The 70,666-nt window shown below is 50.1% G+C and overlaps 3 protein-coding genes and 1 pseudogene across 3 annotated transcripts; 1 reads left to right on the forward strand and 3 right to left on the reverse strand.

The window, feature by feature from the left end:
- Positions 1–13,440: 13,440 nt before the first annotated feature.
- LOC140221629 (uncharacterized) lies at positions 13,441–16,089 on the reverse strand (annotated as a pseudogene).
- Positions 16,090–24,341: 8,252 nt separating this feature from the next.
- On the reverse strand, positions 24,342–34,567 carry LOC117851573 (probable UDP-N-acetylglucosamine--peptide N-acetylglucosaminyltransferase SEC). Its single transcript, XM_034733409.2, has 28 exons — positions 34,102–34,567; positions 32,606–32,751; positions 32,415–32,513; positions 32,246–32,296; positions 31,497–31,613; positions 31,364–31,420; positions 30,603–30,722; positions 29,964–30,026; positions 29,791–29,869; positions 29,406–29,515; positions 29,268–29,321; positions 29,127–29,194; positions 28,919–29,021; positions 28,568–28,770; positions 28,374–28,470; positions 27,882–27,953; positions 27,705–27,781; positions 27,505–27,621; positions 27,338–27,422; positions 27,087–27,254; positions 26,217–26,327; positions 26,045–26,131; positions 25,838–25,965; positions 25,570–25,652; positions 25,344–25,449; positions 25,104–25,250; positions 24,903–25,023; positions 24,342–24,788 (listed from the first exon to the last, which is right to left on the reverse strand). Exons 1-28 carry the CDS (start codon positions 34,355–34,357, stop codon positions 24,675–24,677), a joined length of 3,039 nt encoding a protein of 1,012 aa, XP_034589300.1. The 5' UTR covers positions 34,358–34,567; the 3' UTR covers positions 24,342–24,674.
- Positions 34,568–48,893: 14,326 nt separating this feature from the next.
- On the forward strand, positions 48,894–53,892 carry LOC117845016 (U-box domain-containing protein 73). The gene is made up of 3 exons (XM_034725888.2): positions 48,894–50,859; positions 51,348–51,404; positions 52,509–53,892. Exons 1-3 carry the CDS (start codon positions 50,284–50,286, stop codon positions 53,583–53,585), a joined length of 1,710 nt encoding a protein of 569 aa, XP_034581779.1. The 5' UTR covers positions 48,894–50,283; the 3' UTR covers positions 53,586–53,892.
- A 263-nt stretch (positions 53,893–54,155) lies between these two features.
- Positions 54,156–54,733, reverse strand: LOC117854953 (pectinesterase inhibitor 8). The gene has a single exon (XM_034737219.2). It carries the CDS (start codon positions 54,731–54,733, stop codon positions 54,164–54,166), a length of 570 nt encoding a protein of 189 aa, XP_034593110.1. The 3' UTR covers positions 54,156–54,163.
- Positions 54,734–70,666: the final 15,933 nt, after the last annotated feature.

The following is a 70,666-nucleotide window of genomic DNA, read 5'->3' on the forward strand; positions in this document are numbered from 1 at the left end:
CGTGTTGTGCTAGAGCTTTCTTGTTGCCCACAAGAAGCACCGCCGCCGCCGGAGCACCGTCAAACCTCGCCGCCACCCAAACCTTAGCACTTTAGTCTTTCCGCCCAAGTCTGTTCCTTCCCGACCCCAAACCTTCACCAGTAGACCTGAAGGTAAGCTGCCGACCCCTTTCCGGTTCGCCCGACCCCTTTCTCCGTCTCGCCCGACCCTGTCTGTTTCACCGACCCTTATCCACCTCGCCCGAGGGCTCGGCTGTATCTTTTTCCTCGACCCGAGGGTATCTATGTACAATATCGGGGACTTCTCTGTGTTAAGTCTGAGGACCCCGGCACAGTTATTCCTTAACTTTAAGGGTCAGATCACAAGTTTACCCCCATCCGACCCTTTTATCCTGTTCTCCACCAACTAAAGTTGAACTCCCCCACCTTTTCTGTAGCTTTGCTACAAGTGTCTGAGCTTTAACTTGCAAGTGTTGTTGAAATAACCGTCTATACGCTAACTCCTGCATTTGCATTCGTGTAGAGTTACATCTCGCCGACGGCACCTACGAGCTACATCCGGCACCTGAAGACGGAGCTGTAGCAGAGCCGCCAATCCCAGAAGCCGAAGCAGCAACCGCTAAAGACCAGTTCACCTCCACTCTGCTTGAAGGCAAGCCCCGGAGCATGAACCTAACTCTCTAAACTTGCACATGCCTTCCTTCTCATGAATGTGCATTTACGTATAGGAGTTGTTTGCAACCCTAGATGCATGACATAGTTCCTTTGATCTGAACACTAGTCTGTTGGGTTCGAGTAGTGGCAATGCTTAATAGGACTCGGTAAAAGTCGAGTGATTTCCTACCACTCGCGTGTTATAGGAGTTGGATGTTCTCTTTTGTTTACAACTATAAGGACAATGGATGGGGCGGGGTTTTGGGAACTTCTTTGGTGGTCAGCTGATCGTCCCGTCTGTTTATTGAATCTGTTAAGGCCCGACAGTTGTGGTGTTCGTGATCAAGTGTTTGAAGGTACTAATCTCATACTCATTATGGGATGGGGAAGCCTAGTACCTGATTGAACCTAAACGTGAGTGGTTCGATCCACTGTCTCTGGAACGAAGTTCCCCTGCGGCCGCACGTGGTGGCAAGTGTGGTCACAGAACGGCAGAGGCCGGGTCTGTGGAACCTTGCACCAAGGGAAGTGGGCCTGACACGGGTTAGGGGATTGATGGGGACGGCCGACACAGGAAGCGACCCTCGGGGTGTGCGGATGTCGTGAGGTTAGGTTCACCATGCATGGTTAAAGAACTCGAATCGATTCGTCTGCCTCTCACAGTTTGAGACTGCTTGATCGCTATGCTACACTGAGTAATAAAGGAGTCTGATGATGACATGGTCTTGATGTTGGGCTTATATACATAATGTTGGGTCTATGCTTGCTTAGTGTAAGTTGCCAACATAGACTGGTTAATGAACTTAGAATCTGAGCTAAAACTTTGAAAGCAAGGACCTAACATAGTCGCTTTTGGCAAACAAAAGCCCTCAGCCAAAGAGCCTTACATGTCTAGAAGTGGTGAAGTAGCTTTTCACCAGTCGGTTAAGTCTTGTTGAGCTTAGAAGCTCAGCCTTGTTTGTGGCATCTCTTTTTCAGGTGAAGTTGAAACTTCCGAGCTTGCTGTTGGCACTTGGCCGCCCCAGCTCCCTCCTGGGTGGACGGTCGAGTGGGATCCTTCCTCGGACGGCGGGGAATGGGATCATTGATGTCCTGTTTGGCCTCACCAGGGACATCCGACCCCGACGATAGCTTCCGCTACATTTTGCCTTCTGTTGTTTCATTCATAACTTGTAAAACTCTGATTTTCAACCAGTGTGTCATGAAATGTTAATCAAATGGTGGATCTGTTGTATTCTCTGGAACCACTCACCTTCGTGTGAGCTATGCTAACTCGGTCCTGTTAAGTGGTTAAATCGGATGAAATCCGACGGCACATCGAGTTAACTTGATTAAGGCATGCGGATCGCGTGTTAAGCGACTTAACCGTGCTTTAGTTGAGTTAACCCGAGGTGTTCCGCCACACAAGCGTGAGACGAAAGTCACTGAGTACGGAGTGATCTACTTGCTGACCCAGGATGGAAAGAAGAGATATGCACCTACTCAATAAAAGATGAGAAACCATGTGCATAACAAAGAAGAGATATGCACCTACTCAATAAAGGATGTTATTGCTGTCTTTCTCACTATTGGCAAGATGGATGCTTATGATTCAGCACATAATTTTTACTTGTGATTAATCAAGCTTTCGGATTATGTGACTAATGGGAAAAGTACACTCTTGTAGATGGTGCGCAGCACTCGTTCGGGGTCGCTCCCAATGGGTGACGGGGATAACCAAGCACCACCTCAATCACCGCCCCTTCTGTCGTCGCTCGCAGACGTTCTGGCTGCACAAACCGAGCTCCTACGACACTTGGTCCAGGGGCAGCAGCAGCAACAGCAGCAGCCCCAGGGAGGACGAGGTCCCCGCAGCCCCAGGTCGCTCGTTATGAGGATTTCTTGGGCACACAAACCCCGACCTTCCACAAGTCGGAGGACCCGCTGGATGCCGACGCTTGGATTCACACGATTAAGTCCAAGTTTGCGCTCCTCACCGCCCCGTGCCCGGATCCAAACAAGGCCCAGTTCACAGCCTAGCAGCTGCATGGTTCCGCTCGCCTCTGGTGGTACCACTACCACGCCATGCTGCCGGTTGACCACGTCGTCAGCTGGGACAAGTTCAAAACCGCTTTCAGGGGCCACCATATCCCTGAGGGCCTACTAGAGCGTAAGCTCAATGAGTTCTTGGCTCTCACCCAGGGAAGCCGCGACGTCCTGCGTTACGCGCAGGCCTTCAATGACCTGTGCCGCTACGTCGGCTATCACGTGGATACGAATGAGAAGAAGCGAGATTGGTTCCGCAGAGGCTTGAGTCTTGAACTCAAGGAAAGGTTGAACCCCATCAAAGTGGACTCCTACAATGAGCTGGTGAACTTGGCAATTTCCCAGGAAGACTGTATGAAGGCCCTCAAGGCCGACATGAAGCGGAAAGCTCCAATGATATCACCTAGCCTGCCTACTCGGAAGTTCAGGATGGTTCCCCCTTCAGCACCTCGCAGGCCAGCACAGCCAGGGAGATGGGTTGCTTGCCCTCCACCACCGGCAACACCTCATTTCCCCGGTTTCTAGCCGCAGGCGCCTCGGCCCCACCTTCCACCACCGCCGCGCCCTACAAATGGTAACCGTTGTTTCACCTACGGCAACGTGGGACATTTTACCAAGGACTACCCCAAGAACAAGAATCAACGCCCTGGTCAAAGTAATGCCATGGCCAACAAGGGGAAGAAGCCCAAGGTGCAGATTTGACAGGGGAGGTTGAACTTCACCAATCTGACAGAACTCCCGAAAGGTGCGCCACTGATGACGGGTACATTCCTTGTTCATAATCAACCTGTTCTTATTTTGTTTGATTTGGGAGCGTCTCATAGTTTCATTGGGAATAAAACTGGTGAGAGATGTGGGTTGAGTGTTTGTCACACAAAGGGTTGTATATGATCTCGACCCCAGGTGGAAAAATAGCCTCCGACCGAATAAATCACCATGTACCTATCAAGTTAGGCAAAATTCTTTTTAAGGAAAACCTCATCATTCTTGACCTATAAGGGATAGATATCATCTTCGGTATGGACTGGATAACCTGACACCAAGTGATGCTAGATCCCTCTGCTCGAGCTGTCCGCATAAACTCACCCCTACACGGCAACTCTACCTTACACCTGTCCCGCCAAGAGTGTGTAAATTCTTGTGCCTATCCGGTGATGGAAACCCAGCTAGAAGATATTCCTGTTATCTGCGAGTATCCCGATGTATTTCCAGATAACCTGCCAGGCATGCCACCAGATAGGGATATTGAGTTTGCCATTGAGTTACAACCAGGCACAGCTCCGATATCAAAAAGGCCATATCGAATGCCACCCGCAGAGCTGGCGGAATTGAAGACCCAATTGCATGAACTATTGGAGAAGGGTTTCATTCACCCTAGTACATCACCATGGGGCTGTCCAGCATTGTTTGTGAAGAATAAGGATGAGAGTCTATGCATGTGTGTGGACTACCGACCTCTCAATACGGTCACTATCAAAAATAAGTACCCTCTTCCCCGCATTAATGTATTGTTTGATCAATTAGCTGGAGCTAGGGTATTCTCAAAGATAGACCTTCGCTCTGGTTATCATCAGATCAAGATCCGACAGTGTGATATTCCCAAAGCGGCTTTCTCTACACGGTATGGACTTTATGAGTACCTAGTTATGTCTTTTGGGATCACTAATGCACCTACTTATTTCATGTATCTCATGAATTCGGTGTTTATGCCCGAATTGGACAAATTCGTCGTGGTATTCATTGACGATATCCTGGTATACTCAAAGAGTGAAGAGGAACATGCCAAGCATCTTCGTGTAGTTCTTCAGTGCCTAAGGGATCATCAGCGATATGCCAAATTCTCCAAGTGTGAGTTCTGATTGGAGAGTGTTAAATTTTTGGGACACACTATCTCTCGAGATGGCATTGCAGTTGACCCCAGCAAAGTACAAGAGGTCATGGACTGAAAGCCACCCACCTCGGTTCATCAGATTCGAAGCTTCCTCGGTCTAGCAGGCTACTATCGGCGATTCATTCCGGATTTCTCAAAGAAAGCTAAGCCTATGACTGAGTTATTGAAGAAAGGAGTCAAATTCACATGGAGTGACAAATGTGAAGAAGCTTTCCACACCTTAAGAAGACTTTTGACTTCCGTCCCGATCCTAGCTCAACCTGACACTACTAAACCATTCGACATTTATTGTGATGCCTCCGGTACTGGACTTGGATGTGTTCTTATGCAAGACAACTGAGTCATTGCCTACGCCTCACAAGCGTTACGGCCACATGAGCTGAACTACCCTACACATGATCTTGAGTTGGCAGCAGTGATCCACGCTCTAAACATATGGAGACACTATCTTATGGGCACTCACTGTAATATCTACACCGATCACAAGAGCCTCAAATACATATTTACTCAAGAAGATCTTAATATGCATCAAAGAAGATGGTTAGAACTAATCAAATATTATGATTTGGAAGTGCATTATCACCCTAGCAAAGCCAACGTAGTGGTGGATGCTCTCAGCCACAAGGCCCATTGTAATTGTTTGTCGGCAACCAACTTCGCAGAAACCTTATGTCATGAGATGGGAAAGCTCAGTTTGGAAATTATTCCTCAGGGCACATTAGGTCATATTTCCATTGAATCTACCTTAGAGGACCAAATTGGACTGGCATAATTAGAAGATAAGGAAATAAAACTCATTAAGAAGAAGATTGCACAGAGAGATGAGGGGTATAAGCATTTTCGACAAGATCAAAAGGGAATAGTATATTATGAAGATCGATTCATTGTTCCATCTAACCCCGATCTTAGAAAGCAAATTTTGGATGAAGCACATCTCTCCAAGTTCTCAACTCATCCCGGTAGTAATAAGATGTATCATGACCTCCGGCAAAATTTTTGGTGCAGTGGCATGAAACCGGAAATTGCGCGCTATGTCTCGGAGTGCGACACGTGTCAACGTGTCAAGGCAAGCCACATGAAGGTAGCAGGCACCTTACAACCGCTACCTATCCCATCCTAGAAATGTGAGGATATCAGCATGGATTTCATTGTGGGATTACCCGTTACCTCTCAGCGCCATGACTCTATCTAAGTTATAGTGGACCGCCTCACTAAGACAGCGCATTTCCTTCCCATTCACACTACCTACACAGCTCGAAAATATGCGGAGTTGTATTTGGACCCTATTGTTTCCCTGCATGGTATTCCGAAGGCGATCATCTCTGATCGAGGTGCTCAATTTGTGGCACGCTTTTGGGAACAACTACAGTCATCGCTCGGCACCAAATTAATTTGTAGCTCCACTTACCACCCTCAGACTAATGGCCAAACATAAAGGGTGAACCAAATTCTAGAAGATATGCTACGTTCTTGTGCCATGCATTTTGACAAAAATTGGGACAAATGCTTGCAATTAGTAGAATTCTCGTATAACAATAGCTACCAGTCTAGCTTGCAAATGGTGCCATTTGAAGCCCTGTATGGCCAAAGGTGTCGAACACCCTTGAGTTGGTCACAAGCAGGAGAAAGATGAACCTACGGACCTGATCTAGTGATTGAAGCCGAAGAACAAGTGAAGATAATTCAGACACATCTCAAGGCCGCACAGTCACGATAGAAAAGTTACTCCGACAGAAGGAGAAGACCCTTACAGTTTGATATTGGTGATCATGTATACCTCCGAGTCTCCCCAACTAAAGGTGTACAACGGTTTGGGGTCAAAGGGAAATTGGCTCCCCGTTACATTGGCCCCTATGAAATTGTGGAGATATGTGGACCCATCGCATACCAGATCAAACTTCCCAAGAAGCTTCAAGCCAATCACGGCATCTTCCATGTCTCTCAACTTAAGAAATGTGTTCGAGTCTCGACAAAAATTTTGGAGCAGGAGCAACTCGAAATCGAGCCTGATTTATCCTATGCAGAGTATCCTGTCAAGGTCCTCGATTGTAAGGAAAGATACACCCGAAGACAAGTTCTGAGGATGTATAAAATTCAGTGGAGTAACCATAGGGAAGATGAAGCGACATGGGAAATGGAGGAATACCTTAATAATCACTTCCATGGTTTTCTTTTCGATCAGGAAGGTAAGGCACGCAAGCCACACTAGTTCGTTCTTGCACTCAAATCTCAAGACGAGATTCCTTTTAAGGGGGTAGGCTGTAACAACCTAGCCTAATTAAACCATGTTTAATCTTAAATAAATCCATTAGAGCATAAAGAAGAACAATCGGCACTTGTGAAGATAGGTAAAAAGACACTTTTGCCCTCACAAGCTAAATCGCTGTTTAAAATGTAACTCAAATTTTTGCTTAAGAGTTTAAAAATCTGTCCAACTAAGAGTTGTAGAACTCAACTTTCCCAACAACATTTATTTTTGGTGTTTTGTCTGAACCTGAGCTTAAGACCTTCAAAAACTTGAAATTTGAATGTGTCAATTTAAGAAAAATAGTTGAAGTCCCAACTTTGGGGCTCTTTATTTCAAAATTTCTAATATGAACTCAAGCTGAGATCTGTACAAACGTTTTAGAGCTTCAAGCCATTAACAACTTTGACTAAAGGAGTAAGGTCTAAATCTGCACAGAACGCTTCCACAAACCTAGTCAAAGTCAGCTAGTTTGGTCAACTAAGCCCAAGGCTTGCAAACCTGGGCTAAGTCTGGAAGCAGCTCAACCAGGCATCTTGGTGTGAGCTTATCCTTCAAAAGTTCAACAGAACATCAGAAAAACCCTTTATAAGAGTTTGCGAACTAAGTCTATACAAACTTCGTCAATTGGACTCTAGTCAAATTCGCATTAGAAGCTTTTCAAAATTTGGGCTCAAGTCAGCCAAAAACCCAAAAATCGGCCAAACCACCATTTTGCTAAGTCTGAAATCCGGCGTTTCTCCAAACTTTGTAGCTTTGTCTGCTGCGATTTTGAACTCGGTTCAATTATGAAAGTTGAATTTGGATCTGAGGACTACAACTTTTGCAAAGGGAGTAAATGCCGCATAGTTCAAGAATCTGGAGTTATTGGCACTTGAAGATCGGCCCGGCAAAGCAATCCCGCAAATCCCTCGCGCCTAGAGCGCGCCAGAGCGCGTGCGTCGCGCTCCGCCCACCGCTCGCCGTGTGGCCCTCGCTCACCGGCACAGCGCATCCGCCCGGTCTCCGACCGCGGCAGGTCGACGCCTCGCGTGCCCTGTCGCCAGTGAAGCGCCGCGGTCCCCCACCCCACTCCCGGCAGCTACGCCTCGCCCGAGGGCACGCCCCGCCGGTGCCCTGCCGAGCACGCGCCCCCACGGATGCCCTGCTCAACACCGCCGCCTCCGCCAACCGCCACCTCGGCCTCGACAACTCCTCCCCGCCTCGCTAGTGACGCATCCTGGCAAAGCCATTTTTGTCACGCACGCTCGCTTCGCTTCACCCGCGCCTGCACGTCTCACCTACCGCACCACTCTCCCTCCTCTGTCTGCCAATGGCGCCGCCACCATTTGTCGTTGTCAAGATTAGCGGGTCAAGACTTAGACTAGTAAATTTCTTTTATGTGTGTGAGGCTTCGGATGGTGGCGTGAGAGACACGGGGTTTAGACTGGTTCGGGCAAAGGAACGCCCTACGTCCAGTATCGGGAGCTACTCGTGTTGCCCACGCGGGGTTCTGTAGTAGGGGTTACAGGAGTGCGAGAGAGGGAGCTGATCCCAGGTCTCTTGGGTGTGCACTGATGCTCTAAGTGGGTGTGAGTGTGTTCTGTTCGCTTGAGAGTCCCCTTGTCTCAGGCCCCCGGTTCTCTTTTTATAGCGCAAGGGAGCCATCAGGGTTACAGGTGAGACCGGGTGTCAGGGGGAGTAAGAGAGACAAACAAAGCTAAGTAAAATACAACATAAGGAGAGGGACCAAGTTCCAGGGCCGCCGCCCCTCGCTCCGGCCTCTGGCTCCTGTCAGCGCGTCCGTCGGGAGAGGGCAGCTGCCTCCAGATCCTATCGATGATCTCTCCGGTGGCCGTTGCTGCCGGGCATGATGATGATGTTCAGTCTTGGCGTCTGTGCCCGCCGGGGAGGATGGCCGATTCTGTTATCTTGCTAATCACCCGTGAGACGCGGACGTCGCGTCCCTGTCATCGGGAGCGCGGGGCGCGAGAACGAGCGGAACGCCCTCCTGTGCCGGACGGCGCGGGCCATGAGTACCCTGTGGCGAATCAGAGGGAGCCGCGGCCACTGCAGCTCGCACCACACGATCACGCATGGGTACTTGTGACAGGTCGTGTTGGGAGCGCAAGCTCCTTTCTGCATGCCAGGGCCGCGGCGCATTTATGGTGAGGTCGATAGGGGGGCCCATGAGATCCGCGCCCTGATCCTCCAATCTGCGCCCGAGGCAGATATTTGTCTTGTGGGCCCAAACGAGTCCGACCCCCACGCCCAGGGTCGGGCGAGGCGGAGTTTTGCGGCGGGGGTCGGGCGCTCCCGACCCCAGTCCCCTGGGTCGGGTGAGGCGGAGTTTAGTCTTCCAGGGGTCGGGAATGTCCGACCCCGGGACACCGGGTCGGGCGAGGCGGAGCGTGGCCTCTCCCTCCCGTATTGGGCCGACGGCAGTCTTGTTACCTTAAGTGGGCCTGGGCCTTTACGTTTTGTTGTTTCCATGGGCTTGGGGAGATCGTTAATATTTCCCCCCAACAGTAGCCCCCGAGCCTATGGTGGAGCGGGAACGCTCCTCCAGAGGCTGTTGTGATCGCCAGTATGGGATCCTCTCGGTTGATCCGGGACAGGAGGTGTTGTTCGGATTGCATGACCGAGGGGATCAATTAGGTGACGCATCCTGTGAGCGACTCGGCGCGGGAGGACTTCCTGTCGTTCCCTTCCGTCTGCAAGCCTTAAGTTCAGACCACCCGCGTGGCCTTAGGTTGCGAGGCCAGCCCCCGAGCCCCCGCGCGTTGCAGGGGACCGGTCGGAGGCTAGGTCGACTTTTGTTCGTTACCCCTCAAGCGTCCGTTTGCTAGGACGGAGGGGGCGAGCCGTGCCACGCTATCCTCGTCGGACGAACCGTGGTGCTCGTTGAGCTACTAACGGGTTGATTCGAGTGGGATCCCGGTCCCCGTTCGGGGGGGTCCGGCTTGGGCCAAGCTGGTGGCGTACCCCAGGCTCCGGTCGGCCAGTTCATATAGTTCCCAAGTCCGTTCGGTCGGATCCGGGGGCTCGTTGCCTTCCTTCGGGGGAAAACCATGAACTTTGATGCCGGTCCGGACTCGAATGTGAGATTGAGACGCCCTGGGCTGTCGCGTGCCCGGGTGATGGTCGCTAGCGGACCCGTCTCTTCTCACCCCTCGCTCAAGGTTATCCTGAGGCGGCTGTCGAACCCGTGGCGGGCCAGCCTTCGAACCTCTGGATCGTAATGGGCCGTAGGGGCGTTTTCAGCCCCGTATCCCTTTTTACCTTTTGATGGGCCTTGGGCCGAATCGTAGTGGAGGTCGCGTCTTGGGCCGAACGTGGAGGACGTGTGCGTGTCTTCCGGGAGACGAAGTGGTGGAGGACGCCGACCCGCGAATCGAGGGAGGAGGGGATGTTTCCGCTGTAGATCGTGCGCACGGTTTCCGAAAAGGGAGCGGGCGTGACGGGGGTGTACCTGGTGCTGCATTTATTGCGATAAGAGCGTCTGTTCTGCTTCCCTCGCGCCTTCCCTATAAAACGAGGACTTCGCCTCGCTGGTTCCACCCGTAATCTGCCTTCAAGCCTTTCATCTTCTCTCACACCCTCAGCTCTTCTGCGCCCGCTTCGTCTTCCTCCGCCCAGCGTCGCACCCTTTCTCCCCATCCCCCGTCGAGTTCTTCTCCCTCCGGTGATGGGATCCTGGGCGCGTTCCAACTTCGGCTCCTCGCGCGCCGACGGCCTCGTGAAGAAGGGCCTCCTCTGCGAGAGGATGGAGAGGGATGAGTGGAGGTTCCTTGAGATGGAGGAGGTGCCGAATCCGCCCGCCGGCCACGTCGTATCTTTCGCCCACTTCCACGAGAGGGGGTTCGCGACTCCGCCGAGCCTCTTCTTCCGCGGGCTCTTGCACTACTACGGGCTTGAGCTGCAGCACCTCAACCCCAACGGGATCCAGCACATCGCGGCGTTCGTCATGTTGTGCGAGGGGTTCCTGGGCATTGAGCCCAACTTCTCGCTGTGGAAGTACTTCTTCACGGTCAGCCTGTACCAGAAGGCCGAGAAGAGGGGAAGCCAGCAGCTGTCGACCCCGGTGCCGATAGGGTGCGCCGGAATCCACCTCCGCCATACCCGCGCCAAGGAGTATATGGCGATGAAGACCGCGGCGTCCCACAAGGGATGGCACCAGCAGTGGTTCTATGTGAAGAACTACCCCAACTCTGCCCTGCCGGAGTTCACCGGTCGCGTCATTGAGGTGGCGCCGGAAGTGTGGTCGTACAGCCCGGTAAAGAAGGAGAAGAAGAGGATCACCGGCTTGCTGCAGGCCATCGAGCACCTGAAGGGGAGGGGACTGACCGGAGCCGGGGTCATCGGGGCGTACCACGCCCAGAGGGTGGTGCCGCTGATGCTCCGGGTCCGCTCGCTTGCCGAGATGACCCCCGGCACGCCGACCGAGGGCACCATCCTTGCGACGGGTGCGCTCGCTGCCTCCAAGATCCGGCAGCGGGTCCGGGAGGCACTGGAGGACAAGGACGCCAACTACCCGGTGCCCGGCCACCCTCCGATGCGCCCAGACGAGAATTTCATCGATCTGGTAAGGACTCCGTGCGCCAACCTTCTTTTTTCGTGTTTCTTGGTCCGCCGCTCTGATGCGGGGCTTTTTTGCGTTTGTAGGGCATCATGACCCGGGTCGTGGACTCGCACCCGCCGGTGCCGGAGGACGCCGAGTGGTGGCTGCAGAACCGTCTCCTTGCTGAGAAGCAAAAGCGCCGCAAGGACAAGGAGACGGTGAAGAAGAAGAAGAGGGCCGCCAAGGAGTTCTAGCGGTGGTGACGAGGACAGGTCGTGTCGGACGACGATGACGACGATGAGGAGGAAGAGGAGGAGGATGACGAGGAGGAGGAGGAGGAGTTCACCCTGTCCCCCCGGTCTGGCGCGCTTGTTATCCGGGAACCGCGCTCCCAAACGGCCGCGGGGGACGAAGCTGGCAGGCCGCCTGCTCGGGACTTGGTCCCGCAAAGCTCCGAGGCCTCGCCCCGGGGGTCGGCGCGGAGCGCCCCCCGGGGGTCGACTGGGCCGACCCCCGTCCCTCCGCCTACGGTTCAGGAGCAGAGGAGCGGCGGCAAGCGGCCGTTGCCGGATGCCCCGGGGTCGACGTCCGGCTCGGAGGAGAAACGCCCGCGCCGCCCTTGCGCTGGAGGAGTGTAAGTGAAGTTTCTTCGCGAGTCTCGTTTCTTTCCAGGCCTTGAGTTTGTTTTCGCTGATGTTGTTTGCTGCTTTGCAGCACCACCCCTCGAGGCCTCGTCCCGCAGCTGGCGCCCAAGAAGGCGCTGCGGGTGTTGTCCGCCCCTGCGGGGCCGACCGCGGCCCCGCCCGCGGTGAGCTGCGAGGTCCCTGGTGAGGTCGCGGGTCCCACCGCGGCGGTGGACCCCGCGGCGGTGACCGGTGGAGTGGTGCCGCCGCCAGACACGGGAGAGGGCGCAGACCTCGCTCCGCCTTCCGCTTCTTCGGCCAACCCCACGGTGCAAAGTATCGCTCCCGGGGGCCCTGAGGCCAGGGAGGTGATCGACCTCGACGCCGACGAGGCGGAGGGAACGGCGGCGGTGGAGACGGGGACGGATGTCCCAGCGGCCGCGACGGGGACGGCGGCGGCGACGGAGGAAGGAGAGCCTGCCCCCGCGGCCACGGCGGGATGGCGGCAGCAGGGGAGGCTGGGACGCCCGCCCCGGCGGCTGCAACGGAGGAGGCGGTGGCGACGGAGACGGGGACTTCCGCCCGGGGAGCCACGGCGGAGGTGGCACCGGCGGCGGAGGCGGAGGTGCCTGCTCCGGAGGCCCCGACAGGGGCGGAGACGCCTGCCTCGGCGGTCGCGACGGAGGGGAAGGCGGCCACGGGGACACTCGCTCCGGCACCCGCGTCGGAGGCGCTGGCGCCGACGGGCGGGCCTGCGGCGGCCTCGATGGGGGCAGGGGCGCGTGCGCCGGGACCGTCGGTGAGCCCATTGGCTTCCGGGATGGTGGTGCCCGTTTTGACGGCGGCGTCGAGGTCGGCTCCCGCCTCTGCCTCGGCCACTCCCGTTCCCAAGGCGTGGAGAGGGTCCGTCCTGCATTGGTCGTCTCGTGACAACCCGTAGAGGCCCCTCTTCATGTTGGATGACGCCATGGAATGGGGCAAGTGGCAGGAGATGCAGGGCGGCCTCGCTAACGTCCGCGCGGCTCTGTCCTCGGCGTTGGGGGAGTTGGACGGCGTCGTCCTCCCCGGTGGCCAGGTACGGTACCTTCTCCGTTGATGGTTGTTTCCTTTCCGTTGCTTTACCCCTGATGGCGTATTGTTTTGCAGGCTCTCCAAGAATGCAGTCGGGGGAAATCCGATTTTCTCCGGCTAGAGCAGGGGCTCTGGGAGCGCTTCAACTTGGAGAGGCAGCGGACCGGGGAGCTGACCATGCAAGTTGCCGCCGCCCAGCAGGTCATCGACGATCTGCAGAGACACGAGCAAGTGGCGCAGGAGGATGCGCGGCAGGCGGAGGCCAAGTTCCAAGCCGTCGTCGATAAGCTTCTGACAAACTAAGATTTTCGGCTAAGGCTCGCCTCGACCGCGAGGAGCTCCAGGCCGCTGCTGCTGAGAGGGCCCGCCTTGATGCCGAGGAGCTCGCGCGGCTAAGGGGAGAGCTTGATGCCCTTCAGCAAACCGTCGAGCACGTCCGGCGCGAGCGGCAAAAGGCCTAGCAGGAGCGGGACTTCGAGGCGGCCCGGAAGGATGAGGCCGAGAAGGTGGCGGCCGAGCTTGGCGCGGAGGTCGGCCAGCTCCAAGCGCAAGTGCAGAGGCCCCAGACCGCTGTGGCCCAGGGGGTCGACCGGGAGCGTGAGCTGAAGGCCCGGTCCGAGGGTAAGACTTCTTTTCGTTTCTTTGTCTCTATGATGTTGCGGTGGTTTCTGATTTGGTGGGTCCTTCCGGGTGATCCTTGCAGACGAAATCGCCCGGCTGAGGGAGGTGCTTGACGCGGAGCGCGCTGAGCACGGCAACATGCGGGATGCGGTCCGCGTCGTCTGCGACAGCCTCAGCGTGGTCCAGGGGAGGGGACGAGCTCGCTGACGGCTCGTGTCCTCAGGACGTACCACCGGGCCCACGAGATTGCCGTGGAAGCGCTCCACACCGGCGTGAGGCGAGCCTTCGGGGTCTTCGGCTCCCACTACTCCAGCATCAACTTCGCCAGGATGAGCGGGGTATGCCGCTGCCTACTCCGAGGCCGAGCTGGACGAGATCGACTTGTCGGTGCTCAACCCGGCGGAGGCCTTGGCGAGGCTCCTCGAGGATGAGGCCGTCCCGCCCGAAGATCCCCGGACGAGTTAGCTGTATCGGGCTGGCGCCCAAGATGTAAATACATTAGTGAAAGACTTGCTTTTTGTGATGGCCATAGGGGACTTTTCTATAACTTGTCGTAAAAAAGTTTCCGATCCTGTTTCTTGTTTTTTAGACTTGGAAAGTTTAGAGCGCGTTGTCGGGCGTGTCAGTAAGCATTGATGAGCGAAGGGATATGCGGCCCTGAAGCGGAGCCAGGGTCGGATATCCCTGAGTTTGACGTGGAACTTGAATGGAACCATCTCAAAATTCTTTTTTCCGTAAAAATTTTTAAATTTACAGAAATGTCCATGTACAGAACTTGGAAATGAAATCTAGGGGTAGAAACGCCTTAGTTGTTCTATGTTCCAAGCATTGCTGAAGATCTGTCTGTCAGGGGTCGCCAGCTTGTAGGTGCCTGGCCGCAGTACCTGCGCGACGATGAAGGGACCTTCCCACGGAGGGGTTAGCTTGTGCCGACCCCTGTTATCCTGGACGAGACGGAGCACCAGGTCGCCGACGTTGAAGGCTCGGCCTTGCACCTTGCAGCTGTGGTAGCTACGTAAGGCCTGCTGGTACTTGGCCGAGTGCAGCAGGGCCACATCGCGTGCCTCATCGAGCTGATCTTGTGCGTCTTCGAGCGATGCCTGGTTCCCTTGTTCGTTGTATGCCTTGACCCTCGGCGATCCGTACTCCAGGTCGGTGGGTAGGATGGCCTCGGACCCGTAGACCATGAAGAATGGGGTGAAGCCTGTCGCCCGACTGGCGGTTGTCCTCAGACTCCAAAGGACTGCAGGGAGCTCCGCGACCCACCGTTCGCCAAACTTTTTGAGGCGGTCGAAGATCCGTGGCTTCAGACCCTGGAGTATCATGCCGTTGGCTCGTTCGACCTGCCCATTCGTGCAGGGATGTGCCACGGCCGACCAGTCCACTCGGATGTGGTGGTCGTCGCAGAACTGGAGAAACTTCTTTCCGGTGAACTACGTGTCGTTGTCCGTGATGATGGAGTTGGGAATTCCGAAGCGATGGATGATGTCGGTGAAGAATTGTACCGCCTGCTCGGACTTGATTTGCGCGACCGGTCGTGCTTCGATCCACTTGGAGAACTTGTCAACGGCGACAAGCAGGTGGGTGAAGCCCCCAGGCGCTTTCTTGAAGGGCCCAACGAGATCCAGCCCCCAGACCGCGAAGGGCCACGTGATGGGGATGGTCTGGAGTGCCTGCGCGGGCAGATGGGTTTGGCGCGTGAAGAACTGGCACCCTTCGCAGGTGCGGACCACGTGGGTGGCGTCGGTGACTGCTGTCGGCTAGTAGAAACCTTGCCGGAAGGTGTTGCCAACGAGGGTTCTTGGCGCGGCGTGATGGTCGCAGGCTCCGGCATGGATGTCTTGAATTAGTGCCTTTCCCTACTCGATCGGGATGCAGCGCTGGAGGATGCCGGTGTGGCTTCTCTTGTAGAGCTCTTGGTCGATAATGACGAAGGATTTGGCGCGACGCGCAATCCTACGTGCCTATGTTTTGTTCGCTGGGAGCGTGTCGCGGACGAGGTAGTCGAGGTACGGGGCTCTCCAATCGGGCGGGGGGTCAGCCCCCGCCGCGGGGTCTGCAGCGATTTCCATGACCGCGGGGTCGGAGGGGTCGGCTTCCGAGTCTGAGACAGGTGAAGCGGTGCCGACCCTTTCAGGGCCAGCGCCCGAGCCCGGGACAGGTGGCGCGTTGCCGACCTCTCCTGGGTCGGGGCCCGAGTCCGGAGCCGGTGGCGCGTCGCCGACCCTCTCCGGTTCTTGGCAACGGATTGAGGGCTTGAACTGGTCGCTGACGAAGACACCGTCGGGTACGAGCTTTCGGCCGGACGCTGCTTTTGCCAGCTCATCGGCTGCCTCGTTGAAACGCCTTGCGACGTGGTTGAGCTCTAGCCCGTCAAACTTGTCTTCAAGCTTGCGAACTTCGTTGCAGTAGGCTGCCATCTTGGGGTCGTGGCAGCTCCACTCCTTCATGACTTGTTCAACGACTAGCTGAGAGTCGCCCCGGACGTCTAACCGACGGATGCCCAGCTCGATGGCGATGCGAAGCCCGTTGAGGAGGGCCTCGTAATTGGCGACATTATTGGACACAGGAAAGTGGAGGCGGATCATGTACCTGATGCGCACGCCTAGAGGAGAGACGAAGACGAGGCCCGCTCCAGCGCGGGCCCTCATCAACGATCCGTCGAAGTACATTGTCAAGTACTCCTGCTTCTCCGGCGCCGATGGTGTCTGGATCTCCGTCCACTCCGCTACAAAATCGGCGAGTACCTAGGACTTGATGGCAGTGCGGGGGGCATAGGTGATGCCCTGGTCCATGAGCTCGAGCGCCCACTTCGCGATCCGTCCCGTGGCGTCCTGGTTCCGGATCACTTCGCCGAGTGGGAACGACAAAACAACCGTTACCGGGTGGGAGGTCAAGTAGTGGCGCAGCTTCCTCTTCGTGATGAGGACGGCGTAGATGAGCTTCTGGATCTGCGGGTAGCGCGCCTTGGACTCGGACAAGACTTCGCTGATGAAATACACCAGGCGCTGCACCTTGAGGGCATGTCCCTCCTCTTCTCATTCCACCACGAGGGTCGAGCTAACCACCTGGGTGGTCGCTGCGATGTAGAGCAGGAGGGGCTCGCCATAGGTCGGCGGGACTAGGATTGAGGCCTTCGTCAGGAGGTCCTTGAGCTGGTCAAGTGCCTCCTGGGCCTTGACGGTCCATTCGAAGCGGTCAGTCTTCTTTAGGAGTCGATAGAGAGGGAGCCCCCGTTCGCCAAGGCGCGAGATGAAGCGGCTCAGAGCCGCCAAGCATCCCGTAACGTGTTGGACTCCTTCTATATTTCGGATCAGCCCCATGTCACTGATGGCCGCTATCTTCTCCGGATTGGCTTCGATGCCGTGCACGGAGACGATAAAACCTAGCAGCATGCCTCTCGGAACCCCGAAAATGCATTTTTTGGGATTGAGCTTAATACGCTTGTCCCTCAACCTTTCGAAGGCTAGTTCGAGGTTGGGGACGAGCTGGTCGCCCTTTCTGGATTTGACTACGATGTCGTCGACGTAAGCCTCAACAGTTCACCCGATGAGGTCCCCGAAACACTTCAGCATGCATTGCTAGAACGTAGCCCCCGCGTTTTTGAGGTCGAATGGCATCTTAACGTAGCAGTAGGGGCCGAAGAGGGTGATGAAAGAGGTAGCGAGCTGGTCGGACTCTTTCATCGCGATCTGATGGTAGCCGGAATACGCGTCAAGGAAGCTAAGGGTTTCGCACCCGGCGGTTGAGTCAACTATCTGATCTATGTGTGGCAAAGGAAAACGGGTCCTTTGGGCACGCCTTGTTGAGACCGGTATAATCAACACACATCCTCCATTTCCCATTCTTTTTTCGTAATAGAACAGGATTAGCTAGCCACTCAGGGTGGTACACTTCCTTGATGAATCCGGCTGCAAGAAGCTTCTGGAGCTCCTCGCCGATGGCCTTGCGCCTCTCCTCATCGAAGCGGCGCAGACCTTGCTTTACAGGCTTGGAGCCAGCCTTGATGTTCAAGGAGTGCTCGGCGACTTCTCTCGGAATGCCGGGCATGTCCGAGGGCTTCCACGCGAAAACGTCGCTGTTCGCGCGGAGGAAGTCGACGAACGCGCTTTCCTATTTAGGAGATAGGGTAGCGCCAATCCGCACGGTCCTGCCATCGGAGCTGCTGGGGTCGAGAAGGACCTCCTTGACGCCTTCGGTGGCCTCGAAGGAGGTGGCCGACTGCTTGGAGTCGGGCTGGTCCTCGGCGCCCTCCGCGAGCTGGACCGCCAAATCTTCTGTGAAGGTAATGGCCGCAACGTACTCGCAGCATTCTACATCGCACTCGTACACCTTTTGGAAAGACGTGTCGACGATGATGACCCCGTTGGGCCCCGGCAGCTTGAGCTTGAGGTAGGTGTAGTTGGGGATGGCCATGAACATGGCGTAGCACGGCCGCCCCAAGATGGCATGGTAGGTTCCACGGAATCCTACCACCTCGAAGGTAAGGACCTCCTTCCTGTAGTTGGAAGGGGTCCCAAAAGTGACGGGCAAGTCGATCTGCCCGAGAGGCATTGCCTATTTCCCCGGCACGACGCCGTGGAATGGTGCCTTGCTAGGGCAGAGGCGGGAGCAATCAATCCCCATGGCATCGAGGGTCTCGGCGTAGAGGATGTTGAGGCTGTTGCCTCCGTCCATGAGCACCTTGGTGAGGCGCGTCGTGCCGACGATGGGGTCAACGATGAGAGGGTAGCGTCCCAGCTGCAGGACGCGTCCCGGGTGGTCGGACCGGTCAAAGGTGATGGCGGATCCCGACCAGTCGAGGAAGGCCGGTGTTGCAGGCTCGGCCGCGTAGACTTCGCGGCGCTCCAGCTTCTGACGGTGCTTGGAGTCGTACGTTGCCGAGCCGCCAAAGATCATGAAGCAGCCGTCCACCTTGGGGAAGTCGTCCTCCTTCTCTTCGTCGTCCTTCTTCTCCTCGTCGGGCTTCCGTCACCTTTCACCGGGTTGCCTACGAAGTACCTCTTCATGAGGTTGCAGTCCTTGTAGGCGTGCTTCACAGGGAACTCGTGGTTCGGGCATGGTCCCTCGAGCAGCTTGTCGAAGAAGCCAGGGGTGCCCTCTGGGGGCGGCTGTCCTCGCTTGCGCTCAACAGTAGCCACGAGGGGAGCCTCGCGCCGCTGCTTGCTCTTCTTCTTCTGCTGGCGGTTGGAGGTGCCCTCATCAGCATCCTCCTCCCGCTTTGCCTTGCCCTTGGAGCGGTCGAAGATTGCTCCAACGGCCTCTTCACCTGAGGCATAACTGGTGGCAATATTGAGAAGCTCCTCTGTGGTCCGCGGGCCTCGGCGCCCTAGCTCGTGGACGAGGGGCCGGCAGGAAGTTCCTGCCAGGAAAGCCCATATGACATTGGCGTCCGCGACGTTGGAGAGCTCGGTGCGCTTCCTGGAGAAGCGTCGGATGTAGTCCCGAAGGGACTCGTCTGATCCCTGGCGGCAGCTCCGGAGGTCCCAGGAGTTGCCGGGGCGCGTGTACGTGCCCTGGAAGTTTCCCACGAAAATCTCCTTCAGGTCGTTCCAGCTGCGGATCCGACCTGAAGGGATATGTTCCAGCCAGGCTCGCGCCGAGTCGGCCAGAAAGAGTGGAAGGTTGCGGATGATGAACAGGTCGTCGTCCGCCCCACCGGCCTCACATGCAAGCCGGTAGTCGCTGAGCCATACCCCGGGGTTCGTCTCCCCCGAGTATTTGGACACATTTACTGGTTGCCTGAAGCGCGGCGGAAACGGCGCGTTCAGGATGCGCGCGGAGAAGGCCCAGGGCCCCGCCGGGTCAGGGCTCGGGCTGCGGTCTTCTTCGCTGCCGTAGCGCCCGCCGCGGTGGACGTGGTAGCCGCAATCTACCCCCTCCTCCCTGTCTGCGCGGGAGCGCCTCCGCGCGTCCAGGGTGTCGCGGGCGTCGCGGACAGGGCCGACGCGTCGGTGAACGGACCGAGCCCCGCCTCCTGCGGGCGGTGGTGTCCATCGAGCGGGCGCGGCCTGGTTTTCCCTAGGAGGGGGCTAGTGAACACACTTCCCCCACCTCTCCAGGGGTGCATCGGGCGCTGCCCTGCTAGCGTTTTGCCCGCGTCGCCGGGACGCGGAGCTTTCCGCCTGCTGGACGGCGGCGCACTCGAGCAGGTTGCGCACCTCCTGGTGCGCCTGACGCTCCTCGGGCGTCGCCGGCTCAGGGAGTCGTCAGAGTAGGGCTGCCGCAGCGGCGATGTTCTGGCTGGCGCGAGCGAAGAGCTGAGGGCGTTCTTCGTCCGCGCAGATGCGCTGCTGGACGTCGCGCACCTGTTGTCGTGCCCTGCCTTCGTTGCGGGGGCGCTCGACCTCTTGGCGGGACGCCGCGTGCGCCTCCGGCTGCCGGGGTTGCACCGGGGCCTTGCCAAGGGCTCCAGTCGTAGCCGCGGCGCGCGGTGGGGGAGTCCTCTGCCTCCCTTCGGCGCCGTCGTCATTGGATCCCTCGGAGGGGTGGTGGCTCCTGTTGTCGGAGCCATTGTCGGAGCCACGCCTACGAGCTCGTTGCTCGTGGGCGACATGGTTGTGGACCGCGCCAGGAGGCGACCGTAGGTTGCCGTGGCATTGCGCAGCCTGAAGAGCCGCCCCCCTGAGGGAGGCCCTCCGGCGCGCGCCTGGCCGCTCGCCGCTATCCCGGCGGCGGAGCCGGGGATGGTGGGGCGAGCGGGCAAGACGAGGAGAGGGATCAGCTCGATCCCCTCCCTGGTGGCGAGGAAGTCCAGACTCCCGAAGCGGATCAGGGAGCCCGGAGCAAAGCTGGCGTCGTGGCTGGCCATCTGAAGCCGGAGATGTACGCGCAAAGGCCCCTACCTGGCGCGCCAACTATCGTTGTCAAGATTAGCGGGTCAAGACTTAGACTAGTAAATTTCTTTTATGCGCGTGAGGCTTCGAATGGTGGCATGAGAGACACGGGGTTTAGACTGGTTCGGGCAAAGGAACGCCCTACGTCCAGTATCGGGAGCTGCTCGTGTTGCCCACGCGGGGTTCTGTAGTAGGGGTTACAGAAGTGCGAGAGAGGGAGCTGATCCCAGGTCTCTTGGGTGTGCACTGATGCTCTAAGTGGGTGTGAGTGTGTTCTGTTCGCTTGAGAGTCCCCTTGTCTCAGGCCCCCGATTCTCCTTTTATAGCGCAAGGGAGCCATCGGGGTTACAGGTGAGACCGGGTGTCAGGGGGAGTAAGAGAGACAAACAAGGGGGAGTCCAGCTAAATTTTATGATCAGAAGTGTTAGGAAATCAATACCAGAAGAAATCTAAGGGTGTGTTTGGTTACAGGGATGGAATGGGATGGGATGGGACGATCCCATTTGTACCAATGTTTGGTTGGAAGACACGCGGGATGAGTTCGTCCCTCGTAGGGAATATTCTGCCCAGATGCGGGATGACCTCGTCCGCCCAAATCGAGCAGATGGGCTTATCCCCGATCGACGCTGTCGTCATCCATCTAACGCGCATGAGTGTGTGACGCGCATGAGGAGCAGGAGAGTCGCCAGCTAGGGAGCTCGACCTAGGGGAGGGGCGGATAGCGCTGGCGAGCCCGCGGTCACGACGGCCGGTCGGGGAGCCCGACCCGGGGGGGACCACCGCCAAGCCGGTGGGCTGCGACCATAGCCTCCACGTGCGGGAGCTCGATCCCGGGAGGTGACGCCACCGAGCTAGTGGGCCACGGCTATGCCCTCCGCATGCGGGAGCTCGATCCCAGGGGGGGCGCCGCCGAGCTAGCGGGCCATGGCCTCTGCACGGGGGAGCTCGACCAGGGGGGGGAGGGGCGCCGGCAAGCCCGCGGGCCGCGGCCATGGCTTCCGCGCGACTGCTCCACGCCTGGCTTGAAGGCACGAACGTGGAGAGGCAGAAGAGAAGATGGGGGCGACATACGGCAGGCGCCGGGGGAAGAAGGATAAGGCCCGTGAGGGAAGAAAAAAAAAGAAAAATATTGAATAGAGAATGACAAGTGGGGTCTACTTTTTAGATGACAGGTAGGTCCATTTACTATGGCTAACGGTGTTAAAATCGTCATCCATCCCATTCCCTCGATCCCTTGTACCAAACAAAGAACTAGGACGGACTCGTCCCTCTCAACCAAACATAAAATAGGATCGTCCCATCTAAAAAACGGGGACGGGATGATCCCATCCCACCTTGTCTTCAAGCCAAACGCACCGTAAATAGCAAAGTTGATTGATTGATCACCCATATAAAATTAAAATGATCTTATATTTATGTCACCTAGCCCGTGCGGAGCACAGTTGATCGACTAGTTAGTACAATTATAAACTAAAGGTGCGTACAATGTCCTGACAATTATGATGGTAATGGTTTTCATCCTAGTTTGGGTCTCAGACTTGGAATGGAGCTCACATTTTTAGATTTATTCCAAGAAGGGATAGTGCGCGCGCACGCGTACGTGTTTGCGCTCACTGGTGAAAGCATGTGCCCACATTGTCATGAGGTTAAGGCATCAATTTTGTTCTAGAGCACATTCACGTGGTTGTGAAGATGTGAGGGTGGTGTATTTTAACTCTAAAATGGAAATTAAAAAAAGATCTATATCGCACTCCAAGAAGTTGGCATAGCCTCTAGCCTGGTGGTTAGAGCATTATCCAGCAGGTTCAGATTCGACTCCTTACAGGAGTGAATTAAACAGATTTGGAATAAAAAAATACTAAAAATAGTTTGGAGCTTTCCCTTCCGATTTCAGTGAAAAAAGAATATGTATCAATGCAAATCTATGTATCGTCTATCGTGTGAAGACATCACGTTACAGCTGCCCGATGGAAGATGAAAAAACAGCTTGCACAGCGTAAGATTGTGTCATCAAATAGCTATGTATCAAGGCAAATCTATGTATCGTGTGAAGACGTCACGTTACAGCTGGCCGATGGAAGATGAAAAACTTGAACCATTTTGCTCCTGTAGCATATAGATGGTGTTGTTGAGGCTTAAAATAATTTGTGAATTGTCCAAATGCTTAAATATCAAGGATGGATGGTTTGGTGAGGGCCATCTCTTGGTCCTCATGGCATTTCATTTTCCCTCACGTGCAGTGATTAATCGACCTGCCGGTTCCAAACCATCATGGTAATCGAATCAAAATTGAGGACACAAAAATTATATCGCGCCCCTAAGCGGTTTTATGCAGGTAGTGATTGGGATCTTCCCTTCTTTCTCCAGTAGAGATTTGGCAATTTTTTCTGCAGGGGATTAGACCCTTCTTTGAATTGGAACACATGAACATAATCCCCTTTCATTCTTAAAAAACGAACGACCCCCTAAAAGTTCAAGTCTCATCATATTGATGCTTATTGCCTTCATTTGTTCGTGAAACAAAGTGACAGTCTATCAAGTTTATAATATGGGGCTATTGCGTTCTTACCCCTACTTTGAACTCCAATTGAGATTTTACTCTCGTTTTTTTTACTTTGTGATTTTGTCCCTACTTTTTGAAAATGAAGACCGAGTTTACCCCTGCTCCGTGAACAGCACGTAACGGTGTTAAATGAGCTGAAAACGGTGTTAAATGAGCTGAAAAAAGACAAGTTTGCTCTTGCGAATATCCCCTATTTTTCAAGAACTTTTGATTTTTGCCCCTATTTCACTACATATGTTATGCTAATGAAATCATATAAGCGCATATACAAGTCCACGATCAAAACCAAGTTAACAAGATATTAATATATTACTAGCTTATTATTTGCAAAACCACGAAAAAATATCAATCCAAATCCACTTAACAGTTCATCGGCATATGGTTCGAAAATGGGCCCTACTAGTTAGACGTTTGCTCTTGTCAGTCCAGCAAATCCTTATCCCTTCGTTGCTCATGTTCATCTCTTCTCTCCATCCCGTTGACCCTCTTCTTTCTTTCTCCCGTGATCCCCTCGCTCTCTTGAATTCGGCAAGGCCCTGCGTGTTGGCGGCTCGACGGCCAGCGCACGGTGCAAGAGAGCAGCTCGGTGGCCGACGAGCGGCGCTGTGCAGCAAGTGTGCAACGGTCATTGCACGGGGAGGGGAAGATATGGCGGCGGGGTGGATCTGAGCTGCGGCGCCGACGCCCCAAGAGATCCCACCCGTACGCGTTTGGCCACCCGCTGCTCTCGGGAATCGCCGCCGCCACCGCCTAGGGTTTGGAGTCAAGGCACGGGAGAGAAGGTGTAGGAGAAGGGTATTTGTGTATTTTCACCATATTATGAAGGGTTTTTCTATTTATTTTAATTTATTTATTCTGATAAGAATAGGGGTAAAGAAATAAAAATAGGAGTAAAATCACAAAGTGAACAAAAGCATGAGTAAAATCATAGAGTGAACAAAAATGGAGGCAAAATTGTGCAAAATCACGATTGGGGTTATGAATAAGGGCAAGAACGCAATATTTGGATTCACATAGAGCCCACCTGCTCAGCTCACAAGGTGCTGCATGCACTGCAGACAGCTCATATTGCTCGAGTTACAAAGTCAGTTGTTAATTCACTGAACAAAAATTGTAACCTGCTCCCATATATCTAGATCCATAATAATATATATGAACCTGGAAAAGCCAAAACGATAGATGCATAATAATATCTAGATGCATAATAATATATGAACCTAAAAAAGCCAAAACGAATTATAATTTGGAACGGAGGGAGTAAAAGATTTCACAATGATGGAGTAAAAGATTTCACAATGATTTCCTTGATGATTATACTGTTTTATCATATTGCAACCGCAACATAGACCTGGAGTAATACTCCGTACAAGTTACAACTCGGGAGTTTGGACCAATAACACCTCGTTACTAATAAATAGACTTTGGTAACAATAGTGATAACAATACAGACTACCCCTACAATCTTCTGGTAGTGTACATAGGTTAGCCTCCACAGAGGTGATGTGCACGGCAGGACAGGCGGCGTCTAACAAGCACCTGGAGCGGTCACATACTAGTATGCTAACTCTCGCCTTATTTACACAGCCGGGCTAGTAATGCAATTTCGTTAGCGGTCAAACGGGAACGCGCTGTTGTCCTCTTCCACCTTAAATGGCTCTGGGTGGCGGCCAGAGCAATACAGGTTCCACATCTTGTAGTAAGCCCTTTCAAGGTTGCGCACCTGGGACAGTTTGCATGTAGTACGGTCAAAATTCAAAACTTAACACCAAGATGACAAATGTTCAGGGATTGTACAGGAGAATTTGACAAATGTTACATTGTTCAGAGAACTTACCCATCGCGCTGTATCAAATAATGGGCAGGTCATTCGAACTTCCTTCAGTTTACTAGTCAGTGCTTGAAGCTTTGCCGGATTTAGCGCAAGCTCAACTGCTCTTTCCTCATACTCCTTCATGCTAGTAAAACCAAGAAGTAAAAAAAGTAAGCCTTTGCAAGATTTCATTACGATCTATGAATTGGTACTGTCCATATTTACCTGCTAACAATCATCTCTTCCCCAAGCCCGGTAGCTACACAGAGGGAACCAGCTACTCTGGTTGCCATCTTCTCTAGCGGAAGGGTGATCATTGGTAAACCAGCCCACAGTATGTCGGTGCCAGTGGTGTGCGCATTACAGAGGGGTCTGATCCAGAAATATCACAAGGGACAGAGAATGCATATTAGTTTTATGGTTTTGAGCTTATGGTTTAAAACGAATTGTAGGCATAGAACATACGTGTCCAGGAAAAGGTCTGCCAGTTGACTGCGTCGTATATGCTCATTTTTCATGGCAACATCTGTGAATATGATTTGATCTGGTCTTACTCCTCTAGCAGCAGCATCTGTATAGGAGGAGGGGAGGTTTTTTTGGCATTGCAGATGTTAAACAAACTGCCTTCATTTGAAGCTTTTGTTTACAAGGTAGAATTAACACACGAAAAGCTTTTGTTTAGGGTACTTACGTGATCTTACTCTAGTTTCACCAGCTGCTGGGAATCTTAGAAGCCATAATGCGCTGTTGGGAACACGTTTGAGAATATTGCACCTTAAGAATGAGTAGAGAGCTGAAGATTAGTAATATCCCAGATAAAGACTAGCCCAACAAACAGAAAAAGAAAAACTAAATGATCACTCTAATTCATCATAGCACCATTGGGAAATCAGAAAAAGAAAATTAGATGCATCAAACTTGCAGTACATATAAGGAACATGTAGATAGTTGACAGTTACCATGTATCAAATATTTCTGGATCCATCTTATAAAGCTGATTGAAGCATGCAAAAATAAATTTATCCTCAGGTAATCCATAATCAGATCTTTTATGTGGACATACGGGGGTGAGACAGTCTTGATTTTTCTGGTACAACAACACATTTAGTAATCATAGATCATATCAACGAAAAGGGGAAAACAGAACATGAAGCATGAAGACAAACCTGCTTGTAGTCATTGACAAAATAGCAATGAGGCAAATGGACGAGCTTTTCTGAATATATATGTGCATAGCAACTTGGAGAAACAAACTGCAGAACAATTATAGCAAACCACCTTCAATATAAATCGATCAGCCAATCAACTATTAGACTAGAACCTTAGATGCTATCATACCTCATCAGTGACCAGGTAGTCTATGTATGCAGCACCTGTTGTGCCAGGGAACCCCATGTATGAAACTTGGATAGGAGCTGGTTGCAATGCAAAAATTTCATTCCTGGCTCCCTGTTTCAATCAAGTACATGTTCAGAAGGTGAACAGCAATGCAAGGACACCAAAAAATAGTGTAAGGCTGGGCGCGGACAAACAATATAGCGAACTGCCTGCTGTGTTCAAAAATTACTACAGCCCTGTTTGGCACAGCTCCAGCTCTGAGATCCATGAATCTGCAGTTTGTAGACTAAATTTAAAGTGTTTTAAATGTTTATATTTAGTCTAAACTATAAACTAAACGATTCAGTTAAATGCTCTTGGCATACCTCAAGCTCCAGATCCACGATTTCTTGGAGCTACATATATGATATACCCAGCTCCAAGAAATCTGAGCTGCTCTGCCAAACAGGGCCTATACAATCACATTTAAGTCCTGACTTGAGAATATTCCATAGCAAGGTTGTCTAGGGGAATGTACATTTCTGTCCTGTCTTCAGATTGATTCCATAGCAAGGTTTTCTAAGGGAATGTGCATCCATATCACCACTTGAGAGGCATTTCATCTATACCACCAGGCTAGTCAATGACATGGGGTCGGGTTCTACATCTCATGGACACAGGGTGATGGTATAGATGGAAAGTGCACACTAAAGTGGTGGTATGGATGAAACTATTCCTTGGAATAAATGATTGCATAAAGAACCACACTATACATTCAGCACAAGAAAAGCAAGAACCAGACATTCGAAGATACTGAACATGAGAAACAATAACAGACAGATATGTAAAAGTAACAGCAATATTTGCTGAATGGATAGCATGATTTATTACCTTTGTGTAGCCATTAAGATTTATCAATATCTGTATCTTGTCTTGATTGATAAGTCTGGCGATCATATCAGAGTTCATGGCAGAGACATCAACAAAATGCTCTGCCTCAGACTGAATACGCTGCCTCCATTCAGTACCATCATTTTGACTCAGTGCATAGCAAAAGACCTGTTGTTCCATTAGTGAGTCAGAGATAGAGAACCTTGCAACATAACCAATGTAAAAAAAACAGTGAATGGAAATGAAATTACCTCGATATTTTCACGATCATGCATTCCAAATACTGACCCCATGAGATGGGAGAGGGGATGATTTCCAAAATCACTACTCACATATCTGTAATATGGGAAGCCCGGTTACTTTTTCTGTTGCATTAACCTTTCGGATTCAATTCACACAAGAATCTTTTTGTACGTACCCCACCCTGAGTCGGCAGTGTTTACCCTCCGCTTTTACAGGAACAGGTGGTGGATGCACAAAAGACGGCAGCCCAAAACGAGAAGCAATCAAGGAACAATGAGCTGCATATTTACGGCTGCCAAGAAAAAGGGTGACATTAAGAAAACAAGAGAGAATATTTTAATTAATGCTAAAGAACAGAATGTGATACAACGATACCTTATTTCCAATGCAAGCATCGGATCGATAGGATAGGCAATGGCATGGAAAGGTTGCACACTTGGAAGTACTGACATCTGTAGGAAGCAAAGACAAAAAAAATAATCTAAGTTGGACAGGAAAGGGTTACCCCATTTTCAAAAATGGAATTTCATTCGATTTTACAAAAGCGCTAACCTTTATTTGCCTTCTTATAATTTCTTCAACGTCACGAAACATGGCATCCCTGTTTTCCCAGTCACAGACACACTGCAGTGGTCCAAAAGAAAATGTTACACATTAGTAGCGCTCCTTGAAAAGGTCCATTGTTTAAAATCACTGGCCCAAAAGCTCAGGACCATAACGGCAAGAATGCTGAGAAAGCTGTAACACAAATCCAAATATCCAATGTAAGAAAACATCAAGTTTATCCCAACGGAAGCTTTGTAGATCGATATAATAAGCAACTAAACCTACATCGGTGATTTCTATCAAATGTGACTAGTTAACTCGCAGCTGAGTTATTTGTCTGTCCTGCTGTATTAGTTTGCTCATTAGAGACAAAATAAAAATTATCAATATGTTGTAACATATCTTTTTTTTTCCCCTGGAAGTTACAGGTTATATACAGTCTTATTTGAATTTTAATTTCATAAATTCACTAATGAGTACAGAACAGTTGCAATTAACCTGTAAGGTATGAAGAAGATTGCAGGTTGCCTCTGGAAAATCAGGACGCAGCTGGAGAGCCTGTTTGTAGCTAACTATAGCTGTCTCTACGTTCCCACTGCAGAAAGGTTATATTTAACAATACAAACAAAAAATAATGCCAGAAATTAAATGCAATACATTAATACTGCATAGGCTTGAGATCTGTAGAATACCTATCCTTGTAAGCTGAGGCCAAGTTGGCATGGGCTTCAGCCATGTTTGGTCTGATCCTTGCAGCATGGATATAATCCTGAATTGCTTCATTGACTCTACCAATCTCCTTGAATGTATTCCCTCTATTAACTAGTGCATCAGCTGCTGCAGGATCTATACGAAGAACTTCAGTGTAACATGTGATAGCATCAGCATAGTTTCCCTGGTGCATATACGAAATAGCAAAATCAGGGATAAAAACACCAGGAATGGGTGTGGATGTTCAAGAAACTATTTAATTTGAACAGAAAGGAAAAAAAGATGTCCTACAAGTAAAATATGATTAAGCATGATGAACGAAAGAAAGCCACCTGTTGCTTGTATATCACAGCCAAATTGTTAAGTGGGGAAGATAATCCAGATGTCACAGATATAGCTGCTTTGTAAAATGATGCAGCAGCGCTTATCAGGTTCCTGCAGTGTATTTTTGTCATCGTGAGCTTATGACCATCTCTTTGTGGTCATAGAAAATGTTATTTCCTTCTATATTTAAAAAATATGCAGGTATAAGAATCTCACCACTCCATATATATGTTTCCTAGGTTTGTCAGGGCTTGCGGGTGGTTTGCTTGCAATGCAAGGCACGACTGCATAAATAAAACTAGATTACAATCAGAGCTACATGAAACAAGAAGTAAAACTGATAGCAGGAAAACATACTCGGTAGCAGTTGATTGCTTCTTCCACTCGACCAGCATCTTTAAGTGCATTGCCCTGCAAAGGCAAAACCTGTCACCTAATTTTTTTGAATTTATACATACAGTACTGTTGACAAAATGAGGACCACCAGTGACTAACCATGTTGTTGTACGCTTCGACAAACTGTGGATCGCAGACTATAGCTTGATTGTAACAACGAATTGCCATATCAAGCTGGCCTTGCTCATAGTAGATAGTAGCAAGATTACCTGCACGAAAATGTTTCCCCTACCTTTGTATTACGAGGTATACTAAGGCTCTACTTTGAAGGTAAAGAAAGGACCATTCTCTTGTAAGCTTGTTCGCATCTCACCCGAGATGAATATCTAAATGAATGAACTCAAAGGGTAATCTTTAATCAGTATTTATTTTTATTTTTGTGCCAAAAGTTCAGTATCTTTTTTTTAGAAATGATAAGATACCCTGATACAGAGAGAAGAAAACCAGGGTTTGACAAAATACTAATATAAGAATTATATCTCACCATAAGCCATAGCATAGTCAGGGCGTGCCTGCAATGCACGTTGATAACACATAATGGCATCTTGAGGCATTCCCAAAGCCTGGACGACCAAGAAAAATATTAGATCTAGTTTTCCTCCTAGAACAAAGTTATCACTGCAAGCAGGATATTTTTGTCACAGACGATAAACTTACCTTATAAACATTCCCCTGGTTAAGATATGCATCAGCGAAGGATGGCTTAAGTTTAACAGCTTCCTGAAATTTTAAGAAAAGTAAAGACGTCAACATTCCCCATCAACTTGACAAGTGGGACGCTCAAAACAAGGAAAGGCTTTACCATTCACTCTGATATCATATTACGCAGGCACTATAGGACAATATGTGTGTTAATCTCAAATGAGAGAATGATAAAAGCACTATATGAGAATTTGGGAGCATATAGGTAATAAGTGAATAAGGATATGCTAAGCATGTAATCAGTCCGATTGTTCAAGTTTAAATTCCATTTATTACAACGAGAAAACAATTTATTTCTATACATTTGGAATGCACGGAAGATAAGGTACATCACCATGAATTTAAATACAAAAAAAGAAAAGAAAATCTCTACGATAAAGCATGACAATAAAAGCAGCGGAACAACAATTTAGCGCAAAATATTTGGCAAAACATTTGCCAGAAACCACCGTTGTGCCAGTACAAATGCATGAAGCAACTTTCATGCACAAAAAAAAATCAACTTAGGACCTAGCGGACCTAAAAAAGTGTGAAATCAAGCATAATTGATATCAACTAGTGCATTGGTCAAATGAATACAGTTGTTGCATTTACCTTGTAATACATTAAAGCTTTGTCTAGGTCTCCTGCCTCCATAAACAAACCAGCAAGATTTGACCATGCAATTGCAAAGTGAGGATCTATGCGTAGTGCCTCGATGTAGCAACTATATGCCTGCAATTACAATCAATATGTCAAAACACAAAAGATATCAGTCTACACCAGGGGCGCTAAGTGCTCAAGCGAACAAATAACAAAATCGACATAATCTTTATGTTCAGCATCATCCTCATATCAATGTACAAGATCTCAAAGCACAGTTTAAATTGGCAGATTTCACAAAACGCACTAAATTGACTAAACCATCACAAACAACATATTTATGACCTTGTTTAAAAAAAGTGATCTTTACATTGTATAGCAGTTGTATAGCAGAACTGCAAGTTTAAAGTCATATATCAAAGAACTCCATATTTCATGCCCCTTTATGACAGAAATACAGATTTTGTGAACTCTGATATCCAAGTCCAAAGGCTTGATGTATGCCACAGAATGCGGATTTTGACTTTGGACATCGGTAACTGAGTTTGTAAATCCGTAGTTCTATAATAGTTTGGTGAAATTATATGGCTTTGTGAAATCTACTTCAGAATGCAATTAGCCAGTTAACAAGAAAATGTAGAACCTATGGAACAGATAAGAGGATATGCATGCACGCCAGATGACCAAAAAACAATTATCGGTACAAAAGCAGAATTTGAATGAGTATGAAACAGTGACAGGTACAAAAGCCAAAAAATGGTTAAGTTGCTCACCTCTTGAATGAAACCTTGAGCTTTCATCAGATTTCCAAGATTACTGTGTGCATCAACCTAAGTCAGCACAAAATGGCATCAGTTCACAAATAAGTAGATATACTAACAATTTCACATGAACAAATGTACATACCAATCTAGGGTTTATGGCAAGTGCTTGTCTACAGCATTGAGCTGCTTCATTCAATCTCCCCTTCCGTGTATATGCGCTAGCAAGATTTGACCATGCATCACAGAAGTTTGACCGCAGCTAAAAGATCCATAGGAAGACAACAAATGAGGACCATGTATTTGATAAGAGCAGAAGTCAGAGAAGTGGCAATAAATTAATTCGCAGACAACTCAGTAAAATGATTGATTATGTCACAAGTACGAGGCATCAGTAAGAGAAAAACAAAATATCAACAGCACACAAGGCACGGGTGCAAGGAGAACGACAGCGCGGCGCTGGGGCGGATGGAGCAGAGGAGGCAAAGGTAAAGCATTGGGCAATGCTAAAAGCTTGAAAGTTTCGGAAGATGAGTACCTTGCAGCGACTCAAAATTTCATACCTGCACACAATGTCAATCTCCATCGCTGGGAAAGACACCTAGTTGCGCTAATACCATCAAAAACTACCTAGATATGGCTAACTAGGCTTGTCTAGAACCCTCAAGACAGCCAGACTGCCAGACCATTTAAATCAATGTTCAGCCTCTAAACTAGGTGGTTTACCACCATCTAGCACGTGGCGTCTAGTTACCACCTAGTCATCCTTGATGACCATATAGGCAGACACATCCAGAAGAAATAAATTACTCAAAACAATGAAAACAACTGAAATCAAAAGAAAGTAAAAAGTAACATGCAAACAAGGAAAATATAATAAGAATAAAGGCAAACCTGAATGGCAGTAAGGTAGTAACGAATTGCAAGATCAATATCGCCTTTCTCCTACACATAGAAAATCCATCGACCTCAGAATTGGCAAATACAGGCTTCTCAAAAAAGATGCATGTATATAGAGTAGAGTAGGCAATAAATGATGTTTGCCAAACTCTCACTAAACTACCTTCCAAGCATTCGCCATATTGCCGTAGCACTCCGCGAAGTGTGGATCTATGGCAAGAGCCTCCTCATTTTTTGCAATGCACATGTCATAATTACGGATCTGCAACAAAAAAGGAATTCAAGCATGTCAGAAAATGTAGGGTAGAGAAAGCTAACACCCATGCTTGGAAAAACATGAAACGAATTAGTCACCTGATAGTAGATAGCTCCTAGGAGGAGGAGGTTATCAGTTCGACGTGGGTTCTTCTCATAAACAACATTGCCATGCTCTAAGGCCTCTCTGTACTTCCCTGTCCTGTAGTTCTGATGAGCAAGTGCCAAATGCCTCTCTTCATCAGCTACACAATTCAAGTAACCAATAAAAAGTTTCATTAGGCGTACAATCAACATACATTATAAACATAGTGAAAATGACACTGAGCAGGCTTGAAATGATGATTTTGTTTCATGTGAACAAAACAAGATAATTCACGTTCATGTTCATGTTTCCCTCCCACTAAGTTCCAGATAAAGAATATCAGTTGTAAATCTATTTCATGCATACTTTACTTCGAATAAAAGTTACTCCTGCTAGCACAATGCAGCACGCCACGCTGGACCTAAAGGCAATTTCAAGGATCAGTCCATTATTTATGGAATTCATGAGACGTGAGTTCCCATGTGACTTACAGGTGAAGCAAGCATGAGCTTTGAACAAACATGAACCGCCAAAGTCACTCTTTCAAACATTTGAGCACTAAAGTATACCATTTGGCAATCAGAATTGGTATTCCCAAGCAAGCTGGGGTGAGCTTCAGTTGAAAAATTCAAGAGAGTGAAATGCACAATGTTAGCTGCCAGTACCGAACTCATTCATCCCATGCTACAGACGAATGATGCTTCTTGGTTTCTTGCTAGTTGCTAATGTATGCTACCCCTAACATAAACCTAAAGTAACTGGTAAATGCCACAAACTTGTGCAGTTCTCCTCCATAATATGATGTTTTTGGCTGAATTTTATCAGGGCAGCAACTAATTGTTCAGAGATCAACACGCAGTTGACAAAATCATCAATCTCCTCACTAAACCCAGGAGATAAAGATATCGGCTCTGTTGACTGATTGGAATGGCAAAATAGCCTCAACAGTTGGTCATCACCCACAAAGTAATCAAATTCTATTGCTTGCATTTTGTTAGATTTACACAAGCTGTTTTGATACAAGTATGTTTCTGGAAGAAAAAAGCACGACATCAATTTCCCAGAAAGCTATGCTGCTAATGCAAGGCACCTCCAAATTTGCAATTTCTAAAGATAGACCGACGCTAAAGGTGTGAACCCCATACAGATATAGACTACAAGAAACTAAGATAGCCTATACTATTTTTCTAGAACCTTTTGTGCCCACTTCTCCCAGTTGAGAGTCGAAGCAGTCCCACGATCACACCTCCAAGTTGCAATTCTTAATTTGAATAGACCGAAAAGTTATATATATTCCTCCACCTACTAAAAAAGAAGAACAAAACAACACCATCGAATCTCCGCAGAGGCACCAACAAAGTAGTATCCGTTTCTCCAAATCTAATACACCAAACAAGGGAGCGAGAAGGGGGAACCGGTAGATCTTAGAACACAAGCTCGAATTCCCACAAACACGGACGGTCACAACACAATCTAGGGAGGGGAAAAAAACGCTTGCAGCTAGAGTCACCTCCTGCGAGCTGGCCGGGCTTGGGCTTGGACTCGGGCTGGGCCGCCCTGTCGTCGAGCGGCGCGGGCGGCAGCAGGAACGAGGCGGGCGACGGGGCATTCCTCGCGGGATCCTCCAGCTCCCCGCGGCCCAGGAACCCTAGCCAGTCTCCTCCGCCGCCGCCGCCGCCGAGCACCGCCGGCTGCGGGGCGTGGTGGCGCGCGTCGCCGCCGCCGGCGACGGCGCCGCCGTGCTGCTGCTGCTGCAGCGAGAGCATCTCCGCCCTTGCGGCGGGGAAGGAGAAGCCTCCCTGGCGCGGGCGCCGGCCGGAGGGCCCAGATCGCCGGGCGGATCGACCCCTCGCCGCGCGAGAGGAGGCGGGGAGAAGGGTGCTTGGAGGCTTCGAGAAGAGGGGAGAGAGAGAAGGGGGACCGTATCGGGACTCGGAACTTCGGAGACGCAGGATGCTGCGGCCTGCGGGAGGAGAGAGAGAGATAGGTGGAGAGGGCTTCGGCGAATTTTATATGAGGAGAGAGACTGCGATGGCACAGTAAAAAACAAGGGTGGCGAAAGGGGAGCAGTCAATTTCGATAGATTTCCTTTTTCCGTTGCCGTGCCATGCAGCCGAGCTTTGCAAGCCTATTTTTTCACCCAAGGATTCGTGGATTTATATGTTTGGTTCCGTTTTCGTGGTATTTTTAGTATTTCTATCTGCTCCTCGTACATGCCCTCTTGGGAAGCTCAGCTTCTCGAAGCTTTCTTCAAAAGAGTATTAGTGTCTAAGTACAATTAGCCAGGCCCTTTGAACAAAGGAAAATCATAGAATCATGAAAAGTTACAACTCTATAGGAAAATTTCCTATGTAGTAGCTCTTAAAAAAAGATTGCATCATATAAAAATTCATTAGAATTTGTATGGGACGCAGTCCATAGGAATTTTGAAGAACAATTGACATGAGATTGCTACTCATGTAAAGTTTACTTTGTACCTCTCTCTTCGAATCTTGCATTTTTCTTGTATTGCAACCAAATGCTACTTTTTAAAAAAATTTCATGCATTTTGAATTCGTGTAGGGAATTTGTGTTTTTCTTATTTCTACAATTTTTAGAATCACATGTTTCAAAGGGATCTTTAGGATTTTCTAACATATATTTATAGGGTGTTTGGTCTTATAGGTACTCGTGATTCCACAGTACGTGGAATGATCTATTGTGATTAGTATGTGGAATGATCCATTGTGATGCATAACGAGCTTGTTTGGTTTTGATCCTGGAAAAGCTGCTTGTGCCAAGCAGCGCATCATGACCTTTAATCTATTTGGTTCTAAGATTTTAAGGGTCCTTAAGCAAACTGAAACTATGAGCCTTTAATCTATTTTTTTCATATATAAACTACAAAATATATTTATAAAATAAAAAATAAGATATTAGTACTGATAATATGTACTAACACCTAAATTGCGAAGAAAAATAAACATTAGAATTAGAAGTTTGAAATCTAAAAAATCTACTCACTCCGTTCCAAATTATAAGTCATTCTAACTTTTTTGGAGAGTCAAATCAGTTTATGTTTGACCAAAATTATAGAGAGGATCACAAAAGTTTATGGTACCGAATGAATATATTATGAAAATATATTTAATGAAGAAACTAATGGTACTTATTTGATATCATGAATGTTAGTACTTTATTGTATCAATTTGATCAAATTTGAGATGCTTTGATCCTAAAAAAGTTAGAACAACTTATAATTGGAACGGAGGGAGTAAGAAACAGTAATCTGCTAAGAAAAAATTTTACTCACCGATCAGAGCAGAGCATCATGAGAACTCGTATTAGTGGCGAGAACAGACGATTGTGATTGATTTGCTCATCTCCTTTTGATTTCATGGATAAGGATCAGATTAGATGCTGGAGGGCAAGCACGAGGCCGCGTCGCTTTGATTTTGCGGCGATAGAGATGGATACGATTCATACGAATGTACGGATTTGTTTATGTTCTGCGTACTCTGGCAGCTAGCACACTAGCACGCCTGTTATTGGCCTCGTTGCCTCAATTGCAGGCATAGTGTGTATATTTAGAGGTATTACGGGGGTGTTTGGGAGGCATGTGCTAAATTTTAGCACATGTCACATCGGATGTTTAGACACTAATTAGGAGTATTAAACATAGCCTAATTACAAAACTAATTGCACAACCCCTAGGCTAAATCGCGAGACGAATCTATTAAGCCTAATTAGTCCATGATTTGACAATGTGGTGCTACAGTAACCATTCGCTACTGATGGATTAATTAGGCTTAATAGATTCGTCTCGCGATTTAGCCTAGGGGTTGTGCAATTAGTTTTATAATTAGACTATGTTTAATACTCCTAATTAGTGTCCAAACATTCGATGTGACAGGTGCTAAAATTTAGCACATGCTATCCAAACACCCCTACATGTAAGATGTTGGGCCCTCCTCTGGTATGGGCCCTTGGCTGTCGCCCCTAGTGCCCTAGGTCAGAGCCGGCCCTGATCGTGACGCTCAATTTCGTGTGCCTACGGTCTGGATCCTACCTGGGCATATAGTTGCTCGGCTCCGGGTCTCATCCAAAACAAACCCAACATGCATTATTGAACAGAAGGCTTCCATCAGAACATCAATTAGGGATGTACAACACTATAGATATGTGCTGTTTGCAAGTACTTAACATGTCGCATATAGACATCAAACACAAACAATTTACATTTTGCCAATTAAGCTGTCTACAAACTATTTAATACATGCATTCACATATAACCAAGCATATATATGAACTTTGTATGCTATTTTGTTGCTTGGTTCGAATTATAGTTTCACATATTTTTATTGCAATTTCTAGTTCTATACGTCTACATCCGGCAAATATGGCAACACTTTTGTTTAGTTTTAATCCGAAGCATTGCATCCAAAGATTGAAGGATTATCGGTTACCTTTATCCGCGGCTTCATGATGCATCCATGGATGAGGAATCCCACCCATACCTTGGCGCCCTAGCAAGATATTGTCAGAGAAAATTGGCCGGCGCTCGTGGTGCCTCGGGTATAGTCAGACCTTCAATATTAACCAGGTTAGTGCCATAGCCGAATCCAGCACCTGAGATAGGCACCGCTAGCGTGCCCTTTCTCTCCCGTGCTGAAAAACGCTCTGTTGCTCCTGCACCATTGTTGCCATCACCAAACCCCCCGCCCCAACCCTCAAAACGAGTCTCGCTGCAACAAATCTGATGGAGCAAAAGTCGGCTGGGAACATTTAGTACAAAAGCACGCCATCTCTCCCCCTCTCTGCTCATTTTAATACAATAGATGTCGAATAAAAATTCTAAAGTGATAGATGGCACATTAATTACTACCATACAATTCATTAGGAGTAGAGGCAAAATTGATGAGGTGGGAGACTAAGAATTAATTGTTGCTATACAAGCTCTCACTAAAAGTTTAGACAAAGAAGACTATGACGGGGAAGGAGGGAGTGGGGAGGAGGTGCAAAACGGGTGGCTGCACGGAGAGTGGTCTTTAATTTTTCGTGCTTCCTCTCTCGTGTATTATCTCACCTTGGAACCGACCTTTTGTCACACCTTAGGTAGTTAAGTTTGTCCAACAATAACTAGTGCTTAGTTATATGGCAGTTGGTAAGTCAGTTCTCTCCGCTTCAACCTGACTAGCATGGCATGTTTTCTAGCCTCACTTTGATATAACGACCATTTGATCTATAAAATCATGATGTGATAATAATGAAACATACACTTAGAACCGACTGACTTCGGTCATGGAATTCAGATTAGATGCTCATGTTGGTCAAAAAACATATACTCCCTAAGTTCCAAATAATTATTGGTTTTAGCTTTCTAATATATAGTTTTATATGCATATAAATATATACTATGTCTAAATATATATTAAAAACTATGTATCTAGAAAAGTTAAAATATTTTTTCCAGTTAACAAAATTAAACGCATCCGTAAATTAATCACTAGAATCCAAAGCAAATCTCCACGGCTATTTCAAAATCTCGACGGATCGAGCGTGCTCATCCCCTAGTAATCAATTCCTGCCCATCCCTCTCTGGCAGTGACAGGGGCATATGTTCGGTGCCGCTTCTTTAATGGCGCGCATGGCACTAATAAAGGACTTTGTACTCGAGCATCCGGACCCATCCCATCCCACTCTCTTCGTTCTAAAAAGAATGCAACTCTCCCTTTCCAAGAAGTGAATCAATTTTAAATTTCATCAAATTTATACAAAATAGTACTAATATTTATGGTAAAAAAAATATCAATAGATTAATTATAAAATATATTATACTAAATTTATTTGGATACGTGAATGTTAGTATTTTTTATAAATTTGATCAAACCTGAAACTGTTTGATTTCTAGACGAGAGGTACATTCTTTTTTACAGACAGAGTAGGTTGGGTACGGCAGTCAATCATCCCCTCTTCTCGAGATAAGCGTCGGGCGGGCTTTGGTTAGGCGGCGCGGCATTTCGGTGTGATCCCCTGAAAATCTCTTCAGATCGCTTTGTTTAATTCTATATTTTATTTACGCAGGGAGAGGTGAGATTATTATTTAATTAATTAAAAGAAGAGGAAAAGAAAATCGCGAAAGCGACAGAGATCCGTCGAACACTGCTCCTGCTCGTGCTCGTGCTCTGCTCCCATTGGAGTCTCCCGAGCCGACACTTTCGACCTGGCAGGCTCGCGCCGAATCGTCCAAGTCTGACCCGGACGCTGCACCGGAAGCCTCGGCCCGGATCCGCTGCGCGTTGGTCGCCTGCTCCCGCGTCGCCGACGTGTGGCCGTTGTACGGGCTGTCACAGAGATGGGAGCCGCAACGGATCCTCCGGGGCCTCCGCGCGCGACATGTGTAAAGAGAGAGGACACGGAGTCCGGGACCCCTCCCCTGCCGTCTCAGCCAGAAATGCACCGCACGCGGGTCACCACGTTCTGTTTTTCTAGAAGCCGTTGCTCTCCCCTTTTCTTTTCCGGAGAAAGGGATTGTTAGCATTTGAACGAATAGAGGTCTTTGCAATGAGAGTAAAGCACGATCAGTCGGCTGTGTCATTTAGATTCTCGTATTTTCAAAATACATACCTAGCTTCCTAAATTTGGGCTGGGTATCATTTAGATCCCTATACTCTCAAAATGCGGATCTCACTCCCAAAATTTAGTTTCGGGTGTCATATCAGTCCCTAAACTCTTAAAATGCAGTGTGATCCCACTAATAAAACAAGATGAGATCAATTTTTATGCTTTCAAGCAAGCTATTACTTTTATTAGCACATTTCCTAACTTATTTTCTTGCTCCTTCAGCTTCTCCCAATATCCGTCCGTCCATAATTTATCTTATAAACCACTTATTTTAGTTTAGTAAGTGCAACTAGTTATTCAAAATTGAACAATCTTTCAAGAATAATAGAGCACGCCTATTATGTGCACCTAGCAAGTTAAGATATTGCCTCCAAAGTAAATATTCTGGATTCAACACATCAATATTCTCCACACATATTGAGCTGAAATTCACTTTTCTTAATATAATTAAATTACATCTATGTAAAAAAATGTATGAATTTAATTGAGATGACAATGCTTCTAGAGAGTATATGAACCTAAATGACACCCAAAGTCAAGTTTAGGATGCTAGATCTACATTCTGAGAGTATATGAACATAAATGATATCCGAGGCTAAGTTTAGGGAGACAAATATGCATTTTGAGAGTACGGTGACCTGATTGACACGGCCGAACAAGTTTAAGACTTTATTCTTACAAGAATTACTCCGCTAATTCAAAATGAATGGAAGTATTCCAATTTTAAAAATCAAAATTTATAATATTGAGCACGAACAAATGAGTCAAATTACATGCGTCATTGGTGTATAAAAATTACAAGAGTAAATATTTCAAAGATGTTTTTCATATGGCACTGATTTATAGCCATCGATGGATCAAACTATACGTCTAGCAGTTCTTTTTTAAATCCTAATACTCCAACAACATGACCCTATTTGAAAACAGCTGATACAGCGTGGCCTGGTTTTTCGAGTGCTCGATTCAGCGTAAGGTTCATATTTTTTAATTTATTTAAAGAATTAATCGATACTATTTTTTCAATAACAAGCGACATGCCTGTCGACAACGATGCGCTAATTGCAGACTTGAGCAAAGCGCGGACCGAGCTTGGAAAAAGCCCGGAATAATTTGAGCTTAAAAAAATGTGACCAAGCCCGTCCACGAATAGCTTTCGAGCTGGCCATTTCGAGCCGGGCCGGACCTCCCAGTATTTTTTAGTTGGAAAAAAAATAAAAATAATAATTGGGTCGGGCTTGGTCCACCATAATTTTTTTCAGGCCATCAAAATGCGTGCCACACCTGGCCCTATAAAGTTCATGGGCTGGGCTTAGCCCGACGGGCTTAGGCCAAGCTAAATTTGCTCAGATCTAGCTAATGGTGACTTTATCAATTTTAAGTTAAGGATTTGCCGGCTTTGTATGCTCATATACGTAGGGTTACATGTGGATTTGTAGGGACGAGTTTGCATGCGTTTATATGTATGTCTGTACTGTAGGATGCTTTGGTGCTTTGGTTTCGTTTGCTGACTAGTGGACCAATATGTTGTTTTGGTCTGTGAAATAGAGTAAACCGGTGCTCGGTTTGGTTTAAGAAATGAGTGGTAATTAACCATTTTGCAACAGTCAAACATGAACGCTGGCGCGTCTACATAACCAATTGCCACGATTAGACTCGGACCTAGGGTCGGATGATTCTGATCATCTGGTCCGGCGAAACCAAACACGCTGTAAACAAAAGGTGAGAGGACCGTTCCTACGGGAAGTGAGCCTAACCTCTAACCATCCATCGAGTCCCCTCTAACTCGAGTACCTATTTCTTTTTCTTAGGCATGTATTACTAGTATCTACTTCTTGCAGCTACTTTAGAATAACTTTTTATTGGCAAGTATCTTCACCTACAAACAAACCGTCCTCTTTACCAAACTTCTTTCCTTCGTGCGAGACTTGAGGTCGTGGGTTCGAATCCCACGGACCGCACACGCGCATATTACGCGTGAAATTCGCGTGACTTGTGACTTGCGACGATGCGCGTGTGCGGGGGCATCCCGGCTCTTTGTCAATTTTTTCCTTTATTTTTTAGGTGCAAAGCCGTTTAGTACCAGCTTTTAGTACCGGGCATTTTGGTCGGTACTAAATGGCATAGCATTTAGTACTGATGGTGTGCGAACGCCGGAGGGGGAGGTTCCGAGGAGACCCCCTTTTTTAGATTTGGTCGGGGGCTGAACACGCTGAACTCCCAGAACAGCACGGGTGGTGAGCATAGAGAGATTTTTACCTAGGTTCGAGCCTCCGGAGGATAATAGCCCTATGTCCTGCTTGTGTGTATATTTTTGCTGTAGAGTATGAACTCGAGAATACATGGGGAAAGTTTGATCTTGAGCTCTGGAATCTGAGGGAGGAAGAAGCCCCCTATCCCTGCCCTAGGTCTCCTCTTGTATACTCCAAAAGGGATCCCACACCAGGCATCACAAATGAAAATAAAGAAGCCTAACCCTCACAGTTGGTGGGACGTTGCATAGGTGCCGACATGCCGTCGCCCGCTGGGGTGTGCTGGCCACCTCTTTCTTTATTGCATGCATGCATGTATGCATCTCCTTGTCTTGCAATCTTCATCGTGGACCACATGCTCTCACGCTGGGTGAAAAGAGCAAGTGGGTGGAGAGAGAGAGCACATGACTACCACCCCCTCATGATACATCTTATTATTGGGACCACACCTAGGAGCTTCATGCATGTATTACTATAGATGAGTTGTTTTTGGTCTTGTCTTGTCCCGGTGCATGCATGCTGCCACCCCTCTCTCATATCAATAGCCCGGCAGCACACCTCGCTCATATCATTAGCCTCGCAGCATGACGCCATTTATCGCCGCTCGCTCTGCGAGTTGCCAGAGCATTTCCTTCGAAGCGAAGGCATGCTTGCTCCCGGGATCCTTCGCAGTGCAGTACCTCGGGGCCTCCGAGCTCCCGGGACCTGATAGCCAGGCGGGCCCATTCCACGGACCCGCCCCTCCACGTGATGTGGCGGTCGAGCGCCTCCACCAACCATATGTGCGGGGGACCCTTGTTTCCTTGGCGCCAAAAGTACCGAACATGCGATACCGGTCAGGCGCCCGGTACTAAGGGGGTTACTGACCGGTACTAAAAGTCGATTCTCCAGTAATGCTGTATCCCGCGAGCCTGGTTCAGCTGCATGCAGGGAACCAATTTGACATAATACTTCTGTTACCGCCGATGAGATGATCCACAATAAAATTGAGTAACCTTTTTATATGGTAATCAAACTAAAATAATTACTATGCCCATTCCTAAATATAGGTTATCCTAGAATTCATGACCCTTAAAACTTTGACTACTGATAAAAAAAAATATAAGGATTAGCACATGAAAACGTTTGCCATAAAAGTACTTTCCCGGCACAAATTTATATGAACTTTTGGTAAGATATAGTCGTGAAAAGTAATGATCAAATATCAAATATGCGTATGGCAGACCTTAACTAACAAATAAGAGATAGCAAAATAACACTACACCCGAAAGAGTTACTAGAGAACCGCAGGTGAGGACCTCTTTTCTCAGTTTTGCTCCGGAAGCGGCTATCTCAAGTCCGCACGATGGCACGAGAACCGCGTGCGTGCAGCCGTGCAGCTATATTTAGTGGTTAACAGGCCGCGCGCCCACGCAGCCACGCCAGCCCAGCAGCGGAAGCATCGGTTGACAGCAACTGTTCGTACGAAGAAGAGGCCGTGGCTGCCACCAGCTCGAGAGAGCAGATCACATCTGTGCGAAGATTACAGCGAAGAAAATGGTACAGTAGTTAAGAAGGTACTACAAGATGCGACCAAGCATATAGGTCCAGGTCCAACTAGAGATCACGAACCGCTGTTCCTATCCTCCTAGGAGACAATGTCAAAGACTCAAGCTCCGGCCTGCGAGGCAGGGACACCTGTGCGTTCCTATCGAGAGGTTTTCTGGCGCACGGAAGTCGGAAGGTGGTGTGAACATGGCGCGCGGTTTCTTCTCGTAAGCAAATTGTATTTACGATGAATGCTTTACTGTATTTATGCGAAAAGGACTCGTCTTCTTGTCATCCAGCAAAGCTAAAATTGAAGCGGGTTCCCAACAGAGCCACAAGCCCACAACTTACAATGAGCAGGCCCAGTGTCCTTTAGATGGGCCTGTCTGAAAGGAGACACTCAGGAGCCCAAATATACATCTTTTCGGACGAACCTAAGCCCAAATCTACATTTCAAAATGGAACAAACGCCAAAGCAGAGTCGCCCGTGGCGCGCGCGTGTGCGGTGTGCCGTGTCCGTGTGGGTGCTGCTGGGAGCGGGACGCAGCTGGTTTCTGCCGGCGGCAGTTGCCCAGCGAGTCCAGAGGCGTTCTCCATCTCGAGCGCCTCTGTGGGGACGCCTCGCGGGTGGGCGGGCGGGAGGCGCTGCTGCGGCGAAGGACTGAGTCGGGGCGAGTGAGGCACGTCAGGTGCTCGACGAAATGCTGGAGTCAAGGATCCGTCGTGTTACCGAGGACCGAGGTAACTCAGCACTCCTGCTTCCTCTTGCCTGGCATGAAGTGGGCGGGCGGCTTGGGCATTGAGCGCGGGGCGCCAGTTGTGCTCACGCAATGCCGAGCAGGAGCAGGACACGCAGGCGCTGGTCCGTCAGGCAAGTGCATTGGTGAGCTTCAAGACATCAGGATATACTCAGTTCAACGAAGTGTCTGAAGAACTACGCTGCAATTGGAATGGGATCGGCGTACTGACGCGACCGGGTGTCCGTCGAACTCGCTGTCAGGCTGTTCGCCACTGATGCTGTTAGATCCGCTGCCGGCCATCGGCGCGGCGCGGACGGTGTTGGAGAGGAAGTGCGTCCTGATGAACTCCCAGGTGTCCCACTTGAGGTCGACGATCGCGCACGCCACGTTGAACCGCATCACCCGTTATAGTTCTGATCCGTGTCTGTCACGGATGGACTCCGACCGACTCGGAACCCACATCGCAGGCAGGTAGGGTCCGATTGCCATTCCGTTCCTCTACAAATATAATGCTGTACCATCGGGTGAAGTATGCCCCGTTCCCGTACATCGCAGATAGGTCAATAGATCCACATACACCACTCCATGGAGGCGCCCAAAGCCTTAGCGGAGAGCCGTGGCGCCGTCCCCGCCGGCGCAGAGCCGGTGATATGGTCGTCCTGGATCGCGCGCGCCGCCGACGGGACCTGGGTCGCTACGCCTGAGTACGCCGGCGACTGCAGCGACGGCGACGAGCAAGAGCAGCCAGCATGCGCCGCCGCGGGCGCTGTTCCAGTCGGTGACCACCTCGGGAACGTGGTGGACACGACTTCCAGGCCCATAAGATGAGGCTGGTCAGGTGGGATGTGGCCCGCACGATCATCGACTTCAAGTTCGACGTCATGGAGTTGATCCTGGACTACTTCAACACCAGTCTCGATCCTCACAGGCAGATGGAAAAGCTGCTGGGGATGCTCCACGGGGAGGACGAGCGCTCACACGAGATGCTGAAGCTGTGGTTCGCCGGTCTTCTAGCACTAAGTAGAGAACTGAACTTCCATCCATGTACTTTTGTTCCGATTGACTTTGGATCCAGAACTAAAGTGCCTTTAGCCCCCGATCAGGGGGCCTTTAGTCCCAGTTATCAATCGGGACTAAAGCCTGCCTTTAGCCCCAGTTATAATGGCTAAAAAAAATCACACTGACGCCACCCCCTTTGTCCCGATTGGAATTTTCAACCGGGACAAAAGGGGGACCTTTAATTCCGGTTGGTGTTTTCAACCCCCCTCTCTCCACTTATCCTCTCCCCTCCCTTATCTCATGCAACAGTCTCTTTTGTTCCTTATTTCTCTCCTCCTTCCAAGCGGAGCGGACGGCACGCGGGTGGGCGGCCGGACGGGCGCCGCGACCGGCGCGGCCGGATCCATTTTTTATTTTTTTGAAACTTTTTAATCCCCGTTGGTAACACCAAGCGGACTAAAGGGGGTCTTTAGTCTCAGGTGGATGACCTGGGACTAAAGGATACCCCCTTTTGTCTCGAATAGTTAGTCCCGGGTGAATTTTCGAGATCTATACCCTATCCAATCGGTACTAAAGGTCCGTTTTCCACCAGTGTGGATGGTGACGAGCCAGTCGATGAGGCGGCGGCTGAGCTGCTGCTGCCGCAGGCCCGTCGCTGGCGACGACAACTCCGATGAGGATGAGGAGGACGACCGCGGCGAGGAGGTTCTGCAGGCTACCACCGACGATGCTGGGTGATGATGAGGAGGACGTAGGTGGTGGCGATGAGCCTCTGCACTTTGTGAAGAAGGCGTTGAGCGCGGTAGGGCTCGTGGACGCCCGACACATGAGGATGAGCATTTAGGCGTTCTTCGACCAGTACATCGACGTCGAACATGATGACGTGGATGACGAGATCCACACGGACTTTAGGGCAGATTTCATGAGCGCGACGGGGTTCGTGAACCGCCTTTGGGACCTGAGGCGGGTCATTGAGGTCTTCTTGGATGGTGAGCTCGACCGGGAGACGTGCAGGGCCACTATGGCGAAGAGGCTGGGGGACCTCGAGGAGGTGCTCAATGCTAGAACCAGGGCTGTGTCCATGGGGAGGATCAAAATTGTACAGTAGTTATGAGCATGTATACACAGATATTTGTAATTACAACAGGGGACGGGAAGTCATAACAATGAATAGGAGTAGGACGACTGCACATTTTTTTGGGGTAATTTGGCTAATCTGAGAAAGAGTTTGTACTCCATGTTTGTGAATATAACAATAAGAATACCAAACTAAGTCTGAGCAACTTCTTGAATTTCATTGCGAATATGAAATTACAGAAAACGAACCCTAGCGGCCCCGTGTTGTCTCCTCTGGGGGGCTACATGGGCGGCACTCCAACATCTGCCGCCTCCATCCCCCTCCCGGCCTTCTCTCCACCTCACCGCCGTCGGAGCAGGGCACCGGAAGCCCATGTGCATGTTAGGAAGGTAGCGGCGGGGCTTCTCTTGCCGGCCGGGGTGCTCCCGCCCGGGTCAACATCCATGGAGGCGGCGGCGACGGTCTGGGATGGCAGATCCGATGTCCCAGGGACCGGATCCGATGCCTCAGGGGGCAGATCCACGCGGAGCGGTTGTCGGTGGGGGCTCCTGATGGCCTTACGCGGGACGGTGGCGGCTCCTCCCACAGGGGAGTGACATGGGGTCCGTGGTGGTTGCGTGGTGGTGCTGACCTAGTGCCGCGGGTGCAGGCGCGGCAGGGCTAAGCGGTGAGGCGGCTGTTGGCCTCGTGCGGGCACGATAGGGGTGGGCCTGCTCCTGTCAGGCGGGTGGCCGTGGAAGGCGGCACACGGGCTCGTCGACGGCCTCGCGTGGGAATGAAGAAGCCACGACCGTGGGTAGGCGCAGAGGTGTGCCGGTGGCTGCCGAGCGTGGGCGCGGGTTTGGCAGCGTGGACGGTGGCGAGCAACGAGGTGACCAGCCTCGTAGAGGCGGTTGCGGCCGTGTGTGGGCGGTGGTGCCCTGGGGACCAGCCCAATGGCAGCGGGGGGCAATGCAGCAGCGGCGGAGGGTGGTGGAGCAGGTGGTACAACAGCGACAGCGGAGGCGGCAGGAAGCGGGGAAGCGCCGTGACGCGGTTGCTCGCGAGCGTGGTGGCCGGCGGCGGCCGCATGCATGAGGTAGCGGCCCACGGGCGGCAGCGCACGGCGCATGGCGTGGTGCGGAGGTGGTGCCAGCGTGGAAAATAACGGCGCGGAGGTGGCGCCATTTTGGAGGAGGCGCTGCGCGCAGGCCGCGCCTGGGGCGGCGCAAGGTGCGGTGTGAGGAGGATAACTGCCAGCGAATGAGCGGAGGTGGAGGTACGACGACGTGGTGCGAGGAGACGTGGCGGCGATGCCGCCTCGGATGGACTCTAGTGACTGTGGCCGGGAGTGCCGAGCCGTGAGCGTGCAGGGGTTAGATGCTCTGGGCGAAAGCCCTCGCCGATGTTCTTGCTAGTGGAGATGATGGCGGCGCCCTAGGGCGTCGTTCTCCCTATTGGGGGTGTCATTTCTGAGCTATAACCCTGCTACACGGGGTCCTCTGGGTGAAAGCCTTGTCCAGTTTCTAGACGAGCGATAGCAGCGCCATTGGCGTCGTGCCCTCCTTGGAGGCGTCATCTCTAGAGACCCATCTCGGTCTGTGGCATTCCTGATCCATTAGTCATGGATGGCCGCAGCCAGTGGCGACAATTTCGCTGCGTGGCAAACTGGATAGGTGTTGCCGAGGCCTCGTGGAGGCGATCACAGTTATGGTGGCGGCCAGGGGTTGTCGCATGGTTGTTGGTCTTGACCGTTTGCAGTGGAACACGGCAACTAGCGTTGCTTGACAACGGTCAGTGCGGCGTGGGACTGCGTCGGAGGACGGCGTTTGCAACATTGGCATCGTGGGACAACTAGGCTTGCAGTGGAGCGTGGCGGGTTGCTCAGCTTGGCTGGACTAGCCGGTGCGGTACATCGTTGGAAGATGGCACAAACAACTTTTTTGGCTTGCTGACATGGCGGTGGATGCTTTTGCACGGGTGAAGCGACGAGGCAAAGTTGACCTGCGGCGCCGGCTTGGCTGATCGACGGAGATCTTGTGAAGCGGGGCAATATTGCTCACCACTCTGACAATGACAAAAGAAATGGATTCTTGACGTGGAGTACATAGCGGGCGTGGTGAGACCCTGTGCATGGTGTTTCTTCAAGGCGACGAGAGTGAGGTAGAGTCCAACAGCGGATGTGGCGAGGCCCCCACGCATTGTGTTATCGTGGTGGCGACTGCGAGGCAGCTTGCAAGAGGTCCGGATTTAGTGGTATCACTCTGTCAGGTGGAGTGTGGTGTTGCAGCGGCACTACAGCGGAGGGTCCCGCATGGCGGTGGTTTTCTCGGTATGGTGCAGTCTACTTTTATTGGTTCCTGTCGACGCCGGGCCACGCCTGGAGGTTTCGGCAAATTATGAGCGTGGATGTTGGTGGGTGCCGCTGTGGCGATCGGAGTGGTGAGGCCATATTGATGTCCCAATCCAACTGGTAGGGTGTGATAGTTTTTGAGTTGAGTGGCTACCCGCGTTGATGTCCCAATCCAACTGGACATCAACGTGGTAGGGTGTGGCAGTTTGTTTTGTTTTCTTTTGTTTTCCTTTTCTTTCTTTTTAATATACTCTGTTTAATATAATCTGCAGTTCGTTAAAAAAACTTCTTGAATTTCTTGGATGCCTTTTTTATTCTGCATCTTGATGGTTTGTTATGTTTCTTTGCGTAGTAGTTCTGAAGGGAAATCAATTGCATTACTTCCCGAGTAAATTTTCATTTAGTTTTGTGCAAGCGCTGCCTGCTGTGTGCATGTTCTTCAACAGTGTAATTTAAAGCACTTTAGATGCAATGATACGCATTTTATCATATTTGACTAATTCATTAAATATATTGTTGGTTGAAATTTAAGAAAAAAAATTCAACAGTGTCATATAGTTAAGAAATGCTACATGGAGAGGAGAGAAAGTGATCTAGAAGTTAGGAGACGGTCCGGTTAATTTTAATGTATTGAATTCAAGTTTTTTCCCCCTCAACAGAGCCGCAAGCCCACATTTGTCAGTTAGATGGGCCTGTCCAGAAAGGAAATACAGGGCCCAAATCAGCAAGCAGCAAATCACTTTCCTATGTGCTCCACCCAAAAAGCAGTCTCGCCCGACGCCCCGGTCCGCGGCGTCCGACCGTGGCGGCGTGTGCCGTGTGCGTGCTTGACGCAGCGGGCTTCTGCCGGCGGCAGTGGCCCCAGCGACCCTCAGACGAGACTCCGTGCCGAGTCCCGAGGCGCTCTCCATCTCGAGCGCCTGTGGGGGCGCCTCGCGGGCGGGCCGGTGGCGCTGCCGCGGTGAGGGACTGAGCGGGGGCGAGCGAGGCTCAGGTGTTCGACGAAATGCCAGTGTCAAGGATGAAGGATCCGTCGTGTTACCGAGGCAGCTCAGCTCTCCTGCTTCCGCGGCAGTGGGCGGGCGGCTGGCACTGGTTGTGCTCACGCAGTGCCGAGCATGCGCAGGAAAGATGGGCTTTGGTCGTCAGGCAACTGCATTGGTGAGCTTGAAGACACCAGGGTATGCTCAGTTGAATGAAGCGTTTGAAGAAGTATGCTGCAATTGGAATTGGATCGGCGTAGTGACACGGCAGGGATTAGTATCAGCAGTGGCTGGCTTATTCCCCTGGCCTGCGTTGGGGAGCTCAAGGGATCACAGCATTCAGGCATTCAGCTAGATGTTTATATTGCAGAGACCAATCCCAGCGGTTGTAATCTTTCAATGTGGAGGTTCGTGAACCAGAGATATCAACAACTGATACCCGAGATTGAAATGAAGAACAATCGGAGCAATTATGTGTGTACATATGTGGTATCTCTATTCTCTGAATGAAGACCACATAATGCTCAATTCAATGGAGTGCCTGAATGAAGAACCATGCTGAAACTGGAATTGGAATGGTGCAGCCAGCAGTGGTTGGCTCTGCATGGCTACTTCCTCTAGCCTGCATTGGGAAGTTCAAGAGATCTCGAAAGCCAGGCATTCAAAAAGATGGTTCATACTGCAGACATGTGTACTGTGTCCCAGTGGTTGTAACCTTCGTTAAGAGGACGTCTGCCGAAGATTTTGACAACTGGTCAACAAAGTACCTGAGATCAATATCATGAGCAATCAAAGCAGTGATGTGTGCATATTTTGGTATCTCTAGTGTGAAAAGGGCAGACATTGTTCATGGTCAGTTACAATTATCAGACAGGCAAGCCCATCTAATGAAGATAGCAGGCAACAATATAGAAGGCCTGCATTTCCCTTCCAGGAGACCCCTGACGCAGAAAACATCACACCGTGTATCAGGCTATCAACCGTGATTGGCGAGTCTCAACAGAACCAACCACCTCGTGATCGAGCCAGGCTCCCAGGCCTCATCAGTATAAAGAGAGGAGGGCCGGACTCCAGAGCCTATTCCTGAAGACCCCAGTTAGTTACCAAGGCCTATTCATCACGCGTTCCCTCCAAAACTCGAAGCAAGAAACCAAGAACTCCACCGACGCCAAGAAGCAGCAATGTCGCTGCGTCGTTCCAGCCCCACCAGCTCGGCGGACGAGACCTTGGAGGATAAGCTGCTTCGCGCCGTCGCGAGGGAGGTTCAAGAGAACACCAGGGCTATCGCCTCCGTGCAGCAGCCGCCGCCGTCGCCGCCGCCGCCCGGATGCTGCACGTCAACGCCGTCAAGTTTGGTGCGGGGGTTATCTAGGAGGGTCTTTGGCACCGCCACGGGCTCCTCCGCTCGCTCCTCGCCGACCCAGAGGACGCTGCCAAGAAGCCCACCTCGGGGACAGGCGTCCTCTGACGTTACCGGCACGTCAGGATCGGCGCCAGGGGTGGCAGCAAGAACCGGTAGCGAGGAAGAAGCCAAGCCAGAGCAGGAACAAGCGGCCCTCACAAGGTCTGATTACGGTGCGATGATGCGAAGCGCGTTGGCGAATATCCAGGAGGACGGCGAGGGCCAAGAGCAGGTGCCGTTCACCAAGATGGAGGAGGCGATGACAGGTTTCATGGAGCTCGCCTACGGGAAAGCGGAGCTCCCGAATCCACCGGAGCTCCCTCGCGAGTTCGCTTCCAGATGGCCGCATGATGATGTAAGTGACACTGCGCATATCTGAGTTCTTGGGATTTTCGATTGAGTCTTCCAACTCTGTTTCTAATCAAGTTCTTGAATTTCTTGGATGCTTTCTTTATTCTGCCTCCTGATGGTTCGTTCTGTATCTTGATGACAGTAGTTCTGTAGGGAAATCAATCGCATTGCTCCCTGTCTGAATTATGGTTATTTTCTGCATTCTGCTGCTTGTTCTTCATGGCGTATAATAACAATAGCATTGCTTATTGCATGAAAATGTCTTGTGCTATATTCGGACAAATATGGATTTCTGTTTCACTTGTTTATAAAATCTTAGCGTTTAATGAACATGAACATGCCTTGTTCAGAAATCAGAACACATAAATTCAACTGTTCATGATTAAAGCTTTACTTCATTGCAAATAAGATCATGTGTTGCCTCAAACAAATTGACTGAATCATCTCTACCTCTTGATGAGTACTGATCCCACAATCATACTTGGTTCTTAGGGTGATCTGTCGCACAGTGGAGTAATGGATGATCCTGTTATATTGGCTTCTGGATATGTAAGTGCCTACCTCTAAACATTCATTGGTTAAAATTCAACTGGATTACCCCTCACTCTTTTCCCTTTTCACTACCCATGTTTTGCTGGAAAGATCCTGATAAATTATACTGTAATTTGTACTGGATGTGGTTATAAATGTCCTTATTTGACTTCTGCACATATCCAACTCTGTCTGTAATTTGCATATCTGATAATTAAAACTAGAACTAGACTTCATACATTGTTATTATTGTCATGCAAACTTTATTTTACTTGGCTAGTTAGATAGAAACCTATCCATTATGATAAAGGACATGCTTTTAGTTCAAGATTTGAGCAAGATGATTTAATTGAAGAAGATACATATAAATTCAATTTCTGGTTTAGTCCATGTACATGCTGTTTTCAGAGGACACGGAAAGTCCACTGCTTCCTCTGATTTTGATAGCAAACATGTTCTTCCATCTGTAGTATGGTAATACATTGTAGTGCTCTACCTAATATGCACTTCCTGTTCTCAGTATTAATGCACATTATAATACTAGTTCTTGTTTGTGACAAAGTGGTGTGTCTTGATTAGTCTCATCATATGATTAAAGAAATCTTAAAAAGAATTAGGTGCTTCCCTTTATTTCTAGTAATTCATCTTGCCATCTCACGGTTCTTGATGTGAAAATATTGCACTTATTTCCAACAAATTGAAAAGAAAATCATGTCTCAAATACAAAGGAAACTCTCTCTTTTTGAAACGGAACAAAGAAAACTTCTGGTTTTAAGTTTTTCTACTTCCAAACGAAATAAGTAATTTATAACTTTCTGAAGTTTCATAGATCAGCTTTGACATGAGAAATGATTGGATATGTTTAGCGTTCTACTGAAAGTTACATTACATACATACCAGTTTATTTACGAACGAAGGTGGCATTTATTGTTCCAAATGCTTGACTATAGTCTTTAATTGGAGAAAATCAATAATTATGTTTTATTCCCTTATCAAAAAATAATTATATTTTATTTGCTGGAGCATATGTACGCTTTCATTTGGTCAGTTGTCTTCTGAATTTTTCCACTGATTAACTGCTTGACCAAGTAACCAAATGTTTTCTTGACTCATTACTTGCAGTCAGTTGATCGATCATACCATCGATGGTTCTGTCAACTGGATAACATATGCCCAATTACTAATAAGACCTTATCCCACTCTTCCACTGCTCCAAACCACCTCCTCGGTGATATGTTAGCTGCATGGCATCTTGATCACATGACCCATTCCCCAGCTAGCAATGCTGATAAACTTTCCATCCCCGTGACACCTTCAGTGGAGCAAATTCAAGACATCTTACAAAAATTCTCAGAGCATCCAGTGATGCAGGAAGAGGCTTTGCACGAGATCCAGCTACTCTCCAAAATCTCCAAGGGAGAGCAACCTTGCCTTCAGAGGTGGCCAGGGCTGCTTCCAGAGCTGGTAGATCTTCAGAAGAATTGGAAATCAACATGGAAACAGAATCTGGAGGAAGAGAGGCTCGGAGTAATCCTTAACTTGTCTGTCCACAGGCCCAACAGGGAGATCCTTGTTAGAGAGAACCGACTCCCAGTTGCTCTAAAAGAGATTGTCACTAAGCTACATAAGCATGGAAGTCCAGCATCAGCTTTCGCAAAGGTAGCTTCCATAGTTGCCATCCTGTCAGAATTTGACATGTTCAGGAAAGGGATACTGGATATTGGCGGGATGGAAATGCTCCGGGATCTGCTCAAGATTGAGGATGCTGTTGTAAGGAAGGAGGCTGTCACTGCAATCCGTGGACTCTGCACAGATGAGGAAGGAAAGACAAATGCTCAATCATATAACGTGTCTGATGTCCTGCTGGAATGCCTCACTGTCAAAGACGAGGTCCTGCTTCTACTTGATTGTCTTCCGAAAGATCCGTGCATGGTGGATAAGATGTCTGAGAAGGCTGTGGATTTGGTGAATATCATCATGGCTGGACAGGGAACTGGGCCGGTTACTCCTGAGGTCACTTGCTCTGCAATTTCTTTGGTTCATGCTATTGTTCAGAGGGACGCACATAAGATGGGGCAAGTTAAAAACCTGGAGGACTTTAAGGAGCGGCTGATGGAGCTTTCATCAGGTAGATTACCGATGCAGACAATGTTACAGGTGGACACGATTATCAACTCTTCCATAATGCAGTTCTGGTGACTCGTGTGGCTCCCAAACAGCCAGAGATTTACTGGTGTTTTGCTTAGTTTTCTGGAGAAGTTTGAATTGTTGGCTGTGATGGAAGTTTTGTGAAAACACAAATAATCTTGCTTCACTACGTTTTGGGTGGTCGTACTGAATAATTTTCCTCAAGATAGATGACAATGGCGGACCAGAGTGTACATACTTGTGATTTTGTACAAAAGCATAGCTCAAAGCTACTGTAAGTGGTGCTAGCATTCGTTTTCCTCGGATTGTAAATCTGTGAGATGAACAAATGACCTTTATTCTTTTACTTGTATTCCAGATTATTGATTGTGTCTGGAAAGGAAAAAATGCTTTGTTTACTCAAATATCTTCTTCTGTAATGATGAAAATGGTGAATGCTGGATTCATTTAGCATAGCATGTAGTTTCACTGTTTTGGGATCTTGGGGCAGTAAAAATCTACCTATGTATTAGTACTAGTTTACTGCTGGAAGAGCCTTCCGATTATTTCCCTACAAGATCATTAATAAGCTTCAAGGAAAGTGACGCATTTCCGATCCAATGCAAAATCCTGGGCTCATCACTTCATCATCATGGGCTGATGAGGAGGTTGGTGATGGCCGTGCACACGATGGCGATCTGCACGGCGTACGCGCTGCGCCGCGCCACCGGCTCCGGCGGCGGCAGCCCTGCCTCGGCGAAGCCGCCGGTGCACCGGCGGACCAGCGAGTCCGCGTCGGCGGCCATCTGCCTCCCCGCCGTGTAGTTGTGCGCGTTGGTCTCGTCGTAGGCCCCCGCGAACGCGAGCTCCATGTCGTAGTACAGCTTCTCGCACAGCCGAAGCGCGGCGGTCACCCTCGCGCCCGGCGGCGGCTGCTGCACGGCGGCGGCGGTGAGCAGCGCCTCCAAGTCGTTGACCGCGGCGCCGGCGTTGTTGACGCCGACGTTCGCCGCCACCTTGGCCAGGCCGCAGGCGTCCGCGCTGGGGCTGTCGCGGTGCTTGCTGAGCTCCGACACGCAGAAGCCGTAGTCCACGCGCCGGTCGCGGCTGGCCGCCGCCGAGCACGTCTCTTCCACGGTCGCGCCGACGCCGGCGAGCCCGTGGAGGGTGGCGAGGGAGGCCAGGGCTGCCATGAGGAGAGCCCTCGATGGCCTCGGCATGTTGGGCGGAATGGTGGTGTTCCTGGATGAGAGATGAGCGAGGCATTCCGACTTATTTAGGGAGTTCACTGACATATCGGTTGAAATTCTATTTTGGGATAGTCTATTAAAAGTCAGCTAATATTTTCAAAAGCAAGTCAAATTCTGGATAATTGGATAAAGGGCTCCCAACATTTTCGCAAATAATTGTAATTAGAAAAACTACCGATAACTCTACAAGATTTAATATAAGTTTTGGGTCACCTTCTCCGATGATGACTCTTATCACCGGTAGAGGTCAGTTTTTATTTCGGATACTCCCTCCGTTCGAAATTATGAGTTATTTCAATTTTTTTGAGAGTCAAACCGCCTCCGTTCCAAATTACAAGTCATTTCAACTTTTTGGAGAGTCAAACCATTTTATGTTTGACCAAAATTATAACCAAATAGATATACTATGAAAATATATTTAATGAAATAACTAATGGTACTTATTTGATATCATGAATGTTAGTACTTTATTGTATAAATTTGATCAAACTTGAGATGTTTTGACTCTCCAAGAAAGTTGAAATGACTTATAATTTGAAATGGAGGGAGTATAAGTTACCAACATAAACCATAGAGGGATGAAGGGTAGCAATTGACATTCACATTTCCATTGAGGAATGAGGACACCACCACAATGTGCAGAGGACAAGTCCCTCAATGCGGGCGGCCCAAACCACCACCGCCCCTCTCCCCTCCGCCTCCCTCCGCCTCCCTCCGTCGCGGCGCCGCTCAAGCGGGCCTCCGGAAGCCCGTGTGGCTCACAATGACGGCGGAGGCGCGGCCTTTCTCCCGGCACCTTGGGGATCTTGCGGAGGGCGCAGCCACCCCAGCCACCTAAGGAAGCTCGCTGGCACGAGGCGGCCTTCTGCGGTGACGATGTGGGAGGCCACAGATCTGGCGCTGCTTTGGCCGGATCCGGTGGCCGCGCGTCTTGAGCGCGTGTGTGCGGCAGTGGAGGCGACCAGGCCGGTGGCGGTCCAGCGAGGGCCGGCGCGGGCAGCCTGCTGCGGTGACGATGGGCGGGAGGCCATGGATCCTGTGCTGCTACGACCGAATCCAGTGGTCGTGCGTCCCGGGCGCGTGTGCGGCAGTGGAGGTGACCAGGCTGGTGGTGTTCTAGCGAGGGCGCCAACCAGGCTGCCCTTGGGACGCGGTGCTACGTTGGGGTGGCCAGGCCTCGTGTGCGGCGGGTGCGTTGACGACTGGGTGAGTGAAGCGTCCCCACATAAGTAGAGACGGACTGATAACACATTTATTCAACAGATAGTTCAGAAACCGTACAGCTCCCGAAGGAGCGGGCGGGCAAGCCACACCCAAAGTAAAACTAAACCGATAACAATACAAATCCAAGTTGCAGTCCAGTCGGACTCCGGGCTGCAATCGGAACTATGCGTCAGCGGAAGCATCCTGCAAAAGGCCAACACCACAGGCAGTTGGGTGCAGACGCAACCTCCTACTCGAGATCCTCGTCGACGTAGTCCGGGTCCTCCTCTGAAGCAACAAAACAGGGGTGAGTACGAAAGTACTCAACAAGTCCAACCCCATCCATGGAGGGGGATACAACAAGAATATGCACAGGATATAACAAGGATGAGGTTAAGGTTCATTTGCAATAAAGCTAGAATTTTAACACATGCAAAGGTTCATTTTCAAAAGAATTTTTGCAAAGTATTTTCTTTAGTAACCGAAACATTTATTGGGGTTGATCCTACACAAAGGATCCAAGTTTTATCGCTACCGGACTCCCCGTTCGCCATAGCTCACGGCACAACTGTCGGACACTTCCAAAATCCAACACACACCATAAAAACCAACCATCTCCAAATACTAGTTATGTGACCAAGCTGTAACTCGTCCAATGCCGTGGACACGGCTACCTGGATAGGTTTTAACTCTACAGAGGTTGTACACTTTTCCCACAAGTAGGGTACCGCAGCACGATCACCTTAGTGCTGGTGCGGATCCTAACAAAGCCATTACCTACCTTAACAAAGATTGACTAGTCAACACGGAAGCACCCAAGGGATCAACGACCTATCCACAAGGCCGCAACCGGGACCTAAGTCACAAAGATCTTACTCCTTTTTCATGGGCTCCCGTTGCTCACCAGCTCACCTGAAGACTAGCAGTTTAGCTAGTGGGATTTATGCTAAGCCGTTGCCCATACAACGGTCGAGTGGTTGCACGATGGTTGAATTAGGCAAGATGACACATCAACTCGGTCCTTAACCATGACAAGATGGATAACTCCCAACCTTGCTCAACCACTAAGGTACGAGCCCAACAATTTGGTATTTCACACAAGAAACACCCATCCATCTCATCTGTGCATTCCCTCTCTTTACACCCGAAAATCCATTTTCTCATTTGAAAACACTCACATATTTATTCACTAAATAAACCATTGTAATCATGATTGAAGTTGAGTAACGAGTTCCTAAGCATTCTAGCAGTATTTATCATCTAAACAGAGCACATTATATTTAGAGATAAATATAGGACAACAAGGAATAATCACAACAATCAAGGGGTGGCTATCCAACCATGTCTTGCAATAAAACAATATGCATTTTATAAAACAGGCCAATAGGTTGTGTTTGAAAAACTAGGAATTAAATATGCATCAAAGGGTGAGATTGGACTTGCCGTTCTCAAAGACCTCCGGGAGCTCCTGCTCGCGGTACTGATCCTCAGGCTTGAGCTCACGGTCGAACTCCTCCTCGTGCTCCACCTCGGGTACTCCGCGATCTACGGCACACACAAACGAGCACACAATAAATAAAAAGGAAATAAGATTTTACCCGTTGAGCTCCGAACAGAGAATGCGAATGGAAAATAGGTGGGAGGGGTATTTTCATGAAATTTGGATATGCCTCAGTGGAAATATATGGGAGGAGTCCGTGGTCAAATTTGGGATCAATTGGAGGAAGTTTGGCGCATGAAATGATGAGTTAAAGGAGTGTTAGGGGTTTAAAACAAGGTTTAGGACTAAACCGCGAGAACCGGGGATCTATTTGTAATTATTTCTGAAAGGTGGAAGGGCATATTCGCGAAACTTTTCTGAGAGAGGTGGGAGGGCCGGTTTGTAAATAGAAGATACTAGGGGGTTAGATCGAAATGGGAGGGGATTTATCCCTTCTTCTTCCTTGAATCGTGACAGGAAGTGGAGGAAGGAGAGGAAGCCGGTGGGGGGGCCGGCCGGCCGGACCTCGCCGGCGGTGAGCCGTGGGGCGGAGGAGGTGGAGGAAGTGGAGGGGGTCCCATTTTGCCCCTTACCTTGGGAAGTTGGAGATAGGGGAGTGCGGCCGGTGGTGGACAGGGAGATGGCGGCGCACGGGCGGCGGTGGGATGCGCAGGGAGGTGAGGGGCTAGAGCTCCGGGAGAGGGGGCGGGATGTGGCGGTGGTGGCTGGGGTGTTGTCCCTTTTTATAGGCCAGTGGGAGGGACGGGTAGCGGCCGGAGGTGATGATGGTGGCCGGGACTTTTCTGGTCGGTGGCGTGCCGGAGTGGGCGTGCTCGTGGATGGCGTGGTGGCTCGGTCGACGAGGAGGCACAGGGGGCGACGACGTCGTGGGGAGGCGCGCCGGGAGGACGGGTGGAGGCCGGACGACGGGCGGTCCGGCGTGGCCGGCGGCGCACGGCGCGGCACATGCGGCCTGGGCGCGCACGGGCGGGTGCGACGTGGGGTCGGGCATGCGCGGCGCAGGCGCACGGGGCCAGGCGGCGGAGTTGAGCAGGCGTGCAGGCGTATGCGCTCGGGCGGCGTGTGCGGGTGAGCGGCGGCCTGGCGCGGGTGGCTGGGCACGCGCGAGCGCGTGTGGGCGTGTAACGACCCAGATTTAAATCAGCTGAGTTAATCTTAAGACGAGTCCCTAATCTAGTTGACTCTGCCTTTCTTGAGCTTGATCGCCTAGAGTCTAGTTATTAGCCCCAACCCCTGAAACCTAGCCAAACCGCCGGTTCTCTCTAAGTCCCAAAAACAAGTGTTCCTCCAAAATCTTAGAGCTGTGGGAGAGCCAGAGACTGGATGGTGGACCCACAACCAGATCCCCCGGATCTCTCGAGTCAAACACACCAGAGCCAGCGTGCACCCTGCTTTAGAGTCTCTCCGCCGCGTGGCTTAACCTCCCCGACGAGCCCCGCCTCGCCCAGTTACCGGCCACGACCAGACAGATCAGCGCGCCTCCTTCCCAATCGCGCGCGGAAGCGCCCTGCAGACTCTTTGCCTCGCCTCGTCTCGCTCGCACCCTCGCCGGCCGCGCCAGGCGCCCTGTCGCCGCTGTGACCAGAGATTGGCCGCTGCCGCACCAGACCACCTCGCCTCCCGCGCTCATCATCTCATCCGGATCCCCGGCCGCACCCCCCAATACCTTCCGGCTTTTCCGCCGCCCCCTCTGTTGCGCTGCCCACGCGCGCGCCCCGCGACGATGCCGCCTTCGCCAACCATGGATCCAGCAGTGACAACTCCTTTTCCCGCCTCGCCAGTAGCGTGCCCCGGCAGAGCCGCTGGTTCGGCGCCTGCTAGCGTCGCCGCTTGCCCTGTCACCTCGCTTGTAGTGCCCCCTTCCTTCCTGCCACACGCTAGCCGAGCCGCCGCACCCAATCCGCCGCTTGATGCGACCAGACCCGCGCTCGCCCTCACCAATCCTTCTCTCCGGCAAAACCGCACCTGCACAAGCTCTGTCTTCAGTACCCAATGACCGAAGACCCTATCCCCAAAGCTCCGCTTCACCGGCCAATGGAGGCGTCGACCAATCGCCGCCACGGCAGAGCACTCCATCCTGTTCGACCTGATCCTCGCGCTGCCCGGACTCCCTCTCTTTCGCACAGCTATAAAAGGGAGTACCAGAGCCCCTACCGGAGTTCCCTTTGCCATCGTTGCCTTGCCGCATCTTCCTCTGTTTCATGCTCAAGCGCTGCCACTTAAGCTCTTGAGGAACTCCCCTCTCCACTCAACACCTGCCTTTCCCAACCCACCAGCCGCTTTTTTCTTCCAGATGGTGCTAGAGCTTACTTGTGTCAACAAGAAGCACCGCCGCCGCCGGAGCACCGCCGGACCTCGCCGCCGCCCAAGCCTTAGCACCTTTCATCACTCCGCCTGAGTCTATTCCTTCCCGACCCCAAGACTTCACCAGTAGGCCTAAAAGGTAAACTGCTGACCCCCTTCCCGGTTCGCCCAACCCCTTTTTCCATCTCGCCCGACCCTTTCTGGTTCGCCCGACCCCTTTTTCCGTCTCGCCCGACCCCTTTTCCGTCTCGCCCGACCCTATCTGTTTCGCCGACCCTTGTCCGCCTCGCCCAAGGACTCGGCTGTATCTTTTTCTTTGACCCGAGGGTATCTGTGTAAAATTTCGAGGACTCCTTTGTGTTAAGTCTGAGGACCCCGGTACAGTTATTCCTTAGGTCCGAGGGTCAGATCAGAAGTTTCTCACAACCCGACCCTTTTGTCTTGTTCTCTATCAACTAAAGCTTGAACCTCCACAGTTTTTCCTGTAGCTTTGCTACAAGTTTCTGGGCTAAAGCTTGCAAGTGTTGTTGAAGTAACCGTCTAAGTGTTAACCCCTGCATTTGCACTTCCGTGTAGAGCTAAATCTCGCCGACGACACATACGAACTGCATCCGGTGCCAGAAGACGGAGCAGTAGCTGAGCCACCGACCGCAGGAGCTGAAGCAGAACCCTCAGAGGACCAGTTCGCCTCCACCCCGCTCGAAGGCAAGCCCCAGAGCATGACCCCAATTTTCTGAACTTGCACATGCCTTCCTTCGTTTGTATGTGCATTTACGTTGCAGGAGTTGTTTGAAACCATAGATGCATGACTTAGTTCCCTTGATATGAACACTAGTCTGTTGAGTCCGAGTAGTTGCAATGCTTAATAAGGTTCGGTAGAAGTCGAGTGATTTCCTGTCACTCGCGAGTTATAGGAGTTGGTTGTTTTCCTTCTGGTTACAACTATAAGGACGATGGACGGGGCAGGGCCTGGTGAACTCTTTTGGTGGTCGGTGGATCGCCCCGTCTGTTACTTGAATCTGTTTAAGGTCCGACAGTGGTGGTGTTCGTGATCAAGTGTTTGAAAGTACTAATCTCATACCCATTATGGGATGGGGAAGCCTAGTACCTGATTGAACCTGGACGTGAGCGGTTCGATCCACTGTCTCTGGAACAGAGTTTCCCCTGCGGCCGCATGTGGTGGCAAGTGTGGTCACGAAACGGCGGAGGCCGGGTCTGTGGAACCTTGCACCAAGAGAGGTGGGCCCGACACGGGTCAGGGAATTGATGGGGACGGCCGACACAGGAAGCGACCCTCGGTGGTGCACGGATGTCGTGAGGTTAGGTTCGCCATGCATGGTTAAGGAACTCGAATCGATTCGTCTGCCTCTCACAGTTTGAGACTGCTTGATCGCTATGCTACACTGAGTAAAGATGGAACATGATGATGATATGAACTTGATGTTGAGCTATATACACATTGTTGTTGGAAACTATGTTTGTTTAGCATAAGTTGCCAATGTAGACTGGTTAATGAACTTAGAATCTGAGCTAAAATATTGAAAGTAAGGACCCACTGTAGTTGCTTTTAGCAAAACAAACCCATTAGCCAAAGAGCCTTGCATGTCTAGATGTTGGTGGAGTAGTTCCCCACTAGTCGGTTAAGTCTTGTTGAGCTTAGCAGCTCAGCCTTGCTTGTGGCATCTCTTTCAGGTGAAGTTGAAGCTTCCGAGTTTGCTGCTGATGGCACTTGGCCGCCCCAGCTTCCTCTTGGATGGACGGTCGAGTGGGATCCCTCTTCGGACGGCGAGGAGCGGGATCACTGATGTCTTGTTTGGTCTCACCAGGGATATCCGACCCCCGGCGCTAGCTTCCGCTATATTTACCTTTTTCCGCTGCTTTTGAATCTTGTAAAACTCTGAATTTCGAACCAATGTTGAAATAAATTGTTGAACTTGTTAAACTTAGTTGATCTGTTGTATTCTCTGGAACCACTCACTTTCATGTGAGCTATGCTAACTCGGTCCTGTCTAAGTGGTTTCATCGGATGAAATCTGACGGCTCATCGAGTTAACTTGGTTAAAGTATGTGAATCATGCGTTAGGCGACTTGACCGTGCTTTAGCTAAGTTAATCCAAGGTGTTCCGCCACAGGGCGGCCGGGAGCGGGCGCTGGTCAGCGCGGCCTGCGCGCTGGTGGGGCCGGGCACGGCCAGCGCGGCCAGGAGGCCAGGAGGCGGGGGTCGGGTGCCAGGCGCCAGGCGCTAAGCGCTAGGGGGAAAAGAGGGGCGGCAGGGGAAAAAGGAAGGAGAGAGAGAAAGGAGAAAGGAGGAAGAAGGAAGAAGGAAGAAGAAGAAAGGAAAAGAGGAAAAAGAAAAAGGGAAAAAGAAAAGGAAAAAGGGAGGGGTAGTTCGGCTAAAGTTGCGGGAACGGACGGCGCGCGTGACGGATTTGACGTGCACGCGGCGAAATTTGCGGGGAACGGAAAAAGAGGGTTGACGACGTCGGGTGCCGGAACGGCGGGGTCGGTAGGAAGGAAAATATTTCTCAGGAGCTCGACGATCGGAAAATTTTTGAAATGAGTTTTTAGCGAGTGATTTGAGTTGGTAAATTTTACGGGCGTTACAAACCTACCCCACTTAAATTGAATCTCATCCTCGAGATTCGGCTGAATTCTGAAAAGATGGGGAAACTCCTTCTTTAACGCATCCTCATATTCCCAAGTAGCTTCTTCTTCACCATGCCTACTCCATTCGACTCTGCAAATCCGTACTACTGAATTCCTCGTCCTTCTAGTGATAGTGTCTAGAATCTTGACAGGTACCTCGTGATACCGCAAATCCTTTTGCAAATCTATTGTCTCCACTGGTACTTGCTCTTCTGGTACTCTCAGGCATTTTCTTAGCTGGGAAACATGGAACACTGGGTGTATATCCGACATCTCTTCGGGCAGCTTAATACGGTATGCTACAGCTCCAACTCTTTTTAACACCTGGTATGGTCCAATATACCGAGGGGCTAATTTTCCTTGCACTTGGAACCTTCGGGTACCTCGAATCGAGGAGACATTGAGGTAGACGAAGTCCCCTTCATTGAAGATCAACTCTCGTCTTCTTTTATTAGAGTAACTCTTCTGTCTAGACTGTGCTGCCTTTAGCTTCTCTCGTATTTCGGCTACTCGATCTTCTGCTTCTTTGATAAAGGCGGGTCCCACTAGAGTACGCTCTCCTACTTCCAACCACATCAACGGGGTCCTGCACTTCCTTCCGTAGAGAGCGTCAAACAGTGACATGCCTAAGCTGGTTTGGTAACTGTTGTTGTATGAGAACTCTGCATAGGGTAGACTCTGTTCCCAGTCCTTGCCATAGGTAAGGACACATGCTCTCAACATATCTTCCATAATTTGATTCACTCTTTCTGTTTGGCCATCGGTCGGGGGGTGATAGGCTGAACTGAAATCCAATTTGGTGCCCATGGCTTTATGCAAACTTTTCCAGAATCTAGAGGTAAATTGGGTCCCTCTATCCGAAACAATTCTTCTAGGCACACAATGCAACTTCACTATGTTGTCCACATAGAGCCGAGCTAGCCTTTCTCCACCATAAGTGGTCCGTACAGGTAGGTAGTGAGCAACTTTAGTGAGTCGATCCACTATTACCCATATGGAGTCATTTCCTTTCTGAGTCTTGGGTAAACCCACTAGAAAATCCATGCCAATCTCGTCCCATTTCCAAACTGGTATGGGTAGTGGTTGTAGTAAGCCGGCTGGCTTCTGATGTTCGGCCTTAACCCTTTGGCAAATATCGCAATGGGCGACGAACTGGGCTATGTCCGCTTTCATCCCATTCGACCAGTACTTCTGTTTTAGGTCCATGTACATCTTGGTGGATCCTGGGTGGATGGAGTATGCGGAGTTATGGGCCTCATCCATGATGGTTTGCCGGAAATCACCTTCGTTGGGCACACAAATCCTATCCTTCTACCATAAGGTTCCTTTGTCATCCACTCTGAAGTCTGGGGCTTTATTCTCTCCGGTTTTCTTGCGAATCCTTAACAAGTCCTGATCCGAAACTTGGGCTTTTCGGATTCTATCCTCCAAAGTGGGCTGAACACTTAACTTGCGGCTGGTATTCTGGGGAATAATGTGTACATTTAATCGGGCCATTTCCTCTTGCAAGTGGGTGTCCTTAGGTCCGATCTGTCCATAGGATTTCCTACTTAAGGCATCAGCTACCACATTAGCCTTACCGGGGTGGTAGTGGATTTCCAGATTATAATCCTTGACTAACTCCAACCACCTTCTTTGTCTTAAATTCAGATCTGGTTGGGTGAAGATGTATTTTAGACTCTTGTGGTCCGTGTAAATCTCACACTTGTTACCAATTAGATAGTGCCTCCAAATCTTGAGAGCATGCACTACTGCTGCAAATTCCAAATCATGGGTTGGGTAATTTTGTTCATGGGGCTTAAGCTGGCGGGAAGCATATGCCACTACTTTCTCATCCTTCATAAGGACACACCCTAACCCTTGTCGGGAAGCATCACAATAAATGATGAAGTCCCGCTGGATATCCGGTAGGGTTAATACTGGGGCGGTCGTCAATCTTTTCTTCAGTTCTTGAAAACTCCTCTCACATGACTCTATCCAAATAAATTTCTTATCCTTCCTAAGTAGTTCCGTCATGGGCTAGGCTATTTTAGAGAATCCTTCAATAAACCTCCGATAGTACCCAGCTAGACCAAGAAAACTCCTGATTTCACTAACATTGGTGGGTTACTGCCAGTTGGAGACGGCTTCAACTTTCTCAGGATTATCTGCTACTCCTTCTACGGTCAAAATATGACCAAGAAATGCCACTTTCTCGAGCCAAAACTCACATTTGCTAAATTTAGCAGAGAGGGAGTGGGCTCTCAATTTCTCCAACACTACTCATAGATGCTGTTCATGTTCTTGGACACTCTTGGAGTAAATAAGTATGTCGTCGATAAAGACCACGACAAACTTATCTAACTCCTCCATAAACACCTTGTTCATGAGGTTCATGAATTAAGCAGGGGCATTGGTCAGTCCAAAGGACATCATTGTGAATTCAAACTGGCCACAGCGGGTGACAAAAGCTGTCTTCGGGATGTCACTTTTCTTGATCTTGAGCTGATGGTACCCTGACCTCAAATCTATTTTGGAGAAATACTTGGCTCCTTTCAACTGGTCAAATAGATCATCTATTCTGGGGAGAGGATATTTATTGTTGATGGTGACTTCATTCAATGCGCGATAATCCACGCACATCCTCATGCTCCCGTCTTTCTTCTTGACAAAGAGCACTGGGGCTCCCCACGGGGATGAGCTAGGTCTGATAAAGCCACTCTGTTGCAGTTCACCTAACTGTTTCTTCAGCTCTGCCAACTCAGATGCTGCCATTCTATAGGGTCTCTTGGCTATAGGGGAGGTTCCAGGGATAAGGTCGATTACAAACTCTATATCCCTGTCTGGGGGCATTCCAGGTAGTTCTTCAGGAAAGACATCAGGGTATTCGCTTACTACTGGGACTCCTTCTATGGCCTTGGCCTCCATGCTAAAAACCATTGGGTCGGGTCCACTTCCTTGAGTGTGACAAGTCACTTGTACACCGTCCTGATTAACCAGGCGTACTACCTTATCTGCACATCTATGTGACCATCATGTAGGCTTAACCAATCCATTCCAAGGATCACATCTATCCCCTTAGACTCAAGTACTACTAAATCTGCTAAGAATTCTACCCTACTTAAATTGATCCTTACCCGGGAACAACCTAGTCGACACTGGATGTCGGCTCCAGACGTCCGGGTTAATAGGGATACCTTTAGTAGTACTGCAGGTATGTGGTGCTTATCCACAAAGCTTGATGATATAAATGAATGTGATGCTCCAGAATCGAAGAGTATTGTTGCCAAGATTGAGCTGACTAGAAACTCACCGAGTACCATGCCCTGAGCTTTTTGAGCCTCTTGCATGCTGATGTGGTTGACGCGGGCTCGTCCGAACGACTGCTGGGGCAGCCTCATCTGCTGGCTGTTGTTGTTGCCGGGGTTGTTGCTGCTACGGACTGGAACACGGTTGGCTCCTGACATTGCTGCCCTTGGCCCAGTTACTGCGTTGGAGAAGGCTGATGCGGCTGGCTTGTTGGCGTATGGGCAGTTGGCGATGAAATGCCCTGGCTCACGGCAGTTGAAGCATGCCCTGCTGTTGTTGGTGACTTGACTGGCACTGTTCTGTGGGGCCTTGACAGGGTTCATGCTCCTGAACGGGGCATTGGGCTGATGGGAACCGGAAGCTTGAGACTGGGTCCGGTACTGCATGGGAGCTTGGGACCTGGGCAATGGGTGACCAAGGCTTCTCGGTTTCTGGAACATGTCCTGCTGGTGAGCCTTGCTTTCCAGGAACCGATGCTAGTTGTCCCTCCGTTCATCTGCTTTGGTTCTCTTACTCAGGATGGCCATGTTCATCAGAGTGTTGAAGTCAGGGTAGATCTGAGGAGTAAGCAGGGTCCTCAGTTCTGTGCTCAAACCCTTCTTGAACATGTCCTGTTTCTTCTCGTCCTTGTCCATTTCTTCTGGAGCATAGCAGGCCAGCTCCATGAACTGATAGGTGTACTCTTCCACAGACTTGTTGCTTTGGTGCAGTTCACGGAACTCATCCGCCTTGCGCTTCATGGTGGCCGCAGGAATGTGATAGCGGCAGAATTCGATCACAAACTCATCCCAGGTGATAGTGGAGGCATCCTGGGTGGCGGTGCATTAGTTCTCCTACCAAGCTAGAGCAGTCCCAGTGAGTTGGTGGGCAGCTAGGAGGACCTTGTCCCTGCTCTCACAACCAAATGGCTCTAGCTTCCTCTGGATGACCCGCAACCAGTCATCTATGTCCAGAGGGTTGATGGACCCACCAAAAGTGGGTGGCTTGGTCCGGAGAAAGTCTGTCAACTTCTCATTCATGCCCTGTCCACGGGGCCTTTGGCGAGTGATGGCATTGGCCAAGGCTTCCAGCAGAAGGGTCTGGTTGTTCATTACTTGTACCAGATCAATAACCGGTGGGGGTGGTGGCTGCTGTACTCCCACTTGACTTTCTCCCCTGCCCTCGGGCTGATTCACTTCCTGCTCCTCATGGTACACTACTGGTGGTGGTTCTTGTCTTTCCAGCTGTCTTTCCGCACTAGGGGTGGCACGGGCTTGGCTCAGGGAGGTCCTGGCAGCACGCTTGGGAGGCATCTGCAGATTGAGTGAACTTTCATGAGACTTGGATTTGGATTTTAAAGTGATGTTTAGTTAATTAGTTCGGGTTTTCGAAAAGACAGAATCCACCTCCTATCAACAAGCACACAGACTAACAAACAACAAGCACAAATGATTTTATTATTTTGCTGGGGCGGTTACAACACTTGGGGTGAGGCCAAAACACGCACTACACGGCCGGTACAACAACACGACTGGGGGTACAAGTCTAGACTCAGGACGGCTTCTTGGGTACAACTCTAGGTGGGGCATTCTACTTGCGAGATGAATCTTCACCCTGAACAGAGTGGTCTTCTGGCGGAATAAGGAGGGCCAGCACCTCATCCTTTAGGGTCTCACCTGCGGGAGGGGGCTCCGATGCTTCTCCATTGGCCACCTCAGAGTCCCTTTTCGAAGGAGGTGGTGCTGGTGGTGCATTAGGGCTCTTCAGCTTTCCGGACCCCTAGGCAACAGGGACTCCATCCAAGACTGGGGCCTCATCGTCCTCCATGACCCGCATCTTCCTTCTTGCGCGGTTCGTGTGATGGGCCTCCTTCAATGCTCGAGAGTGCCAATCCTCGGCCTCCTTGAGGGCCTCGATGGCGACAGCCTCATTGCTTTGGGCGGCCGCGGCTCGTGCCTCAGCTGCTGCCAATCTCACCTGGAGCCCCCTCACCATAACCTCTGTGTCCTCGGCTCTACGAATATGCTGCTTCAGATGTGCGGTCCGCTCATCGTAGAGCTCATCCAAGGTGAGGAGGTAGGCAGCCATGTGGAGCACGGTGGGGTCATCCTCGCGCTGTCCACATCCTTCCAAAGTCCTCACCGGGCCAGCCAAACCGGGCGGTTCTTCTTGACAGGCGGGTAAAACCTCATCGGTGTGCGGCCGATGTGCCTCTCATAAATCTGGCATAGGTAGCGCAGGGCTTTCCGAGCTACCACCTAGTAAGTGTCTTTCCGCCGGAAACCAATGGCAGACACATTCCATGGCTGAATGCCGGGGTAGCGACTGCTCCTGCCAACGTAGATGGTCATCTCACACCGGAGAGTCCCACGGTCTTCATACTCCCGGCTAGTGTACTCCGGGCGCTCATAAATCCCGAGGCGGTTCATGCAGGAGAACAGCAACCTGGGAAAACCGGGCTCCTCCAGGCAATGGCTGTTGACCCATCCTTCTTCGGCCATCTAGAAAGAATCGGGGTGTAAATCAGTTTTGCAATTGAGCAGAGGAAGCAAGAAATTTTGTAAATCATTTATTTTGGTCAAAAAGGCTTTTCCGATCCTAATGGTCACGTCCTATAGCCAACGATGGCTCTGATACCACCTGAAGCATCCCCACATAAGTAGAGACTAAATGTGATCCAATTATCAGTCCCAGGAGGCTGATAACATATTTATTCAACAAATAGTTCAGAAACCGTACAGCTCCCGAAGGAGCGGGCGGGCAAGCCACACCCAAAGTAAAACTAAACCGATAACAATACAAATCCAAGTTGCAGTCCAGTCGGACTCCGGGCTGCAATCGGAACTATGCGTCAGCGGAAGCATCCTGCAAAAGGCCAACACCACAGGCAGCGTTGGGTGCAGACGCAACCTCCTACTCGAGATCCTCGTCGACGTAGTACGGGTCCTCCTCTGAAGCAACAAAACAGGGGTGAGTACGAAAGTACTCAACAAGTCCAACCCCATCCATGGAGGGGGATACAACAAGAATATGCACATGATATAACAAGGATGAGGTCAAGGTTCATTTGCAATAAAGCTAGAATTTTAACACATGCAAAGGTTCATTTTCAAAAGAATTTTTGCAAAGTATTTTCTTTAGTAACTGAAACATTGATTGGGGTTGATCCTACACAAAGGATCCAAGTTTTATCGCTACCGGACTCCCCGTTCGCCATAGCTCACGGCACAACTGTCGGACACTTCCAAAATCCAACACACACCATAAAAACCAACCATCTCCAAATACTAGTTATGTGACCAAGCTGTAACTCGTCCAATGCCGTGGACACGGCTACCTGGATAGGTTTTAACTCTACAGAGGTTGTACACTTTTCCCACAAGTAGGGTACCGCAGCACGATCACCTTAGTGCTGGTGCGGATCCTAACAAAGCCATTACCTACCTTAACTAAGATTGACTAGTCAACACGGAAGCACCCAAGGGATCAACGACCTATCCACAAGGCTGCAACCGGGACCTAAGTCACAAAGATCTTACTCCTTTTTCATGGGCTCCCGTTGCTCACCAGCTCACCTGAAGACTAGCAGTTTAGCTAGTGGGATTTATGCTCCGAGTGGTTGCACGACGGTTGAATTAGGCAAGATGACACATCAACTCGGTCCTTAACCATGACAAGATGGATAACTCCCAACCTTGCTCAACCACTAAGGTACGAGCCCAACAATTTGATATTTCACACAAGAAACACCCATCCATCTCATCTGTGCATTCCCTCTCTTTACACCCGAAAATCCATTTTCTCATTTGAAAACACTCACATATTTATTCACTAAATAAACCATTGTAATCATGATTGAAGTTGAGTAACGAGTTCCTAAGCATTCTAGCAGTATTTATCATCTAAACAGAGCACATTATATTTAGAGATAAATATAGGACAACAAGGAATAATCACAACAATCAAGGGGTGGCTATCCAACCATGTCTTGCAATAAAATAATATGCATTTTATAACACAGGCCAATAGGTTGTGTTTGAAAAACTAGGAATTAAATATGCATCAAAGGGTGAGATTGGACTTGCCGTTCTCAAAGCCCTCTGGGAGCTCCTGCTCGCGGTACTGGTCTTCAGGCTCGAGCTCACGGTCGAACTCCTCCTCGTGCTCCACCTCGGGTACTCCGCGATCTACGGCACACACAAACGAGCACACAATAAATAAAAAGGAAATAAGATTTTACCCGTTGAGCTCCGAACAGAGAATGTGAATGGAAAATAGGTGGGAGGGGTATTTTCATGAAATTTGGATATACCTCAGTGGAAATATATGGGAGGAGTCCGTGGTCAAATTTGGGATCAATTGGAGGAAGTTTGGCGCATGAAATGATGAGTTAAAGGAGTGTTAGGGGTTTAAAACAAGGTTTAGGACTAAACCACGAGAACCGGGGATTTATTTATAATTATTTCTGAAAGGTGGAAGGGCATATTCGCGAAACTTTTCTGAGAGAGGTGGGAGGGCTGGTTTGTAAATAGAAGATACTAGGGGGTTAGATCGAAATGGGAGGGGATTTATCCCTTCTTCTTCCTTGAATCGTGACAGGAAGTGGAGGAAGGAGAGGAAGCCGGTGGGGGGGGGGGGGGGGGGGTGGCGGCCGGCCGGACCTCGCCGGCGGCGAGCCGTGGGGTGGAGGAGGTGGAGGAAGTGGAGGGGGTCCCATTTTGCCCCTTACCTTGGGAAGTTGGAGATAGGGGAGTGCGGCCGGTGGTGGACAGGGAGATGGCGGCGCACGGGCGGCGGCGGGATGCGCAGGGAGGTGAGGGGCTAGAGCTCCGGGAGAGGGGGCGGGATGTGGCGGTGGTGGCTGGGGCGTTGTCCCTTTTTATAGGTCGGTGGGAGGGACGGGTAGCGGCCGGAGGTGATGATGGTGGCCGGGACTTTTCTGGTCGGTGGCGTGCCGGAGTGGGCGTGCTCGTGGATGGCGT

Source organism: Setaria viridis, chromosome 1 (assembly GCF_005286985.2).
Source record: "Setaria viridis chromosome 1, Setaria_viridis_v4.0, whole genome shotgun sequence".
NCBI lineage: Eukaryota > Viridiplantae > Streptophyta > Magnoliopsida > Poales > Poaceae > Setaria > Setaria viridis.

Coding starts and splice junctions, on each gene's coding strand:
- LOC117854953 (XM_034737219.2), bottom strand. CDS start 54,733: ATGCCGAGGCCATCGAGGGCTCTCCTCATGGCAGCCCTGGCCTCCCTC.
- LOC117851573 (XM_034733409.2), bottom strand. CDS start 34,357: ATGCTCTCGCTGCAGCAGCAGCAGCACGGCGGCGCCGTCGCCGGCGGC. Junction 32,297..32,414: donor ATATGGCGAATGCTTGGAAG/GTAGTTTAGTGA, acceptor TTCTATGTGTAG/GAGAAAGGCGATATTGATCT. Junction 30,027..30,602: donor AAGCTTTAATGTATTACAAG/GTAAATGCAACA, acceptor TTAAAATTTCAG/GAAGCTGTTAAACTTAAGCC.
- LOC117845016 (XM_034725888.2), top strand. CDS start 50,284: ATGTCGCTGCGTCGTTCCAGCCCCACCAGCTCGGCGGACGAGACCTTG. Junction 50,860..51,347: donor CCAGATGGCCGCATGATGAT/GTAAGTGACACT, acceptor CTTGGTTCTTAG/GGTGATCTGTCGCACAGTGG. Junction 51,405..52,508: donor TTATATTGGCTTCTGGATAT/GTAAGTGCCTAC, acceptor CATTACTTGCAG/TCAGTTGATCGATCATACCA.